This window comes from Phocoena phocoena, chromosome 6, assembly GCF_963924675.1.
Source record: "Phocoena phocoena chromosome 6, mPhoPho1.1, whole genome shotgun sequence".
NCBI lineage: Eukaryota > Metazoa > Chordata > Mammalia > Artiodactyla > Phocoenidae > Phocoena > Phocoena phocoena.
The window spans coordinates 15,061,934-15,133,182 of record NC_089224.1 but is presented as its reverse complement, the minus strand read 5'-3'; the positions used below and the strand labels follow the sequence as shown (position 1 = coordinate 15,133,182).

Below are 71,249 nucleotides of genomic sequence, written 5' to 3'. Positions count from 1 at the left end.
AGAAAACTACGAGAGCTAATCAATGAATTTGGTAAAGTAGCAGGATACAAAATTAATGCACAGAAATCTCTGGCATTCCTATACACTAATGATGAAAAATCAGAAAGTGAAATCAAGAAAACACTCCCATTTACCATTGCAACAAAAAGAATAAAATATCTAGGAATAAATCTACCTAAGGAGACAAATGACCTGTATGCAGAAAATTATAAGCCACTGATGAAAGAAATTAAAGATGATACAAAGAGATGGAGAGATATACCATGTTCTTGGATTGGAAGAATCAACACTGTGAAAATGACTCTACTACCCAAAGCCATCTACAGATTCAATGCAATCCCTATCAATCTACCACTGGCATTTTTCACAGAACTAAAACAAAAAATTTCAGAATTTGTATGGAAACACAAAAGACCCCGAATAGCCAAAGCAATCTTGAGAACAAAAAACGGAGCTGGAGGAATCAGACTCCCTGACATCAGACTATACTACAAAGCTACAGTAATCAAGACAGTATGGTACTGGCACAAAAACAGAAAGATAGATCAATGGAACAGGATAGAAAGCCCAGAGATAAACCCACACACATATGGTCATCTTATCTTTGATAAAGGAGGCAGGAATGTACAGTGGAGAAAGGACAGCCTCTTCAATAAGTGGTGCTGGGAAAACTGAACAGATATATGTAAAAGTATGAGATTAGATCACTCCCTAACACCATACACAAAAGCAGGCTCAAAATGAATTAAAGACCTAAGTGTAAGGCCAGAAACTATCAAACTCTTAGAGGAAAACATAGGAAGAACACTCTATGACATAAATCACAGCAAGATCCTTTTTGACCCACCTCCTAGAGAAATGGAAATAAAAACAAAAAGAAACAAATGGGACCTAATGAAACTTCAAAGCTTTTGCACAGCAAAGGAAACCATAAACAAGACCAAAAGACAACCCTCAGAATGGGAGAAAATATTTGCAAATGAAGCAACTGACAAAGGATTAATCTCCAAAATTTATAAGCAGCTCATGCAGCTCAATAACAAAAAAACAAACAACCCGAACCAAAAATGGGCAGAAGACCTAAATAGACATTTCTCCAAAGAAGATATGCAGATTTCCAACAAACACATGAAAGGATGCTCAACATCACTAATCATTAGAGAAATGCAAATCAAAACTACAATGAGATATCACCTCACACCAGTCAGAATGGCCATCATCAAAAAATCTGGAAACAATAAATGCTGGAGAGGGTGTGGAGAAAAGGGAACCCTCTTGCACTGCTGGTGGGAATGTGAATTGGTACAGCCACTATGGAGAACAGTATGGAGATTCCTTAAAAAACTACAAATAGAACTACCATATGACCCAGCAATACCACTACTGGGCATATACCCTGAGAAAACCATAATTCAAAAAGAGTCATGTACCAAAATGTTCATTGCAGCTCTATTTACAGTAGCCCGGAGTTGGAAACAACCTAAGTGTCCATCATCGGATGAATGGTTAAAGAAGATGTGGCACATATATACAATGGAATATTACTCAGCCATAAAAAGAAACGAAATTGAGCTATTTGTAATGAGGTGGATGGACCTAGAGTCTGTCATACAGAGTGAAGTAAGTCAGAAAGAGAAAGACAAATACCGTATGCTAACACATATATATGGAATTTAAAAAAAAATGTCATGAAGAACCTAGGGGTAAGACAGGAATAAAGACACAGACCTACTAGAGAATGGGCTTGAGGATATGGGGAGGGGGAAGGGTAAGCTGTGACAAAGTGAGAGAGAGGCATGGACATATATACAGTACCAAACGTAAGGTAGATAGCTAGTGGGAAGCAGCCACATAGCACAGGGAGATCAGCTCGGTGCTTTGTGACCACCTAGAGGGGTGGGATAGGGAGGGTGGGAGGGAGACACAAGAGGGAAGAGATATGGGGATATATGTATATGTATAACTGATTCACTTTGTTATAAAGCAGAAACTAACACACCATTGTAAACCAATTATACTCCAATAAAGATGTAAAAAAAACAAACGAAGCTCAAGTATCACAGATAAGGACTTTTCTTATGCATATGTCGCGTTCTTCATTTTTCTTCCTATTGCAATAACCAGGCAGCAACACAGAGCGGTGATGATTCACAACTACATTCCAAGGCTCTGAGTGCAGGAAGTTATGGCTCATTTGATGTTATCAGTTAGCTGGGGTGGGGGGTGAGCAGATGTAATAAAAAGACATAGAACAGAAGTTCTAAATTCCTTCCAGAAGGAGTGCTCTCACTCTAAGCATCGCAGGACCCATGTGAATTGCTCCCGCAATGTGTCTATGTGAGATCAACTCACAGAAACACTGTAGGAGAGAGATGGCCTGTTTGTAAGTCAGCCGGGGCTACGACGTTCACCTCTAGCAGATGCAGAGCAGATGAGGGCTCCCAGTGAGCTGATGTTGTTGCAATGAAGATGCGAAGAGGATGGCGCCAAAAGCATAGGAGTCAGAGATAGACGGGCTGTCTCTTCGCTTCCCCACCTCTGTGTGCCTCAGTCTGTCTTCAATGAATGGGGAGGATCACCCTTTCCCCTGCCTTACAAAAGTCCAGCCTTAGAAGAGTCTAGCCTTAGAAATGGCAAAAATAAATGATGCTCATGGAAATGCTTAGAGTTATTTGGGGAGGAAGGGGGTTGTGTTAGATTGAAGTATGGTATTGTCTCTCCTGAGAGGCCTAATCCTCATAAGGGAACAGGACAAAGCTCTGTGGTTTGTCAACTGATCCTCTTTAGGGTAAAGCTAAGTCTGAGGGTCGGTTCCCATTCTAGGAGATTTGGAACACCCATAGCCTTGGGAGGGCATTGTGAATGTGCCTGAACTCCTAGAATATTGGTCCTGGAAAGGGTCCGAAGATCACTTCCCTCATTCTATAGACACAGAAATGAAGGCCCAGAGAGGTGAAGGGGCTTTTCCGAGGTCACACAGCTACTCCCAAATCCAGGGCTTCAGTTGACAAGCCCAGAGCCCTTTTCACAGACCTTCTCAAAGTGGGGTCCTCTGAGATTGCATGTAGCAAAAGAGGACTGCAGAATCACCTGATGTGTATACAGGGGTGCCAGGGAGGTGGCGGTAGCGGTGAGGAGAGTTGTTCAAATGCAGATTCCTGGGTCCTACCCCAGACCTACTGAATCAGAATCTTTGGGATCAGTACCTGAGAATCTGTATTTTAGCATGAAGCTATTCTTACACAGCCCTGCTTTATTTCAACAACACCTTGAAGTGTTGCTTCTGAATGACCTATGTAGAGTGGCGTCCCTTTATAAACAGTCTCCTAGAGAATATGGAAAGAACATATGCTATTAGTTGCCACCAGACAATGCCATGCCCTCAATTAGCGACAATGTATGACAGTCAACCTCATGTCCTGTAGGCCACAGTCATACCCTTGAATGTTCTGAACAATCAAAACACATTTGGGAAACAAACACAACTCATGTGGTCCAGTCCCTTTAAGAGCCTCTCTTCCCCTGGGTTCTGGAATGGGTGTGCTCTCCTCAGCAGGTCACTCCCACTTTATCTTACTGTCCCCGCCACCTCTCTGAGACATCTCCCTTCATACATGTGTCTCTAGCCTGAAAGCAGATGGTTTCTGATACAGGGCTGAACCCACCCCTCCCTTAATCAACCAAAAGTGCTCTGGCAAGTCCATGGGAGATAAATATAGCTGAGGTCTTCCCTGTAGGAACCTCTTGGGAGGTTAAATATGGTGTGTGAACAAGTGATGGAATTGCTAGCCGCTTCCACTTAATGCCCATAAAGGGCCCTTTGCACAAAGACATCAGCTGTGCCGGGCACTTCCAAGCAGAGTTAATCTGAAAGGGAAAACCTCTGAACCCAGCTGGAACCCTGGTTACTCCATAACGGGTTGAAGCTTAGGGAGGATTTGTCTCTTGGGTGCCCATGCACCTGATTGCTCCCCGTCTGCCTCCCAACAGGTCCTCACCTGGCTCCAGATGGCTCTGCTGGGGTTAGAGCCTTTGCAGCGTCCTCCTCTGCCCAGGCAGCACCAGCAAAGATGGAGCCAGATTTCAAGAGGAGCCCCATCAGGGAGAACCACTCATTAAAAGACAACCTCCACGTCAGCAAAAACCCAAGGTGGAGCAAAAGAGGACGGCAGAGCTTTCCTTCGGTCTGCATTTATTTTTTTAAAAAGGTATTTTGGGGACTTCCCTGGTGGTGCAGTGGTTAAGAATCCACTTGCCAATGCAGGGGACACGGGTTCCAGCCCTGGTCCAGGAAGATCCCACACGCCTCAGAGCAACTAAGCCCATGCGCCACAACTACTGAGCCCGCGTTCCACAACTACTGAAGCCTGCACACCTAGAACCCGTGCTCCGCAACAAGAGAAGCCACCACAATGAGAGGCCCACGCACCGCAACGAAGCGTAGCCCCTGCTCAACGCAACTAGAGAAAGCCCGCGCGCAGCAACAAAGACCCAACACAGCCAAAAATAAATACATAGATAAATAAATGTAGTTTTTAAAAAAGGTAGTATTTAGGCTTAAAAGGAGAGGTAGGAAAGGACTGTTATTTGAATTTCTCTGAAATTTGCTTTAGAAAACAAAACCAGAGGCTCCAAGGAAGCAGGAGCCAGGTGTCCCCCAAACTCAGCTCAGCATCTAGCAGCTAAGACGGTGCTCAAAAATGATGTGTCAAATGAATAAGCCAGTATCTGGGTGCGACCACTGGCAGTACGGCCACTTCTTGCTGAGTGTCATTCATTGACACCATGGTGACTGTACCATGGTCCGGGGTAGACTTCTAGACTCAGAAACCTGCTTTTGTTGGCGCCTTGAGAGTATTTTGATTTCTCAGGGGCTGATTTGTATTTATCAGACTCCCAAGATTAATATGTGGAACTGGAATGCCAAGTTACCCAGGAATCACAGAGAGAAATAAATGTGCCGGGGCCTCACATGTCCCCTCTCTGTGCGGCAACCCTCCTGGAAACCACAGGTGACCAGATGGTGACCTGGTGGGCAGAGAGCCAGAACCAGGGGAACTAGGAGAATCAGACATTTCATGATATCAAGATAAGTAACAGGGCTTTATACAGCCATTCAGCCAAAGGCACAGAAATACAGCCCTGCCATCAGCACTCAGGGCCCCTCTGTGTCCTGGCATCAGGCAGGCTGTCATAGGAGGGGCCATCGAGGCTTTGCAGACGCTGCATCTTTCTTCATCTCTACACAGACAGGTGTCGCTGAGGTTTCCATCTGTGACTCTCCTTTTACTTCCAGATTTCAAGACCACTTCTGACCAGCCCATTCTTTTCCCCCATCCCCCAGTTTTATGGAGATAGAATTGACATAAACACTGTATGAGTGTAAGGTGTACGCATAATGACGTACATATGTTGTGAGAAGGTTACCACAATAAGTTTAGTTAACATCCATCACCTCAGACGGTTACAAAACTTTTTTTCCTCATGAAGGGAACTTTTAGGATCTATCTCTTAGCAACTTTCTGGTTGAGAGTCCGCCTGCCGATGCAGGGGACACGGGTTCGTGCCCCGGTCCATGAAGGTTCCACATGCCGCGGAGCGGCTAGGCCCGTGAGCCATGGCCGCTGGGCCTGCACGTCCGGAGCCTGTGCTCTGCAACGGGAGAGGCCACAGCAGTGAGAGGCCCGCGTACCGCAAAAAAAAAAAAAAAAAAAAAGCAACTTTCAAGTATACCACACAGCAGTGTTAACTGTCGTCGTCATGTTTTACATCACATACCCAGGACTTATCTCATAACTGGAAGTTTGTACCTTTTGATCCCTTTCCTCCAATTCCCCTCTCCCCCACCTCCAGGAACCACAAATCTGTTCTTTTTCTATGAGTTAGGTTTTCTTAGATTCCACATCTAAATGAGATCATACCGCATTTGTCTTTTTCTGTCTATTTCACTTAGCAGAATGCCTTCAATGTCCACTCTTTGTTTTTCTTTAATTGAAATAGTGTTACTTTCAATCCATTATCAGTCAGATTTTAGGAACCTGGACGTCCTCTTCTCTCTTTCAGGTGACAGCCCGCCTCTGATGTACCATGTGCAGACTTTTGACACACTCAGAAGAAAGCTAAATTTCCCTCATTGCCAAAGTGGTGAGGGTTATCGTTCTGTAGGCCCCCAAGTACTAACTGACAGCAATTATAAATCAGATTTCTAGATAGAAGATCAGTTTAGGGAGTTTTGTTTTACCTTTCTACCCCTACCCTCTCAGTGCCATGGGTATATTACAAAGAGCTTAGATGGATGATGGTGGAAACCTCCAATGCCAGCTAAGAAGGCCATTACTACTGAGGAATTCACTAGTGGGGACTGTCTGCACTGCCTGAGGAGCCTCTGGTTTCATTTAGGAATAGAAATTTTCAGCCTGTGAGATCCAGCACATGGCAACAATCAAAGCACCACCCGGAAGTCAAGAGGAACAGAAAACAGTAGAATCAGAGGGAAGTGACGGGGCTTCCCTGGTAGTGCAGTGGTTGAGAGTCCGCCTGCCGATGCAGGGGACATGGGTTCGTGCCCCGGTCCGGGAAGATCCCACATGCCGCGGAGCGGCTGGGCCCGTGAGCCATGGCCGCTGAGCCTGTGCGTCCGGAGCCTGTGCTCCACAACGGGAGAGGCCACAACAGTGAGAGGCCCGCATACAGCAAAAAAAAAAAAAAAAAAAAAAAGGAAGAAGGAAGTGACGATCAGAGAGCACATAGGACCATGGCCAGTGCTCACAGGCACTTGATGTTAGTTGACTGACAGCCTGACGGATTGAATGAATACCTAAATAATCCCACCGCCTCATTACACAGAGGAGGAACCTGAAGCCACAGGCGAGGTTAATTTGCTGAGTCATACAGCTGAGCAGTGGCACCTGGGCTTATAGGGGACCTGAGTCTCAGCTCTGTGCTCGTGTTATCACAATGATGGCAACTGGGTAAATCCAGGAGAGCTGGGGTGGAGAGGAGGAAATAGGGAATCATAAAAGAGTAAAATGATTTAAAATACAGGCATACCTCGCTTTACTGGACTTTGCTTTATTATGTTTCGCAGATAACTGCGTTTTTTACGAATCGAACGTTTGTGGCAACCCTGCATTGTCAGATGATGGTTAGCATGTTTTAGTAATAAAGTAGTTTTAAATGAAAGTGTGTACTTTTTTTTGGCCTAATACTATTGCGTACTTAATAGACTACAGCATAGTGGAAACATAACTTTTATTTTTTAATTTTTGTTAAATTTTTATTGGAGTCTAGTTGATTTACAATGTTGCGTTAGTTTCAGGTGTACAGCAAAGCGAATCAGTTATACATATACATATATCCACTCTTTTTTAGATTCTTTTCCCAAATAGGCCATTACAGAGTATTGAGTAGAGTTCCCCGTGCTATACAGTAGGTCCTTCTTGGTTATCTATCTTATATATAGTAGTGTGTATATGTTAATCCCAATCTCCCAATTTATCCCTCCCCCTGTGAACGTAACTTTTATATGCACTAGGAAACCAAAAAAATTCATGGGACTCGCTTTATTGCAATACTTGCTTTATTGCGGTAATCTGGAACCAAATCTGCAGTATGTCCAAAGTATTCCTGTAATTATGGAAGAGGAACCCAACCAGCATCAACCTCAAAGTTTGCCCCTGTCCTGCCTTCACACTCTTTCCTCCTTCCTCCCTTCCATCCAGCGTCTTCCTGGACGCTTTTAACTTCCTCTTGCTTCCACCTTTAGGCTCTCCCCTCTATATCCCCTGGAGTCTACATGTATGCATCCCATACCAAATAAAACCCTCACTAGATCCAGCCCCCTTCAAAACATGGCCTTGTTTCTCTTTACTTTTTACCATCCAGCTCCTTAAACAAAAGAAACTAGACGTGCATCGTCCAGTGTGGTAGTCACTAGCTTCATGAAGCATTTGAAGCGTGGCTGGTCTAAACTGAGATGTGCCGTGAGTATAAAGCATGCACGGATTTCAAAGACAGTATGAAAGAAGAATGTAAAATATCTCATCATAATTATTTTGAATAAGTTGGAATAAACAAAATATATTATTAACATTAATTTTCCCCGTTTCTTTCAACATTTTTAATGTGGCAACCAGAAAATTGAAAATTACATTTGTGGCGTGCCTTGTATTTCTATTGGGCAGTGCTGGTCTAGACTCTGCTTCAAAGCATTTAAAGACCATCTCGAACACAAAGTGCAATGCTCATAAAATTAAAACGGGGGCTTCCCTGGTGGCGCAGTGGTTGAGAGTCCGCCTGCCGATGCAGGGGACACGGGTTCGTGCCCCGGTCCGGGAAGATCCCACATGCCGCGGAGCGGCTGGGCCCGTGAGCCATGGCCGCTGAGCCTGCGCGTCCGGAGCCTGTGCTCCGCAACGGGAGAGGCCACAACAGTGAGAGGCCCGCGTACCGCAAAAAAAAAAAAAAAAATTAAAACGGGTGTTGAGTCTATGGAAGAGGTTGTGTTCTCAAACCATCATTTTCAATAACCTTTTAAGTGAGGAAACGCAGAGGTAGCATGTGACACGGGAAATCACGATGGAATTAACGTGGTGACCCGCTTGTTAATCAGGGAAATTGACCCTGAAAGGATAGTAATGATACAGCTAATGTTGGTTCAGGCTTTATACCTCTCATAGGACATCCTGGCCTTCTTAACATCCTCAGAAGCTGTTTGAGGATGTGCCTTCCTGAGGACAGCTTAGAACCTTCTGGGACCTAACAGGAATGCCCATGGGGGGCATTTGATGCCCCACGGTGGAGGAGGAAGAGTGCAGAGTCAGCATGGAGTTAGTGGAAGACCTGGGCGCAGATGCTAGCTGAGCATGACCTCGTAGAAGTCACCAACACTCTAGGTTTCCTCCTTGGTGCAATCTTTGTGCTGTAGCATAGTGCTTTCTCTGGAGTTCCCATCTTTCTGTTTTACACTTAGAACTGGGGAGGCCTTGAGGAAATGACTGGAGAGCTTTAAGCCTCCACGTACTGTTTGTAAGATGGAGACTAGGACAGTGCTGTCTTACAGAGTGATGGAGAGTCAACGAGATAATCCATGCCTAGCGGATGCCCAATAAACGTGAAGAACAAATAAAAGCTTACAAACTGAAAGGGATCTTAAAGGTCACCCAGTTCAACTCCCACCCAAACTCAAGGATGCCCTTATATTTCCCCTGATATCTGGCCTCCCCTTGTTCACTGCCAATGGAGGGAACCTCACTGTCTCACAGGGCAGAACTTGCTTGTTTGTTTTTAAATTTTATTTTATTGTGATAAAATATACATAGCATAAATGTTACCATTTTAACCATTTTTAAGTGTACAGTTCTGTGGCATTAAGTACATTCGCTTGTTGTTGTATAAACTTCCCAGCTCCAGAACTTTTTCATTATCCCAAACAAAAACTGTACCTATTACACAATAACCCCCCCATTTCCCTGTCTCCCCAGACCCTGGTAACCACTGTTCTTCCTGTCTCTATGAACTTGACTACTCTAGGTATCTCAAATAAGTGGAATCCTACAGGATTTGTCCTTTTGTGTCTGGTTTATTTCATTTAGCATGATGTCTTCAGGAGTCATCCATATGGTAGCATGTGTCAGAGCTTCTTTCCTTTTAAAGGCTGTATAATATTCTATTGTACATGCACACAACCTTTTTGTTTATCCATTTATCCACTGATGGATGGTTTTGAATGTCTCTAACCATCAGTTCCTCCACCAAGTGAGCTGAATCGTGCCTTCCTGTGACTTAAACCCATCTGCCCAGCTCTGCCCTTGGGCCAGAGCATCAGACTGGTCTCCTTCCCACAAGAATCCCGGGATGTGAACCACCAACTCCTCAAAGGCTAAGTAGTATTTCATAATTTCCAGACCCTTTGCCATTGTGGTTTAAATCTTTAGACCCACTTCAACTTGCTGATCTCCTGTTCAAAAGGAATCATTCTAAACTGAGCTGGTTTGTACTGGACCCTGGGACTAACCTCCCTTATCCTGACCCTACTCACACAGCTTAAGAATGCATTGCCTTTTTTTTTTGGCAGCCATATTTCACTGGTGCCTCTATCGAACACGTTTTATTGGGTGCCTCGTAAAGGTGAGGCAATTCAGCTAGCAGTTTAGGGCTTGAGCTCGGGGGCCAGACCTCCTAGGTCAGAATCTGAGATCCATCCCTTACTGTGTGCCATTGGGCCTCAACTTCTCAGGGCCTTGTTTCCTTATCTATAAAATAATAACAATGGTAGAACCTGCCTCATTGGATGGCTGTGGAGGTTACATGAATTAGTGCCCGTCAAACATGAGAAGAAGGCGTGGCAGTCAACAAATGTGCTATTTCTCTGCGCAGGGCACTGTGCCAGGTGCTGGGGGCAGGCAGGCAGCCAGGAAGACCAGCTATGGGCTCTTTGTGGTTCCCAGTCTAGCGAAATGGTTGGACAAGCAAACCATTACATGACAACCAGAATTTATTCATGGGCAAACATGTAATTAAAAGATATGTTTTTAAGTAGAAAGAAACCCCAATTACACTACAGTGTATAAAGTCTTAGGAGGAGAGGATTGCAGAGTGAGATGGGGGCACAGCAGGGGGACACCTAACTTACCCTCACTTACTCACTCAGTCATTCATTAAAAATAAATTCGTATTGGTGCAACCACTATGGAGAACAGTATGGAGCTTCCTCAAAAAACTAAAAATAGAGTTGCCATATGATCCAGCAATCCCATTCCTGGGCATTTATCTGGACAAAAGTATAATTTGGAAAGATACGTGCACCCCTCTGTTCATAGCAGCACTATTTACAATAGCCCAGACATGGAAGCAACCTAAATGTCCATTGACAGAGGAATGGATAAAGAAGACATAGTACATATGTACAACGGAATACTACTCAGCCATAGAAAAAGAATGAGATAACGCCATTTGCAGCAACATTGGATGCACCTAGAGATTATCATACTAAGTGAAGTAAGTCAGAAAGAGAAAGACAAATACGGTATGATATCACTTATATGTGGAATCTTAAACATGACACAAATGAACTTATTTACGAAACAGAAACAGACTCACAGACATAGAGAACAGACTGGTGGTTGCCAAGGGGGAGGGAGAGTGGGGGAGGGATGGATTGGGAGTTTGGGATTAGCAGACGCAAACTATTATATATATGTATGACAATCACTTTGCTGTACACCAGGAGCTAACACAGCATTGTTGATTTACAGCATTGTAAATCAACTATACATCAATGAAATAAATTGATGGGCTTCCCTGGTGGTGCAGTGGTTGAGAGTCCGCCTGCCGATGCAGGGGACACGGGTTCGTGCCCCGGTCCGGGAAGATCCCACATGTCGCGGAGCGTCTGGGCCCGTGAGCCATGGCCGCTGAGCCTGTGCTCCGCAACGGGAGAGTACACAGCAGTGAGAGGCTCGCATACCGCAAAAGATAAATAAATAAAAGTTGTTTTTAAAAAGCAAAAATAAATACTTACTGGGTTCCTACCAGTGTTAGGTACTATTGTTGATTCTGGGAAGTAGCTGTGAACAAGACAAAGATCTCTCTCCTGGGGAGCTTACATTCTACTGGTGGGAGATGGACAAAAACATAATAAATACAAATAAATAATAAAAATTCGATTGTACATTAATAACTACAACTCTACTGTCTATTAGAGGCAGAGCTGGCATGATCCTTGATAGATCATATGTTCTATGTGAGCGACAATTAGCACTTCGGGATGAATCCAGGGGTTTTGGCTTGAACAACTAGAAGCAAACCCGTGAAGTCAGGATGCTTCCCAGAGGAAGTGGCATCTCACTGGGGACTGGAAGGACAAACAGTGGCCGTCCAAGTGAAGAGAGCCAGGAAAAACGTCCTGGGAGCTGGAGCTTGTCCCAAGCTGATGGGCAACTACAGCATCATGCGAAGTCCTACCAGTTCAAGAGGGCCTGTCCTGCCTTGCTTGTCCGTAAGTTTCAGTATTTAAGGGCACAATTTTATCAATATGTTTTTAGAGATTTAAAAAAACAACCTTGACTTTCAGCCTTCTGTAAAGCTACTCCTAGTATTGTGTCTTCCAAGAGGTTGATAAGTTTGCATTCCATGACTTTTTCCAGTCGTTGATTAAAAAAAATAGTTGAATTGAACTTGGTCAAGGACAGGGTACTGTGTGACACCTCCCTTGCTGGTATTGGCCCCATTAATCAACCTCCTTGGGTAGTACAGCTTACAAATCAATCCAACCATAAAATAATATAACATGGCCTGCATTTCTCCATCTAACTCTGTAATAACAGCCCTAAGAATCAAATGAGATAAGATATGAGAAAGTGCTCGAAAACTTTCCAGAGTTCTACAAGTTGCCACTATTTAGTATGACTTGGCCACCAAACTTCTGGGAATGAAGAGACATGGAGATTAAGTTAGGACTCTGCTGTCATAGGACAGGTGATTAAAGGACAGAGCAGCCTCTCTGTATTTCCACCTGTATAAATGTGCTACATTGTAATAACCTCACACCTGGGCAAGTGCACAGCCTTTTAAAAGAAATATGCTTTACTTGCACCAAACTGATCAGTTTTGAGAGATGGCTATAGCTCTTGAAGTGACTTTTGTGAATGTGAAGCAAATGGTGAGAATGTGAATTGGTCCTTTTTATGATAATATGGAAAGGAAATCTGTTAACTGTAGCAAGTAGTGTTCATGTCCTGATTTTATATACTTGCATTTATCAAAACATTTTGATCAAAATGTTACAGACTTGCATTTTTGAAAAATAAAAAGAACACTTAAAAGGCAGAATCAACTGCTGATTAACAGACAGAAAATCTTTGGTGAACATCAGCGTGCTATGAAAAATGTCCATGGCTACTGTAAGAGCTAACAAATATTTGTCAAACACTAACGGGGAAACGACATTTCTGAATACATAAATACATATACATATATAGAGTGCTATATATATTTTCTTTTTTAATCCTATAATGTAGGAATTAATGTGCCCGTTTTATAATTGAGAAACTAGACTCAGAGATGCTAAGTAATTTTTCAAAGGACACACAGCTAGATAGTGAGTGGTAAGTCAGGACGTCTGAGTTCAAAGTTCATCTTTTCTGCTATGTACTGCTTCCTCCTCAATTGATTAAACACATGCCTGTTGCTCTCCTGTTATGTGCAGGAATCTGTGCTAGGTTCTGGGCCTACAAAGGAGCATAAACCAGAGATTCGGCTCTCCCGGGCTTAGGGTCTAGATGGGGGACAAAGGTATGTTCTGAAACAAACTACAGTACAAGGAAGTAAATGGTAAATGTCATGTGGGTGAGGTAGTACACACATCCTAGAGAAGTTCAGTGGAGAAAGATGTGTGTGGGTTGTCTGGGTCAGGGAAGGCTTCCTGGAGGAGGGGACATTTTATTTATTCATTTGCATTTATTCATTCGTAGCCTACTCTGTGCCAGGCACGGTTCTAGGCACAGGGACAGCGCTGTGAAGATGTGACACCCAATGTCTGTTTCCTTGAAACTTACTCTGTGTGATAGCCAGAGACACAGAGAGAGAGAGAGAGAGAGAGAGAGAGAGATAGAGAGAGAGAGTGCAAGAGGAAGAACAAACAAACAAACAAAGATAAATTAAGAAAGTAATGGGTGCTATACATTTTTTTAAAAAGTGATTGTGGTACTGGTTTAATTTGTTCTCTCTGAGGAAGTGACATTAAAGCTGGTACTTGAGAGACAAGAATCTATCCATGGACTTACATATACTACCAAATGTAAAATAGATAGCTAGTGGGAAGCAGCCGCATAGCACAGGGAGATCAGCTCGGTGCTGTGTGACCACCTAGAGGGGTGGGATAGGGAGGGTGGGAGGGAGACACAAGAGGGAGGAGATATGGGGATATATGTATATGTATAGCGATTCACTTTGTTATAAAGCAGAAACGAACACACCATTTTAAAGCAATTATACTCCAATAAAGATGTTAAAAAAAAAAAAAAAAGAATCTATCCATGGGAAGAGCGGGCACTGGACATTCCAGGCAGGGGGAGTATCATCTCCATTCTCCTAAAGAGCGCATCTGCTATGCTCAGCAATCTGTCGAATGGTTGGAAATATGGCAGCTATGCTGCCTAGAGGATTGTGATCAACACGTTCTTAATGACGGTAAGGCTCAGGGTGAAACTCACCTGCGGAATCTGGCGAATGCGGGCGTGTGCTAATGTGCTATGTGTCAGGGGAACCCGGCCAGAGGGAGCATTGATGACTATTGGTTTTTACAGAGAAGGCATCTGAGATAAGACTAACGACGGCAATAAAGGAGTCTTATCAGCCTCTAGGGTTATTTCAAAGGTGGGTGAATTGAAAAAGTACTGAATGGAACACCTGGGTTTTTATCCCAGTTCTTCCACTATCCACTTCTGTGTCTGTGGACAAGTTACTTTACCTCTTGGACCTCTTTGGTCACCTGTGAGATGGGATTATAGACTATATCATATTCTAGGTCTCTTCCACTTCTCAGGCTTTGCAACTCCATGCTCCCAAGAAAAGTAGCACCCCGTTTTAGCGTTTGTGACATGTATCAATACTTTGGAAAAAAAGAAAATGTCCCTTTTTTCTCTCTTCTCCGCCGTCTGTGCTCAGAGCCTCAGGAGCTATGGTGCAACATGGTTTAATTTCCTGGAGATCATGAATGTCTGTAGCATTTTAATGTTATTGTATAGGAATATGGAGCTCCTTTGAAGGAAACTCTTACTACTGTGATAAATATTGATCATTTACTCAATTTACATCCTCAAAGAACTTGAGGCAACATAACTATAATAATAAATAGAAGGTTGGGAGAGCCAGGAAGGAGGCGTGAAAGAGTGACAGGGTTCAGTTCACTTCCTGAGGGTCAGAGAAGACTTCCTGGAAGGGGAGCCATCTGAGCTGAGAAATGAGTACCTGTGACAGGTGGGGCATAGAAGGCAAGGGTAGGCTATAAGTAGGACGACCATATCCTAGTTTCCCCAGGACGGTCTCAGTTTCTACCTCTGTCCTGGTGTAACTCTCACCAGTGTCCCTTGTCACTCTCAAAAAGCATCCCAGTTTGGATGACAAATTACACAGTCGCCGTAGCTATAAGTGACACTCTCTCAGAGGCCTGAATCTCCCCATGGCTGACAGGATCTGAGAGAAGAAGAGAGAAGCCAGGAATGACTGTAAACTTGCCAGTCGGTTGCCTGGTAAAACAGAGGTAAGAGACAGGAAAAAGTAGCCTGAGAAGGAGTTGTCAACTAGGAGGAAAGATTATGAATTCAGTTTTAGATTGGACGGATAGAGCTGGAACGGGATTGGCACATCACTGGGTCCAACTCTTCCTTTTGAAGATAAAGGGACGCGGGCAAAGGATATGAGTCAGGACTGGAACCCGGGCTTCTCCCCCGACAGCCTGCAGCTCTAGCCTCTCACAACCACCACCCACCCCCGCTTTGAGCGCAACAGTTTTCCTCCAATATTCATGTCTGCTCGGAACCTGTGCCCTTATTTAGAAATATCTTTGCAAATATAATCAAGCTAAGATGAAGTCATCCTGGCATAATCCAATGACAGGTGCCAAGGAACGTCGAGGATTGCAGGGGAGCCGCCAGAAGCTAGGAAGGGGCAAGGAAGGATCCTCCCTTAGAGCCTTTGGAGGGGGCATGGCCCTGCCAACACCTTGATCTTGAACTTCTAGCCTCCAGAGCCATGAGAGAATATACTGCTGTTGTTTCAAGCTGCCCGTTTGTGGTGTTTTGTGACGGCAGCCCTAGGACACTGATCTACCATCTGAGCTTCACATGAAGCGGTCTGAGAGGCATGAGAAAATATGGGGCTGGAGTGCAGAGGAGTGGTCAGGATTGAAAACAGAGCCCGGGCTGGGAACGGGAACGTGGGAATGGAAGCGAGGACCAAAGGGAAGAGAAGAAAGGAGCTCTGAGGACAGACTGTCAGGAGGAAGGAGAGGCCGAGGAGGCAGAGGGTGCTGCCTGAAGGGCAGGAAGAGAGCGGAAGTAAGGGAGGAATTCCTGAGGAGGCGGGCTTCAGAGGTTCCCGCCAGGAGAGGCGGGCTGATCCGGCAGTGAGGTCATTGGTGACCTTTTCAAGAGCTCCTTTCGAAAAGTGCGGGAGTGAAGAACCTAGGGGTAAGACGGGAATAAAGACACAGACCTACTAGAGAATGGACTTGAGGACGTGGGGAGGGGGAAGGGTAAGCTGTGACAAAGTGAGAGAGTGGCATGGACATATATACACTACCAAACGTAAAATAAATAGCTAGTGGGAAGCAGCCGCATAGCACAGGGAGATCAGCTCGGTGCTTTGTGACCACATAGAGGGCTGGGATAGAGAGGGTGGGAGGGAGGGAGACGCAAGAGGGAAGAGATATGGGGGTACTTGTACATGTATAGCTGAGTCACTTTGTTATAAAGCAGAAACTAACACACCATTGTAAAGCAATTATACTCCAATAAAGATGTTAAAAAAAAAAGTGCAGGAGTTAGAAACCACGAGGCTTCAGGAGTGAATCAGGAGTGAATGCCTTGTAAGGAAGGATGGCCAGGGGCGATCATTCTTTCTGGGGCTTCAGAATGGAGGAGAGAAATAGGGCAATAGCTTAAGGCATGGAACAGGGAAGAGGGATTTTATTAGGCTATGGAGGATTGAGTATATTTGTGAAAAAAGGTGAGGAAAGGGAAAGATGACAGATGCAAGCTCTTTTGGTGGGTGGCTACGGATGGCCCAAGGTCACCCATGCGAACACACAGATGTGGCACACCCTACCCTACAATTCAGCCACTGCTTGGCCTCCACTGGGGCCTCAGGGCTCCTCTGCTACCCATTCCGTCCACCTCTGGGGCCTTGAGACATCTGCTAGGTGATGGGTTCTTGAGTAGGGGTGGGAATGACTGCAGTGCAGAGACCCTGATGTGAGGAGGGTATGGCTGGCATCGTTGGATCTCATCTGTGAAAGTGCAGGGGGCAGCTGCCATGGAGGATAGCACACGCATCCACGGGACAGGAGTCAGGGTCGGGGGGTGGCTGTCGCACAGCAGGGGGGCCCAGCCCTATCACAGGGGACTCTGCCGCAGAGTCTACAGCAGTGCGAGCCCGGCAGGCTTCTGGGAGGCAGAGCTGGGCAACACTCCTCTCTCAACCCGCTGATTAAACTACCAGCTCGGACCCTCTCTTGTCACCACCTTTCATAAAAGGAAGGCCCATAAACTGAGGCAGCTCTGCCTTCTCTGTGCCTGGTGGCCCACCCCCCCATCCCTTCCTTATTTGATGGGGGGCCCTGGAGGGAGGCTAGCTTTTGGCCTCCATTTCTTCTGTCTCAAGGGGAGACTCATCCCTGAGGATGAATCACAGATAGAGCTTTTAGGGAACACAGTGCTGTCTTTAGGAAAGCAAGAGGTTCTGGGATTATAGGGTCAGATGTGTAAATGAGGGAGACACCCTGCATGTCTAGAGGCCCGCGCAGCCCTTCCAACGTATACACTTGACTTAAAGATAACGGAGATGTGGAGGAGTTCACACTGAAAAACAAAGGCAAAATGCACACCCCACCTGGTACCCAGCACATCACACCAGCTGCAGTCCCTCCATGGTCCGGGCCTCCCTTCTGTTAGAGGAATTCTGGGGTTCCAGGGGGAGACACAGCATTGGCTAAATTCTGGGTAGCGTGTTAATATATCTGTGTGTTGCCTGGGTGGGCAGGTGGATGCCAGGGTTTAAGTAATTATTGTGAAAAAGGTAGGATTTTGGAGGAAGCCTGGACCTCTTAACTCTATACTCTTAACTCCTTTCTGTCCTCTTTCCTCCCAACACCCCCAAATTATACATACTTCACCACGAGCTTCTATTCTATTTTTTTCTGTATTTCATTCACCATGTGTTAAGTGGCAGTGCCCATGGTAAGCAGGTGAGGAAGCATGCCAACCAAAAGGGCCAGAGCCACATAGCTGCTAAATGGTGGAATCTGGGCTTGAACAGGTCCATGACTCCAACTCAAATGCTCTTCCCCCTACACCCTCTGTAACTTCCCGTTTCTAAGTGGAGCTTGACTCCCAGCTGGGCTAAAGCAGCATGATGGCATCTTCAGAACTTCAACATTCAGGAACTTTATGTAAGACTCGGCTGGTACCAGCAAGTCATTCTGAGTCTCCTGGTTTACCCCACAGGGCAGGATCTCCGCTCCGCTCCTGGGTCCTTCCAGTGCTGCCTCCTTGTTGGCAGTGTGGTCAAAGCACTGGGTTATGGTGTCTGGGATCTCACCCCTCCTTGCAAGCAGGCCTTCCTCAGATCTAAGACCACGTCTGGCTGCTGCATTCTGACATCTAGGGAAGCCTCCTTCATTAGGATGCCCATTTGCTACTATACAGAATATTGTTGGATGGGAAGGAAGAGCTGAAACCTAGGCGGGGACTCCAGAGATGATTCTCAGACCCACACCTCCAAATTGGCTTCCCAAGGGAACCTCCACCACATCCTCAAAGGTGAAGGCCACCTGTGGAAGCTATGGTGCTGCCACCATCCCTGCTGCCACTCCCACTGGCACAATTGCCTCTCAACATTCATGAACTTGGTGTCCAGACCCTGAAATGCTATTGTAACAGGCAAGCCACTGCCCACCCCAACTGCTCCTAACCCAAGAGTCTATGATTTCACTAGGCAGCGTATAACTTCAAAGCAGCAGGAAGGTGGTCTCTATCTGCTTTCCACTTCCCAGATCTCCCTAGTTCAGAATATAAATTATATCTAGACTCCTAGTTGCAAAGGAGTCTGAGAAATGTGGTTTACAATTTTCTGGTCACTACGGTACAAGGAGAAGTTTAAGATGGATGCTGAGGGCCAAACCACCATATATATTGGTGAGAAAAAATATTGAATATTCAAAATAAATATTCCAAAGAGTTTCTAAATGCTTCTGGCTTAACGTTTGTTTAATGAAATTTTAAAAAAATCTTAGGTATCTGAAGATTATGGGCATGTTCACAAGTGCCAAGGGTCCTCTTAACCATCCACAAGCTTACTCTTCTCCACCAATATCACCATTGCAGAGTTCAGGGGGTTTCTCATCCGTTGGGAGATTAGATCCTAAAAAGAATGATCCATTTTCATTCTTTCCATTTTTTCAATTATAGAAACAATACAAGCATTGTTTGTCTGAAAAAAAAGAGTAAAAATACCTCTAATCCTATGTCACTATCACAATGACCACTTCACTCTTTTCCTATGCATATTTACATCTTTGTGAATGTAATGTTCATAGAATTTTGTTTTGTTTTTTCACATAACATTGCATCCTAATTATTTCCCACGTCGTTGCGTAGCCACAATTTTAATGGCCCCATAATATTTCATGAATACAGGTATCATAATTTGCTCAGCCAGTGTTCTCTAGTTGAACATTTTGGTTGTTTCCAATTATTTATTACTATGAATAATGCTTTGAAGAGCGTCACGCATATTCAGACAGTTGTGTCACATTCCCTGAGGTGGGACGATGAGTTAATATGTACTGGTTAAAGGGTATCCATTTTTACACGAGTATCAACAGGTTTTGACCAACATTTCTTCAAAATCACCTCTGGCAAAAGCAATTACTAAATTGTTCTCCAGCAATTACTAAATACAGAGCGTGTTTCTACCTAGCCCATCCTTAGCACCCGTCTCGGGAGCAACTTTTGGCAGCTACCAAAATTGGGGAAATGGTGCCCTTGGCCGTGAAGACTCTATTGACATCACTCACATCACTGAATCTCAAATCCCAGAGAGCTGCCTGGGTTGTTATGACCCAAATCTTGGGACCAGGGTGAGGCCAAAGAGGGTGCGCAGCATCTTCAGGGTCTCCTGCACCTTTTCATATCTCAAGGCACAGCTTTTCGGACCAGAGAAGCCTTCTTTGGATAAGGTGCAGTAAAGGTTGATCAGCTCCAGCCAAATCTTAAGCCCAGAACATGCACATTTACACGTGCAGATGCCATGCTTTCAGGGAGCCTTAGATAAACAGGCAGGTTACTCCCCTACTTTTTGATTACTCCCCCTTCCCCCAGATGGAGAAAGACAATATTATTTAGGTTAAAATAAAACAGTCTGGGTTACACTTTAAGAAGATAGCTTGGGATGAGTTTAAGATCTAGAAGACCAGAGTCTTTAAAGATAGGCAGATGCAATACCGCACGATTTCACTCTCTTGGCCACTTTGCACCCTACTGTGAGACCAGGCTTCTAAAGCCCCTCCAGCCCCAGGAAAACGTGCTGAAGGCGCCTACTCAGAAGGGCTCCATCCTGGTGACTACTTATTGCCCAGTCCCGGGCAGGGTGGATTTAGCCTCTTGGTGAGAATAAGGAGGCACAAGTTTTGCTCTATGTATTATGTGTTTTCAGTGAGACAGAAAAATTCGAGTAAGTGGCCGTTCTCCTCAACGAAGCAGCCTGGCACAGCATCTTGACTTTTCACTTTGTTCCCTCCATGGGACGTGCTCTCGAGCTGCACAAAAGGAGGTGCACACCTCATATCGCGCAGTGGGTCCTCAATTCTAGAACTCCACTCCACCTCCACGTGTGCCTCCACCCCTCCCCTCCTCCAGCCACCATAACTGCTCCATAAATGACGTTCGCAGCAACTTCCCCCCTCCAGGCCTGAGGAATGCCAAAGCTTGCTGAGCAATACTGTTTGCAAAATCCCCGGCTCTGGGGGCAGATTTTCCGCTGCTCCGAGTCTCCCTCCAGCCTCAAGCATTGCCCAACCCCTACGGTCCGGCTGACCCTCCCCCGCGACTACCCCCTGGTCTACCCCAAACCAGGCAGCACCACCCCAACAGGAGGTAAGACAACTTCCCGGGACACCCCAACGCCTCCTTTCGCCCCCATCCGGTAGCTTGGAAATTTGCACTGGGCAGTGACGTCACACTGGGAGGCGGGTCCCCACTGTCCCGCACACCAATGGTGCGGCCGCGGCCGGCCTCTCCTTTCCCAGTGATTGGTGCCCCTCTGCTCCACCCCAGCCCGCCATGGCGTCAGGCGCCGCAGCACCCGGGAGGTGGTTCCCACTTTAAAGAAGTGAAGTTTTTCGCCCCCTCCCCCTCCCCGCCCGCCTCCTGCAGCCTCCCGCGCCCAGCGGAGCCGGCGGATGGAGCTACGCTGCGGCGGCGTAGGGAGCCAGGCTGGAGGGCGCAGGATGGATGGGGACAGCCGAGATGGCGGCGGCGGCGGCTGCAAGGACGCCGGGTCGGAGGACTATGAGAACCTGCCGACCAGCGTCTCCTTATCCATCCACATGACAGCCGGAGCGATGGCCGGGATCCTGGAGCACTCGGTCATGTACCCGGTAGACTCAGTGAAGGTGAGGCGCGAGGGGACTTTAGGGACGGAGCGAGCGGAGAGGAGAGCGCGCGCGCGTGCGTTTGCATCCCGCGCAGGAGCAGCCTGGATGCAGCTCTCCGAAACCGCGCTCTCCTCGGGGCCGCGGCGCCCCGGGTCTCCTGGGTCTCACCGGGAGTTGGCGCGCGTAGCCGGGGCGCCGAGGAGCGCGCTGCGCAGCTCCTTCCGCTGTGCGCCTGGGCCCTGGGGGCACCCCCCGCGCCCACGAGGGTGCCCCAGCCGGCGCCCCGCTCCGCCGCTCCCGCCGAGTTCCCGGCCCGGGCTGCTGGCGGCGCTGCGGCCGGCGAGGAGGAGTGGCGAGCGCCGCTGGCCTCGGTGGTGGCGGCGGGGTTCCCGAGGGAGGCGGCCAGTGCACCTTTGCACAGTCTTACCACTGTCTGGCCACGCTGTCGGAGAGTTTGCGGTCCCGGGTCGTTGCGGCTCCAGCTGGCGCTCCCGGTGTCCGAGCCGTGGCGAGCGGTGTCCGCCGGCCGGTGCCGGGTGGCCGAGGCTGCCCACACGTGCGCTGTCCCGGAGGGACCCGCCGCCGGGAGCGCTAACCACGCTCGCGCCGAGGAACGTGTCCCCGGTCCGGCCGGCCCGGCCACCCGCCCTCCGGCTGTCGAGCCGCTGAGAGGCAGTAAGACTTGCAATGACATTTGCCTTCTCATTTTGTTGCAGGGAGGCGGGCAGGTAGGGAGAGCGTGTGCTATACAGACGTTCTTACGGTTTGTGTAATAGACGTTCAGTTGGCCCGGTACTTCCCGGGTGGTTTTAAATGCATTTCTGTAAGGAGGCAGTTTTAGCCAGGCGGATTTTGCCTGAGTTGCCCTCAGTCAGCCTGTTCAGGATACCGAATGGCTAGGGGATAGAGTGCTGAGGGGGAGTAATACTAGTACTGACACATCGCACTTTTGTGGGCAGAACTCATCTAAAACATACAGCAACCCTGGGGATTAACCGATGAAGAAACCGTGGCACAGAGAGGTGAACAGATTAGCCTGCCCGGGCTCATGAGCCACCTGTATCCTCCGACTCCAGCCTCAGTGTGCTTTGGGAGATTTGGGGACCTCTCCGGGTGGCAGTTATCTTGGAAGGCAGGCCCAGCAGAGTTCCCCAGTTAGCATCTGTATCTTGTTGCTGATGCTGGCCCCATGTGAGTGGCGTGAAGGCCAGGATGTCTAATGCAGAGGGTTTTCCCTGCCCTGGGCAGCTCTCAGAGCTGGCAGTCGGTGGCTGGACAGACACGGGTCCAGAGAGAAGACCATGGGCATTGGCAGTAAGGTGAGCCCAAGTCTATATCATGCTGCTGGGACTGAGCCATCACCCCTTCTCTCCCTCTGGCATCCCAGTGGGGAATTAAGGGAATGGTCCTTGCCTGCCAGGGTTACAGAGGCCACAGGGAGATCTTGTCTTTTAGGTTTCCGAAGCTGCTCCAGGAGAGACCCTGGACAGATACCAGGTGGCATTTGTGTAGGAAAGAATCCTTCACATGTAATAAAATTCCCCATGTTTGAAGTTGTTGTCTCAGGTGCCTTGGACAGAGTGTGGGAACGTTAGGAGCAGGGAGATGTTATTTGAGCAGGCACCAGACCCACTGGGTTGTGGAGATGAATGTTCCATCAAGGACCTGTACCACTTCTGAGGCCCTTGGCCTCTGCTGTGAGTTTGGTTCAGGGCATCATTTTAGCTTATCTTTAGGATTAGGAATAGTCAGTCATGCCTTTTGAGCTCCACGTGACACTCTGAAGAGGCATTAATCTCACGTGTTTAAATTTTGTGATCTGTGTTTAGTTTCCTCCCTGCCCCTCCTTCTGCCCCATGGATGCTGGTCTGTTTTGATCCATTTGTCACTGTGTACTTAGTATTACTTTCCGTAGCGGTTTTCACCTGTGACCAGGTTAACGTGGTGTGTATGATCGAAGGAGCTGGTCTTACCATCCTAGGCAAGTCATTCTGTGGGGCTTGACTGTAAGATGAAGGCTTGGGTTAACTAACCAGGAAGGTTTTCTAGGTTCTGCGATTATAATCCTAGCTCTGAATAACGACCCTTAGGGGTTCTTCTGGTTTTGAGCATGCAGGTTTGGCTTTAAAGCCCCTCTTGTTTTTTGGCTACAACTTTCTTGGATTACTCTTTTCACTTTGCAGCAGGGATGAAAGGCACAGAGTTAAGTGGTATGAGCCCCGCTGTGTGACCCCAGTGAGGCTGTGGCAGAGTGCCAACGTGTGCCAAGACCAGCATGGTTGTCACGTGTCCAACATGAGATATGCTTCAGTCACGGAAATGCTCTACTTGGGGAGACCTTCACTGTGTTCTTCTTAAATATTTGGGAAGATGAAGACTGTGAGTAATTGAATCAGGAGCCCTGGGCTGGGGTTCAAGCCCGGCCCCTAACTTGTTTCATGCCTTAGGCAGTGTTCTGTGTCTTAGTTTTGTCACTAGTAAAACGGAGGCTGTGGACCAGTTCAGTATTTCCCATTTTTAACCTGTCCCCCTTTCTATGAACACAGAACACTCGTCCTCTTTTTTTTTTTTTTTTTTTGTGGGCCTCTCACTGTTGTGGCCTCTCCCATTGCGGAGCACAGGCTCCGGACGCACAGCCTCAGCGGCCACGGCTCACGGACCCAGCCGCTCCACGGCATGTGGGATCTTCCAACACTGGGGCACGAACCCGCGTCCCCTGCATCGGCAGACGGACTCTCAACCACTGCATCACCAGCGAAGCCCCCACTCGTCCTCTTTACGTTCTTGAAATTTCAAAAAGTTATTACACCTGAAGCCAAATCAATGTAAGTTGTATCTTGAAAGGGAAAAAAAAAGTTTTCTTTAATTTTATAAGGCACACAGTTTTAACCTGTTCTTATAAAGTTCAGTGAGAGTGTTGGATGGGCCTGCTTTTTCCAGTTTTTCTCTCCTAGATAGTGTGAACCATGGTGCTCAGGGGTGGTCACTTTCATTTCTGAGCCCAGCGAGCTGTTAGGTTGGGTCATTGAGTGCAAATAGGTCAGCCTTGCTAATGCTTCCCACTGTAACATTACATACATTTTCCCATAAAGTCCCATCCCCCCCACCATGTCACCTTAATGATCTGCATTTTTCAAACTGGGTGGTGACCCATCAGTGGGAGCAACATTTTTAAAAAATTAATTAATTAATTAATTTTGGGCTGTATTGGGTCTTCGTTGCTGCGTGTGGGCTTTCTCTAGTTGCTGTGAGCGGGGGCTACTCTTCGTTGAGGTACGCAGGCTCCTCGTTGCGGTGGCTTCTCTTGTTGCAGAGCGTGGGCTCTAGGCGTGCGGGCTTCAGTCGTTGCGGCACATGGGCTTCAGTAGTTGTGGCTCGCGGGCTCAGTAGTTGTGGCTCGCGGGCTCTAGAGCGCAGGCTCAGTAGTTGTGGCGCACGGGCTTAGTTGCTCTGAGGCATGTGGGATCTTCGCCGACCAGGGCTCCAACCGGTGTCCCGTGCATTGGCAGGCGGATTCTTAACCACTGCACCACCAGGGAAGTCCTGGGAGCAACATTTTTAAAAAGCCAGATTGGTGCGAGTACAAAACACGGGCACGTGTGGCATGCGGTAAGGAGCAGCGTCGCTCCATGAAATTCTGCTTGGGGGTGTGTGTGTGTGTGTGTGTGTTCCCTGAGCGGCTGTGTAAAGTGCACTTCTGGCTGGGGATTATGGACAAAAACGTCTGAAAAACACTGAACCTCATAATCACTAGTGCCTCTTGAGCTCCAGCAGTCAACAGCCTGTGATTATTAAGTGGGTATTTGGAAGACTTTGGGCAACTTTTCTCCTCTTTCCTGTGTCTTCCCCTGTCACTTGTCCTCGCGCTGGTGGCATATGAGTACTCGCTCATCCATAAAGGGCCAGGCTGCTGGGACCCCGTAGTTGTCCCAGGGGAGCGAGCGAGGGGGCTCCATAGGGCTCTCGCCAAAGGGTAGCCACGACTTGCTCCTTTCCAACTGGGGCTTTGCAGCCCCTCTACCGTGAGCCTCTCCCTGGTGCTCCAGAGGGGCCAGTGGCGTGGTCGCCTAGACCAGCACTTGGGGTGGATGTGAGAACCCCTGATCGGGAGCGCTCGGGGCTGTGGGGAGAATGCCAGGTGGGTGGAGGAGGAAATTCCAACCAGATTAGGTACACCGCTCGCAGACCATGCTGAGTCCTGTGGTGGCGAAAGCCGGGGCAGAAGGAAACAGGAAAGATTTGAAGCGAGGGAACTTCCGCTGACCCTTTCACAGCCCTTCTCTTGTTTTGCTTGTCAGGGAAACTCAGTCCTCAAGCTCTGCTGGGGGAAGCCCTCCTTCCCCGCCAGGGTGCAGCCCCATGGCAGGGCACTGACTGCCGGCCGAGTGGGTTAAGGCTCAGCCTTCTCTCTAGGAGCTGGTGGCTGCCGAGCCAGTTAGAAACCTCGCTTGGCCTTGGGGGTTTCTGTCGCCGGCCCTGCTGAGCTCCCAGCAGCAGCAGTGAGCCAGGCAGGTGCCAGGAGGCTCTGCATTCCTCCACTTCTGACTTTTCTCATCCTTCCTGGTCCCAGCAGTGCAAGCTGACTGCTAGGGTCCTCTGGGGAGGTGGGGGGCAGGGGGCGAAGGCAGCTGCCAGTGTCCCTCCCACCCACTCCAGTGCTTTCGAAACCAAGTACCGTCCAGTAGATGCCATTCTGCTTTGAAAGGGCGTGAAATCCCAAATTGCTCTCGTTCTTGCAACAAAATTATAGTGATCTTTCCTGTCTCCTAGAGATCCCGCCCCTCCCTTCTTTTCCGTCCTCCTTCAGCGGGAGGCGCTTTTCTAAAAGGTGGATTTCGGAGTGGCGTGGAGTCCAGCGAGGAGTCCTCTGGAACTTCTGTCCGGTTGTCTGTGTCATGAACACCCAGGCCGTGTGCTGATGCCCAGGGCTGGGGTCTGCTGGAGGAGTGGGAAAAGGGATCTCAGGCGGTCCCAGATCATCACTTGGCCCCCATGTGGCCGCTTTCTGGCCGACTGCTGGCCCCCTCTGCCCAGAAGTGGGGGAGAGGGAGGCTGGAGCAAAGGGCTTGGAGGGGAGCCCCTAGGATTATAGTTGGCAGCCAAGGCGGCCTCACTCAGCTCTTTAACAGCGGGAGGCACTTGGGGCTAATTGGGGGGATTCAATTACATTGTTTAAGCCATACAGGGGTGTGCACATGGGGTAGGGGGTGTGCACATGAAGTGGGGGGGCGTGTCATGTGGAAGGGAGGGCGTGGCTCTGTGGAGTAGGCCTTCCATAGTTTCCTGGTTTCCGTTGGGCACCTTTTAGCCATCTGTGACCCTTTCATTGAAGAGGGCTTTTGTCCCACCGCTCTTTGGGGCGGTGACCAATCTCCAGACTTGAGTCCCACTTTTCTTCTTTTACAGGCTTGGGTTCTGGACCCCTTCTGACTTTCCCTGACCCACTGGATGAATTGGTTTGCTTGTGTTCAAGGAAGTCTTTGGTAGTCCCTCTTGAACCCCAGAACTGGCTCTTTTCATATCTCCCCTGGTACCCAAGGGGTACTTGGGTACTTTTCATATCTCCCCTGGTACCCAAGGGGTACTATCCTTCTCAGAGAGTTTTCTTTTTGTTTTTAATCTTCATTGAGTTCTGCTTCTCCGATAGTCTGCCCTCCCCTCCCAGCCTCCACCTGGAATGTTTGCTGCCGTCATTTTTCATAGGAGCCTTGCATCCGATCACTGTCTCTTTAACTGCAAACTTGCCCTCAAGCTCCTTCTGAGCCGCAGTTTCTCACCCTCAGAGAACTATCTTGGGGCAATTCAGGTCCCAGTCTTGGACTTAACCGGTTGGGCAGGACACTTAGCTTTTCTGAGGTCTAGTTCTCTTATCTGTGAAATGCAGACACAAATTTTCTTCCTGCTTTTTCTCACCTGAACCAACTTTCCATTGCTTCCTTCTTCCCTTGTTTTCCCGTCAGAACCCATGGAAGTTCCGTGTAACAGGCTCCCTTACATCTTCACTGAGTTTTCCTTCCTCCTGCCGGTGCTCTTCTCCTGAGACGCCCACTTCCCCGAAGCCTCTCAAGAAAAGATGGTTCCCATCACCTCAAACCACATGCCTTGGGGCTGCTGCCCTCTGGCTGTTAATCACCCACCTTATCAACTGCTCCTTCCCCTTTGAGGCTCCCGACATCCACTTCCACCAGTGTCCATCCCTCTTCTCTCTCTGTCCCCACTCACCTCCTGCTCTACTGGGATGGCAGGATGGGTAGGGGCAGGGGCCCCTGAGCCAGACTGCATGGACTAGGTCCTGCTTCCCACTTGGGTGTGACCTGGGGCCAGTTTCTTCATCCACCTCTGTGCCCAGTTTCCCCACCTGTAAAAAAAAGGACAAGATGGTACTGATGTCCCAGGTGGCTGTGAGGGTTGAGTCCTTACAGCGCTTATCAGAGCCTGCTGTGTATGAGTGTCCCCTGGGTGGGAGCTCTCAGCTTCATCATGGTCATCGTCAATGACGTGATCCAGTCACTTTCCCTCGTTCTCTGAATGTTGGCGTCTGGCTCATAGACCGCTCCTCTACCCTGAATCCCGTCGTCATCCTGAGACTGTCCCCTCTTGGCCACCACCCAACGAACACCCAAATCCCTCCATTCTTTACGTTGCTCAGATCGAGGGCTGTTACCTCCACGGGACCTTGTCCTGACCCAGAACCTTTCCGCCTCTGAAATCGTGCGTTCAGACGTGTCATAACCTGGCCACAGCTTTCTCATGGTCACACCGTGCTAGGGCTCCTGTCTCTTCTCTCTATCCTCTCAGCGCATCCCTGGCTTCCTCAGTCCGTCACTGCAGCCACTCCCGGGCCCGCAGTTTCTCTGCCTTTGGTTCTTCCAGCGCTGGCCTGCCCACACCTAATCCCTAACAACCCACCACCCGCTGGGCAGCCGAGCCCTTCGGGAGGAACCCACACTGCTGCCCCGTGTGCCAGGCCTCTGGGGCCCCCAGCAGACCCCACTCCTCCAGCAGACCCCAGCCCTGGGCATCAGCACGTGGCCTGGGTGTTCATGACACAGACAACCGGACAGAAGTTCCAGAGGACTCCTCGCTGGACTCCACGCCACTCGGAAATCCACCTTTTAGAAAAGCGCCTCCCGCTGAAGGAGGACGGAAAAGAAGGGAGGGGCGGGATCTCTAGGAGACAGGAAAGATCACTATAATTTTGTTGCAAGAACGAGAGCAATTTGGGATTTCACGCCCTTTCGAAGCAGAATGGCATCTACTGTCCTTTCCCGTGTTCTGGCCAGTCTGCTTTTGTCCTCCTCAGCAGCTGCTTCAGAGCATCTGTTTATAGAGGAACCAGGCCCCCAGTCAGGCTCTCCCGTGACTGTCCTTCCAACTAGCCCGCCGTCTCCCGCCCCTCCCTCCTCCTATCTTAAGGTAAGAGGGTCCTTCCTTCCTCTAAGGGGAATCAGCGGGGGAAGGGTGACGTGTGGGGACCACCCCATACGCCTGGATTTGAATCCTGGCTCTCCACCTGGGCCACCTTACTTGGCCTCTCTAAGCTCAGTGTCCTTGTCTGCAGAGTGGATGTGAATCCCAAGACCTGCCTTACAGGGTTGTTGAAAGAATTAAGTGGGGTGACATACGTGAAGCTCTCGCTTATTGAAGTTCTCAATAAAGGTCATGGGAGTAGTTAGTCTGGTCAGCTGTCTCATGAGTAACCCGGTTCCAGTATCCTTAGCACACCCCCACCCAGCCCCACCCCACCATTGGTTCCTTCTTAGAAGCATTATCTACGTCCAGTCCGTACTTCTCCCATCTTAAATAACGAACCAACCCCAGGCAGCTCACCTTGAGCCCACGTGCCCTTAAAATAACAAATGTTAGAGAAGGATGGTTGACGTTCAGTCTCTCCCTCCTCCCCTTGTCACCCCCCAGGCCTCTCTGGGTTTTTGTGCCCGTCGCTCTGCTGGCACTAGGGTGCCAGCGATCTCCTGGCTAATAAATGCAGCCATCGTTTTCCTGGCCCCTCTGACGACAGGCAGCCTGCTGGTCTTCCTCAGAATTCTGCCCTCTGCCTTCTTTTCGTTCCTCGGGACACGTCTCCATTTCTGCCCGGGTCCTGATAACTCGCAGGTGGCATCTCTGTGTCTCTGGTCCAGACTCTCTAGGAGCTAGATAAACAGTTGCCTTGAAGACATGTCCATTTGGCTGTCTTGGTGTCCATCATGGACGTCCTGCCCTCCCCTCTGGCCTGCCCTTTGGCCTGGGCCCCCTCCCTCAGAAAATTGGGGATGGTCTTCAGCCTTTCCCCCACCTCTGCCCCCCTTCCCCTTCTCCCCGTATGCTTCCAAGACCTGTCCACTCCTGCATCTGTAATACCTCTTAATTTGTTTTCTTCTGCCTCCTACTGCTTCTACCTTGGTTCAGGGGACTCAGCAGCTGTCGCCTTTACATGGCAGACTTCCCTGATCACGGAGTCACAGTTGAACAAACCCTCCCCTCCACTCACCCACACTTCCCTATTGCCCGGCCCTGCTTTTTCTCCACAGCATGTGTTACCTTGTAACACACAATACTGTTAATTCATACTTATTTATTTATTTATTTTCCTGGCCGTGCCACCCAGCCTGTGGAATCTTAGTTCCCTGACCAGGGATCGAACCTGTGCCCCCTGCAATGGAAGTGCAGAGTCTTAACCACTGGACTGCCAAGGAATTCCCTCATATTTATTATTTATACTGTTTACTATTTTCTTCATATTTGTAATGTTATTTACATTGTTTATGGTCTCCCTCCATTGGAATGTCAGCTCCCAGTGGGCAGGAACGTTTTACTCCTTCGTTCTCTGGTGTGTTCCTATTGCCAGAAGCAGTACCCGGCACACAGTAGGTGCTCAGTTAAGTACTGATATTTGTTGAATGAATTCCCACAAATCCTTCCTGGCTAGTCCTGCACACTCCCAGTTTTCTCTCCTTAAATAGGGAAGAGTAGCAGTACCCATCCTGCCCACCTTTCGGATCTACTTACTGGATCTTGGAAGAAAGTGCAGCCAGGTTTGCAGTGAACACAGTTTAAAGAGCATAACGCTCTCTGCAGGTGCCAGGCCATGGTATTTATTATCAAACCAGGATCGTGTTAAAGGGGTAAGGTTAGCCGATTGGAATGGAAAGTCCAGCCTGTTCTCCATGGTGCTGTAGAGCCTGCAAGGGGCCTGAGGGGGGTAGAGGGGCAGCCCATTGTCTCAGTTCACATCCATTGGTGTCTCCCCCCACCTGACACTCCCCTAGCTGTCCCCGTTGCCTTCAGAATAAAACCTGGACTACCTCGCATGGCATGCAAAGACCTAGACCTTCTCCCCCTCTGACTTAGCCACCGGGGATACGTAAAGGTTTTCCGTGACTCTTGGTTGAATGAATCAGTTGTTTTAAAGATGTGGGGGAAAAAGTGCTTTAAAACCTGCTATGAAACAAATGCTAGTTTTTGTTTTGCTGAGCGTTGTTTGGAATCTCTACTGTATCTTGGTCACAAAGAGACTTTCTCAGCCCTTTTGCCTGTCCCTTTCTTGTGGTAGAACCCGTAAGCCTCAGTGAAACCCTGATGAGGCTATGAATTCATCTGGCCAGCCACTTCATTCATTCCACACTTAAGTGAGGCCCCTCCTACCCCGGGCAACAAAAATAAGTCCTGGCCCCTATTTCCAGAGCCCGCTCCCTATAATTAGACCCTGAGCTTAGGTGATGGGACCGGCTGGCTCCCTTTGAGGAGATGAATGGCCCAACTTGATATCTGCTTTCAGATGGGCATGAGGGCTGGGGTGTGGAGTCTGGAGGGCCCAGGCTGCCATCTTGAAGGTCTGGAGTCAGATTGGGAGTGTCACTGGGATGTCTTTGCCTGGCATTCTTGTATCGGCTCCTGTCCCCATGGGAGACACTGGCCCTCAGTTGTACTGTTCCTCCGTGCCCCCCCCCCACCCCCATCTTCTTCCTCACCCCTGCGGTTGTTAGTCATTCTGGAAGCTGAAATTGGCTCACAGAAGGTACTTTGAGAATCCCCTCACTGTACCCTCCCAGTAATCCCAGACTGCCGGGAAGGGCCGTTGTCTGGTCACTAAGAGGTGTTTTGGTTTCACATTCGTGCTTTCTCTCTGAAGAGAAAACAAAACATGTTGAAATAGAGAGAAATCCCAGCAGCAGCTTGGTTGAAGCAAGAGTTGCATAACAGGTTTAGGAAATGTCTGGCCACCGTGGGTCAGGTGAAGGGACTGCCACTTCGTGTCATGGAGAGGACGTCCTCTGAGGCCAGCAGCCTCCAGATTCATCACACACATCCTGCGAGAGACTCAGAAAGCCACGGTACCCTGAGGTCCGGTGACAAAAGCCCCGGATGGATCTCTCATTGTAGCCTTTGTTCCCTGGAGATGCTGCCGCGGGCAGGGGCTGGGAAGGGGGGCATGTCTGTCAGACTGGTGCTGGTGTTGAAGCCCCCAGAAAGGGCACTGAACTAGGAGGGGTTGGGGCTGGCCTCATGAATTTAAGTCCCAGTCCTGCCATGCGCCAGCTTTGAAACCTGGACGAGTCATTTCTCTGGGCCAGTGTCTCCTTGTCTCATGGACTACTATTAGTCACCTAGACTAACATCATCTGTTTACCTACTTGACAGGGCTGTTGAGAAGCTCAGGTGGGATCATGTTTGCGGGTGGCTTTTGTAAACCTTGACAGGCCCAGCTAATGACAGATCATATCAGAGGCAATATGCTTAATGATTAAGAGCCCTTCAAGTTAACAGCACGGGCTCTGGGGCTAGACTCCCTAGGCTGGTGCCTGGACAAGTTACTGAAAACTCTCTGTGCCTTATTTTTCTCATCTGTGAAATGGGGATAAAATAGTACTCACCTCAGCGTGTTGCTATGAGAATTAATTATGATACACCTAGAGTGTTACGAAGAGCGTCAGAGACGTGGAAAGCACTCCTTTAATATTAGCTTGTAATATCATTTCTGAAAGGGTTATTTCTTGAATGCCTGGTTATGCTTGTATGTTGCTATTGTAATTGTATATTACAGTATTTTTGTATCATTTCAACCTATATTCTGTCCCTTGATCCTCCTAGATCTCCTTTTTTTTTTTTTTTTTTTTTTTTTTTTTGCGGTACGCGGGCCTCTCACGGTTGTGGCCTCTCCCGTTGCGGAGCACAGGCTCCGGACGCACAGCCTCAGCGGCCATGGCTCATGGGCCCAGCCGCTCCGCAGCATGTGGGATCTTCCCGGACCGGGGCACGAACCCGTGTCCCCTGCATCGGCAGGCGGACTCTCAACCGCTGCGCCACCAGGGAAGCCCTTAGCTCTCCTTTGAAGATAGGAAAAGGCATGTGCAGTTTCTCATTTCATAGATGAGAAAACTGAGCTTCAGAACAATAACATGCCCTGAAACTTGGGCCTCTTTCTGCTGTACCAGAGTTGAGGAAAGGAATCAGGTAGGAACAAGCAAGTGAGGTGCTGGGGTGCAGACTCAGATGTTAATGATGGCAGAGCCCTTGAGCTGGGTTCTGAGAGGAGATGATGGGGCCTCAGCTGCATTCTTGGGAGGGAGGCATTGGAGTTGAGGGAACACCAGCAGGAAATCAAAGTGTGGCATGGAACACGGGGCTCTAACGTATAGGTAGGAGTTCCTGGGTCAAGTACTCTAGTATGCAGGGCAAGCGGATGATGACAAATGGTTATTGCCATAGGATATTTTTGGCTCTGTCTGGCTTCTCTCTCTGGAGCAAGTTGCAGCTCTCGTTTCAGCAGTGTGTCAACGTTGGACTCAGTATAGTAATTTGAATTTGGACTGGCCTGAGGATTCCTTTGCAGAACACAGCTGGAAAATGACCTGTTGGGAAGGGCATTACCTCATAGTTCCTTGGTCTGCTAGGGCTGCAGTTTCCTCATCTTAAATAGGGCAGAGTAACAATGCCTGTCGTGCCTCCGTTTCAGGTCTACTTAATACATCTAGTAAGAAAATACAGCCCGGTTTGCAGTGAACAAACCTTTATACCATTTAAAAAGTATAAAGCTCTCTGCAGGTGCCAGGTTGTGGTATTTATTATCAAACTGGGATCCTGTTAAAGGGGTAGGGTTAGCTCGTTGGAATGGAAAATACAGGCTCTGGTTCCAGCCACTGCAGGATTTGCTACAGCTGCATGGCCTTGGGCACTTAACCTCTCTCCTTACACACTGTGTCTCCCATCTGTTGAATAAAGACCAGGGTGGCCGGCTGCTGCCGCCTCTTTAGCTGGGTAATGACGAAGAGCCAATAATACTCTGGGGCGTGCTCAGAAATACATTTAAAATTGATGATGTAGGACCAGTGACGAGCGGGGCCGCACACGGCCGGCTACGGTGATTAAAGCCAGTGATTAAGGCCGACTTCAGGGAGTGAGGGCCCCGTTCATCTCCGTGGGGTTATCACCTTAGAGGCTCCATTTCACTTTTCAGGTGAGTCTGCCTCTTTGAGTGGCAGGCATGTGAGGCTGGGGACCAGGGAAGGTGGCTGATCACCCTGAAGCGTGTCTCTGTGTATCTGTTGATGCTCTTACCTACCTTGGTCCCTCCCATCTATCTCTGTTTGCCTTTGTTGTTCATGGCCACTGCCCATGAACAGTAAGAGGGGAAGGAGGTAGGACACAGATGCCTTTGTCTCGGGGTCCCTGGTCCTCCTTTCCTCGCTCTGCCGACACGGAGGGTTTTGCTTGCTCATTGCTTTGCCCTGGGCCTGACAGCCAGTGTGGAGGGTGGAGGTGGAGAGTGGGCGCTGGCAGCCCGCAGGAAGCTTGCTGGCTGGCTTGCAGGGCCCTGCCTCTGGCTTGCAGTGGGGTACTCTGCTCCCCTGGAATAGAGGTGGTCCCATGGGTGTCCTGGGGCTGTCTCCAGCCTGGATTAAAGGAGTGGGTGGTTGGCAGATGATCAGATCTAAGAAGTCAGAGTGGAGAAACGGGGGGAAGCCTTTCTTTTTTTAAAGTATTTATTTATTTATTCATTCATTCATTCATTCCTGCTGCACCGGCTCTTCCTTGCGGCACACAGGATCTTCCTTGCGGCCTGCGGGATCTTTTAGTTGCAGCATGCAGACTCTTAGTTGTGGCATTCATGCAGGATCTAGTTCCCCGACCAGGGATCGAACCCAGGCCTCCTGCACTGGGAGTGCAGAGTCTTACCCACTGGGCTGCTGGGGAAGTCCCGGGAAGCCTTTCTAAAGGAAAGAGGATGCTGGTGTGTGTGTACTTGAGTGTGAGAGTGGAAGGACGAACCTGGGGTGTGTCGCTGACTCTAGAACCAAGTCTCCTTCCTTAGTCACTCTTTCCACGGCTTGTTTGCTAAATGTTGTCTTGCATTAGCATGATTCATAGAAACATCTCTACCGAGAAAGAGTTAGAAGGCATTTGTAAAAGTGCAGCTTCATTCCCCGGACTTCACTGAATAACTAAATTAATCCAGGCGTGGGAGCATGTAGGTGTGACCACATGTGCTGGGCACTGGGAGCTGGGGGGCTCGACACCTCCGAGGTCACCCCACAGCAGTCCCCCGTCTGCCAGGAGGACAGAGCTATCAATGAATCACTTCCGGAGGGGGCGATGAGCCTCTTCTCATGGAAACCGAACCTCAGGAGCAGTCAGGAAAGGGCCCCTCGAAGAAATAATGTCTCAGCATATCTGTATCTAGACTGAAGGAGAAGCAGACGTCAGATCAGGGCTGTACGATTCCCTGTCCCCTAGAATGTCATGGCCTGTCCCCAAGGTACCCCTCCCCTGACACTCTGATTTTGGGCTTCTCCTCTGAGCCGTCTGATCACGGAATCAGCTGAGAAAGTTTTTGTGGTTTGGGGTCACACTGGGGCCTCCACGTGGGACCTGCCCCGCATTCTGAAATTCTTCTCTCCCCACCCTGTTCTGAAATTTTAATTCACTGTTTCGCCTCCGAGTGACTGCCCGGTGGCATCCAGGAGGCCCAGCCTCTTCCCTGGATGAGAACTTTCACTGCAGAGCTGAGGACCAGAGGAGGGTGAAAGCAGAAGAAGGGAGGAAAGCTGTCATGTCAAAGGCATTTCTGCTCATAATTGGTTCGTAATTGATGGGTGACGTGACTGGCAAACGCCAGCTGCAGCAGCCGCCAGACAAGTGGCTAAAAATTAAATGGTCACGTGACTTGTCGAGGTTTAGGGTTTGCCTGAGTAACCTTTTCGGCCCAGGTCACTGTTCGTAGGGTGACCTGAGAGACATGACACACAGTGTAGGTGACCACTTCGCTTTCTGAAGGACGGAGGTTGACCTGGAGCCCCATACAGGGCCCTGTTCTTGACACTCAGATTCCTATCTCATTCCTTGTCACTTTTTTTTTTTTTTTTTTTTTGCGGTACGCGGGCCTCTCACTGTTGTGGCCTCTCCCGTTGCGGAGCACAGGCTCCAGACGCGCAGGCTCAGTGGCCACGGCTCACGGGCCCAGCCGCTCCGCGGCATGTGGGATCTTCCCGGACCGGGGCACGAACCCGTGTCTCCTGCATTGGCAGGCGGACTCTGAACCACTGCGCCACCAGGGAAGCCCTCCTTGTCACTTTTTAAAGGCAGCTGAATAGCTGGACATGCTTTTCCTGCCCTCTCTTTCCTTTGAGCCCTTCTCTCTCCGGTGGATCCTCCTATAAATGCAGAGGGTTCAGTTCCTGGGGCTTATCCGTCAACCTCCAGTGATTCTGATAAAGGCTGGAAGCTGGACTCTTGAGGCTTTTCCTCCTGGTGCCTGTACTAGTCCAGGTTTAGACAGAAGCTCCTGGATCTCACAGCTTCTAAAATCTGAGTCCTGTTTCTCCAAAACACTGGTCCAGTGACATGGGCAAGAGCCAGCCGACCCCAAGGCCAGTCCTCCCTTTCTGTGTCTGCGGATTCCCGTGACACAGGAGGTCTTTGTTACTAAATCTTCTGGGTGTTTTGAAGGAGGACGTGTGTGGGCCTTTTTCAGTGTCAACAGACAATGCTGAGCTGTTCTCCAGGAGAAACAGTCGAGATAGAAGCAAAGGATTGATCTGGTGGACGTTACGCCATAGAAAATGCCCCGTTGGGATAGGAGTTGTCAGTGAAAGGGTTAAAAATCTAAAATATGAAAGAGAGACTAGAGAGTTCTCTTTTTCACTAAAAATTGTTTTTCCTTAAATCTTGGCTTCTCAGGCAATCATTGAATTAATGAACGTGTATTTATGCCAGGAAGCGTGAAGCGTTAAATTTATTTCAAAAATGACTAAAGATTTATAGTTAGTCCTTAGAGTACTGAGAATATCACCATCATTAACTCAGACAGAGAAAGACATATATCATATGATGTCACTGACATGTGGAATCTAAAAAAATAACACAAATGAACTTATTTACAAAACAGAAACAGACTCATAGACGTAGAAAACAGATTTACAGTTACCAAAGGGGAAAGGGGGTGGGGGAGGGATAAATTAGGGTTAGGGATTAACAGCTGCACACTGCTGTATATAAAACAGATAAACAACAAGGACCTACTATAGCACAGGGAACTATATTCAAGATCTTGTAATAACCTATAATGGAAAAGAATCTGAAAAAGAATTGTGTGTGTGTGTGTATCTATCTGAATCACTTTGCTGTACACCTGAAACTAACACAAGGTTGTAAATCAACTATAGTTCAATTCTTTTTAATACATAAAGCAAGGCCTTCCCTGGTGGCGCAGTGGTTGAGAGTCCGCCTGCCAATGCAGGGGACACGGGTTCGTGCCCCGGTCCGGGAAGATCCCACATGCCGCGGAGCAGCTGGGCCCGTGAGCCATGGCCACTGAGCCTGCGTGTCCGGAGCCTGTGCTCCGCAACGGGAGAGGCCACAAGAGTGAGAGGCCCGCGTACAGCAAAAAAAAAAAAAAAAAAAATTACATAAAGCAAGATGATTTAAATCAGCTTTAGAAATGACTTTTCATTGTAAAAACAATAGAATAACAATGAGGAATACATGGACAAGTTGGAGTGACTCCTAGTTCCTTCTTTGCCTCCAAAAACGTCTTTCAAGTTTCAGAAGGAGGTAGAGAAGGAGTTAACACTGCAGTTTGTCACAATGGGGTCTGTGTGGGTACAGTTTTAGGTGGTTCTGTTTATCCTTGGAATTAGCACTGTTCCCTCCACAGGCTCCTGAGATTGGGCCGAACAGTGATGCTTCCCCTGACCTGGGGTAAGAATTCTCATTTTAACCTTCCCGTGAATGTCTCTTCCAAGGTTCTTTTGAATTTTCTGATAATCTAATCACAAGAAAGTTTCTGAAATTCTCTTTCAGACCCTAAAAAATGAAAGTTAACTACAAAGCTGGGCTTTTACTAGAAGTTGCTTTTAAGTTGGAAACAGATTTCTGATCCTCTCTGAGTTTAAGGGACAGGAAGAAGCTTTGTCAGCCCAGAACTTGAACGCGGAGGGCAGGGGATGACATGAGGAGAATCAAGGCGAAACGGATTCTTTCTCTGGATACACACACAGAACATTTAGTTTCCATTTTAGGGTGAGTTACAATTAGCTCCTGATGACCAAAAGCCCACCAACTGAGTGACCCTGGGAAAGCACTTAATCTGAGTCTCAGTTTCTTCATCTGTGGAATGGGAAGATGGAACTAAAACTATATGGTTTCTTAGGAAGCTTCTGGTTCTAAAATTTCCACTCCTTATTTGCATGGGCTGTATAACTCTGGGCACTGTCTTTTGACTTGGAATGTAACATATAGAATTGCAAGCACTTCTGCTTGAAGGAGGAAGCTAGGAAGACCACCCCTGCCCACGGCCCCCAGCTCTGGAATTCTCCCAGGGCTAGAATGCCCAAGGAGGAAAAGAGCTAGGTGCCCAGCTACCATTTGGGGCCCCTGTTTCCCAGAGTACCTGCCGAGAAATGATCATTTATTTAAATTACTTGGAACCTCCAACTACAGCACTGAAAGACTGCAAACGATTCGTTCACACTATTCTAGTCCAGAAATGCTGAATGGCCACAGCCCCACCCTAGAGGCAAGGAGAGCCTTGTAGCAGATGCTTCTGGAAGGCTCTGTTTATAGCTCTCTGAGTCCTTCCTGCCGAGGACCTTTCATGAGCTCACTACCAGGAAGCTGAGTCATCGAGGGGTCAGCCGGCATGGCCACGGTCACCCAGCATTGCCACATTGAGAGGCTTGCTGCAGCCATTCCCCGCACGGTGATGGGAACCCCATCACTCCCCACGGCTTGTGAGGTCGGGACCAAAGAGACTGAAACATCCCACGGAGGGTCAAAGGACTGTCCTCTTTTCAGGGCTCCACATGGGCTCTGTGCTGTGCTCCTGGTACCCAGCTGGCTGCAATGACAACACCTTTCTTGGTGCCCCTGTTCACATCCCACCTGCCACTACCCGTGCCCCCAGGTGGCCCCCTTCTCCCATACTTCACCTGCATGGCTCCCCCCAGGCTTCCGGTCCCTGCTTCGAAGTCACTTCCAGAACCCCGCCCCAAATCTAAACTAGGATCCCTGCCTTTACTGTCTCAGCACCTTCACCTTCTCCCTTGCTTCAGGACATTTAGAGTTTGAAAGTTTTTATTTGTATGACTTAAAAAAAAAAAACATTTATTTATTTGGCTGCACTGGGTCTTTAGTTGCAACACGTGGGATCTTCATTGAGGCATGCGGGATCTTTTTTTTGTTTTTTAGTTGCAACATGCAGGATCTTTAGTTGCGGCATGTGGGCTCTTAGTTGCGGCATGCGGGATCTAGTTCCCTGATCAGGGATCGAACCCAGGCCCCCTGCGTTGGAAGCGCGGAGTTTTCACCGCTGGACCACCAGGGAAGTCCCTATTTGTATGAGTTTTGGTTTGCTCTTCCCCTTGCCTACTAGACTCTAACCTCCTTGAAGGCAAGGACTCGCTGCCTGCCCCATCATCCCCAGCACCCCTAGCAGCGCCCTGTTTATGTGGTAGGGAGAATTTGTTGGTCGAATGACCCAGTTTTACCAACGTGAGACTCCTGCGGTCTGGCCACTCACTCTCATCCCTGGCACCCATCTCCTTCTCTCCCCCTGGAAACCCTTCTCATCAGTTGACTTTGGTTTAAATCATACACTTGAGCTCTGTTTCCAGGATGAGGGTTTTCAACCGCATGAAATCTCGCCCAGGATTGAAGGTTCCTGCCATTCTCTTAGGCATCCAGGGAAACTTACAAATAGCACCCCCAAAACTTAGGAAATAATTTGTACGTGCAAAAAGTTGTGTTATACGTGCAAGTGGATTTTGGAGGCTGAGAGGTGAGTCTTCAGGATGCTACCTTTGGTGTCTTTCCCCTGAGACCCTTAGAACATCGAGCCTGGTGTTTCTGGTGTTTTGTCATCTTTCTCTGTTATTGTCTGGTATATGAAGGAAACAGAAGAACATCCCCTCCAGCTGTGACCTGGTCCCGCCTACACATAAATCACCCAGCATTTTGGAGATGATCTGACAGCAGCATTTGTGGGAAATCTGGCTTCGGGAACATCTGGGAAATTTACCCAGGGCCCATGCTTAGCCCTCTAGTGTTCCCTGAACCCTGGAGCCTGGCTCTCCTAGGGCTTATATCCTGGGCTCTTATCCTGTGTGTTAGATCCCTGAAAATGTGACATGCATCCCACTGTGGGACATAGATCCTCAGTAAGCAGATAGATAGCTGTTTGGGGAGGAGAGTATATCTGGGGCTTAACGTGCCTGCTTTGTGTACGTCTGTGGATGAAATGCAGCGTACCTCTGAGTCCTTGACTATCGTTGTGGAGTGTCAAAGCACAGTGCCGGGGCGCTGAGATCACAACAGATGAGGCTGCCCCTTCCTTCGTGTTTCTGTCAGACTTTAATGGGAGACAGGCATGCAGACGCATCACCGGATATAATTATAAGTAGAGGAATGAGCAAGAGAAGACTGGTGACAGGGCAGCTTTGAAAAGGCTTTTTTTTCCTGTGGACAACAGGCTAATAGTGGGGCTTGCTTTAGAAGGTATGGCTTCTCTGGCGGGCGTGGAAGCCAGTCTTGCAGAAGCTGGCAGGACCGCACTTGACTTGGGAACCGTGCACGGAACTCGCGAGGTGCCTGGCTCCCTGAGCCTGTCCAGGGTGGATCCAGGAGGGCTGTCACCCACAGCTCCCTGGCTCTGATGGCAAGGTAGGGCCTTGGAAACACTGGCATCGTCACCCAGTCTCTCACATACAAACGTTTGGCTGGTTTTTGACAGCTACCTCCATGCCTGAGCAGGTGGGGTACTGCTTCCTGGCATGATATCTTTTGGGCTGACACAGGCCAAGGGTGTATTAGACAGGGACACACTGCATCATTGGGGCCGGGGGCCAGCATGTGGAAAAGGGTGAGTATCCCAGCTCTGCATCTTAAGCCTTTCTGCCTTACGTCAAAGCTTTGCCTTCCGTCCAAGAGCCCCTGGGCTGAACTTCCAGGTACTTCCTTCCAAGGCAGGCCCTGGAGCCAGGGATGTTGCTGTGTCCAGGCGATTATGCTGTGCATTTGAGCCTCTGGTCGCCTTCGCCAAAAACAGACAAGAAAAACAAAAATTGCTCTCCCAGCTGTGCAAAGAAACCTCAGGGAACCATTGGATTGTGACAGGATTTCAGACTATGATTTCAGAGATGCATACGGAGTGAGCTGTCGATTAGATTGAGGATTGTTTAAGAATTGTGGTTAAAATACACATAACATAAAACTCGCCATCTTACCCTTTTTTCAGAGTACACTTCAGTAGTGTGGTATATCCACATTATTGTATAATACAACCATCACCACCATCCATCTCCAAAACTTTTCTCATCTTTGCCAACTGAAACTCTGTCCCCATTAAACAGCATCTCCCCATTGTCCCCAGTCCCCTAGCAACCACCATTCTACTTTCTGTCACTTTGCATTTGACTGTTTCAGATAGTAAGTGGAATCATACAGTATTTGTCTTTTTTTTTTTTTTTTTTTTTTTTTGTGGTACGCGGGCCTCTCACTGTTGTGGCCTCTCCTGTTGTGGAGCACAGGCTCCGGACGCGCAGGCTCAGCGGCCACGGCTCACGGGCCCAGCCGCTCCGCGGCATGTGGGATCCTCCCGGACCGGGGCACGAACCCGCGTCCCCTGCATCGGCAGGCGGACTCTCAACCACTGCGCCACCAGGGAAGCCCCCAGTATTTGTCTTTTTGTGATCGGCTTATTTCACTTAGCTTGATGTCTTCAAGGTTCGTCCATGTTGTAGCATGTGTCAGAATTTCCTTCCTTGTTGAGGCTGAATAATATTCCGTTGCATGGATAATGGCACCTTTTGTTTATTCATTCATCTGTGGATGGACACTTGGGTTGCTTCCACCCCTTGGCTATTGTGACGAATGCTGCTGTGAACATGGGTGTACAGCTATCTCTTTGGGACTCTGCTTTCAATTCTTTTGGATGTATACCCAGCAGTGGGATTGCTGGATCGTGTAATGATTCTATTTAAAATTTTTTTTGGAACTTCCATACTGTTTTTCATAGGGGCTGCACCATTTTACACGCACACCAGCAGCACACAAGGGTTCTAACCTCTGCTGGAATTCTTTTTTTTTTTTTTTAATACAGGTGTTTTTAAGCTGCGGGTAGTCCTAAGGTTTAGTAATGTAGATTTACCTCCCCCCCCCCATAAAACACTCCCCTCCCACACGTTTTGTTTTTTAAGACTCTTTACTGGTTTTATAGATTTAGAATGTTAGAGGCCAAAAAGGACGTCCTTAGAGATAATCTATTAACTCCATTTATTCATTGGACAGATATTTGCAATTGTAATAGATGGGTGAACAAAACGCAGGAAGTCTTCCACCTCTCGGTTTACCTGCTGGTGGAAGTTCATGTTGATGCCCAGCTAGGCGAACCGATTGCTAGGAGTTCCTCAGGGATTTGGTAGCCAGGCTGGATGGGAGTTGAGGTCTTGTGACGCTTGGAACAGGGCTCTCTCTGTTCTGTCATGCTCACGTTTAGGTGCACATCTTGGGGGGATCCCCCGGATCCCCCGTTCGGGAAAGTGAGACACACTTGGATTTATCCCCAGAATCCGAGGGACCTGAGAGCCGGCCCACACCCACAGGTGGAACGCGGCAGAGGGAGCAGACCCCAAGCAGGGCGCCCTGTGCCCGGGCCTGTAGCTCAGTTTGGCCCCAGCTGGCTGTCTCCCTGCAGTTCCGAGGGTGGTGGGTCCCTGAGAGCTGGGGAGGGCCTTCACTCCCACTGTGGTGACTGCACGGGAGTGGGTGCCAATCAGCCGTTTCAGGGAACCTTGGCACTTAAGGGCTCTGCCTGGCCCTAGCCCTGGACTTAAGCACCAGGTAAAGGTCTCCAGAACTGCCCTGAGCTCTTAGTGAACTTTCTGCAGCGCTTTCCTCTGGACCCTTTGCACCAGTGTAAATTGACACTAGATTTTCCCCTCCACCTCTCTAGCTCCCCTGATTGTTACATAATCAGGAATCATGTAAGCAGCCGGCTCCATTCATTTAGAAATGGGGAGCAGAGAAAGGTGACTGTGCAAGTGGGGTGGGTGGGAGGGATGGAGACCCTTAGGGGCTGTTTTGTGCAGATCCCTCACCTCCCTGGGCCTCAGTTTCTCTTCTGTTCGGAGGGTCAGCGAACTAAAAGGCTGCTGGGAAGTCCTGACAATCAGTCAGGTCGTCTAGTCCAAATATGCAGTGATTGCAGGGGCCTTGCTTCCAACCAGGGTGGATCCCGGGGGCATCCTCCCCAAGGAAATGAGCATCTTATGAAGGAATCAGAATAAAAATGACATGACATCTTCCTAGGAATTTGCTATTTATCTCCCCTTAACCCCCATAAAAAGGATTAATAGAAGCACCAGCAGCTGGATGCTTCTGGTAGGGAAGCATCTGGGAGAGATTAAGTAATTCGCAGAAGGTGCAGAGGAGCAAAGGTGCAAGAGAGGAAGCGGCAGAGCTGGGATTTACGTCAGGTGAGGCCCCAGAGCCTGTTCAGATGACTGTCGTGGGTCTGGACTCCACTGGAAGCTGGAGGGCTGCTCCAGGTTTGTCCAGCCTCTTTTGGTCAGAGGGGATTGGAGTAGGGGTTCCATTCCTGTCCCTTTATTATGAGATTGTAGGAATTGTGGCCTGGAGTCCCCAGTGCCCTGTGGCTGGTAGCTTCCTTCCAGGACCCTGAGCTCTGTTGTGTGGTTTATGGCCTATCCTATTCTGTAGTCTAATGATTCCGTTCAAACCTGTAATGATATCCTTTGTGCCAAACAGCCATTTATGAGCAAGCAGGGAAAAATACCCTCACCTTCTAGGCAAGATTAAGCTTGTTTTGGTGGTAGTTTTTAATGATATTTCAAAGCCATTTGTATTAACACAGGTGGTAGTTTAGGGATCACACTTGCTGGAGCCCTTCTACAAAAAGTTGCAGTGATGCTAACATTTACTACCTCCTCTACGGTGCGAGGTGGTCGATGTGCTCGCTTTTTCTCACTTATTCATCGCAGGAAGCACGTGAGGTAGGGGTTTTCACTGATGAGGGAACTGAAGGGCAGAGAATTTTAGTAACTTAATGTGTACAGCTCAAAAATAGTGACGTGGTTGAGGACGGGGCCATCTTTGTGTCCCCAGGTCCTAATAATGGCGTCTGGCATGTTGTAGGAGCTCAGTATGTGATGGTGGAGTGAATGGATGAACTTCAAACCCCAGGAACTGTCTGAGCATTGGGTGGGTGGGTGATCGAACGAGGTTTCTTTGAGATTCCATGATTGGGATTTTTAGCAAAGTACTGTTGAAGGATGGTCAAGTGGGCGGGGTCCGGGAGTCGGAGTGCTGTCCAGTCTTAGTGCGGTGGCGACTTAACTCTGGGAGCTTGGGCAAGTCATCCAACCGTTTCCTCATCAGCCAAGCAGAGTTGGGGGAGGGCTGGATGGGTGGGAAAACTCTGAAATCAAACAGAAGCCCAGAGGGAGGAGCCCCTCCACCCCATGCAAAACAAAACAGATGTTGCTGGAGCTTGTGGGGGGCTGAAGTAGGTAGCAGGGCTGTCCGGACTCTGCTTCTCCTGCATGCAGGAGATGCGCTGGTGCTCTGGGGTGGGGGACCTCGTGTGTTCCCTGGGCGCTTCCACGTGGATCCTTGTATTAAGCTTGCTCTTCAGTGCGGTTCTGTGATGCTTCAGCGAGTTTCCCCAGATGCCAGGAAAACAGAACACTTTGGAGAGTGAGGTGTTTCTCCAGTGCTGCCTCTGACGCCTTTTCCTTACTTGTAGGTGGGGTGTTTTTAAGCCAGTGACATAGACAAAGCTGCTGAGTCAGGGGAGGCCCCGGGGAGGCCAGGTGAGTGAAATTCTTCATTGAAAGCAGCCTGACCATTGGAGTATTCAGTCTCAGCCTTTGCATACTGATGGAGTGCCGGGGGTGTTCGTGGGTCAGGATGCCCTTCCTGCCCACAACCTGAGTGGGCAAGCTCTTTTCCAGGACAGAGGTGGGTTGGTATCGAACGGGGTTCTATTACCCAGCTCTGTTTGAGCCCAGTGTCCAGGCTGACAGCCAGAGTTGGGAAACAGTGATGCTGTGTGACCTCCAGGGGACTGGTCTCTATGGCTGACTCTAAGTACCACCTGGACATAGACACCCCCCCCCCCTCCCCAGGACCTGCATGGACTTAAGCAGCAAGGATTTAGGTGACTTTGACGCATCAGGGCTACTCCCTCTTTAAAAGGTCCGGCACGTGAGGTGGTGTACGCATGACTTAGCACGGTCATAGAGGCAGGGCACATCAGAGACCAGGGAGAAGCTGGAGGTCATAGGTGACCCTTCCAGTCTACCTTTCCATGAGAGGTCCTGTAGCCTGGTGCAGGCTAATGGTGCAGTCCTGGAGCCAGAGCGTGTGGCTTCCGGTCCTGTCTGTACTCTGTGACCTTGGGGCAAGTCGCTTATCCCCCTGTGCCTCAGTTTCCTTGTTTGTAAAACGGGGATAGTTAGCTGCTATCTAACTTTATTATAATTATTTTATTTATTATATTATATATAATACATTATTATTATAAATATTTTATTATATTTATTATTATTATTATTTTGCGGTACGCGGGCCTCTCACTGTTGTGGCCTCTCCCGTTGCGGAGCACAGGCTCCGGACTCGCAGGCTCAGCGGCCATGGCTCACGGGCCCAGCCGCTCCATGGCGTGTGGGATCTTCCCGGACCGGGGCACGAACCCGCGTCCCCTGCATCGGCAGGCGGACTCTCAACCACCGCACCACCAGGGAAGCCCTATTTATTTATTGTATTTATTTTGTGAGTATTGGCATTGGGGCTCAGAGAAGTAAGGCAGTTTGCCTCAGGCCACATAGTCCTTCATGCTAGATGTGGGACTTGAACAGAGGAGTCCAGCCCTGGCTCGTCTTACTGGAGCCAAGCAAGGTGGGTCAGAGTGACCAGTGGTCCAGGCTTCCCCTCCACCCAGTGCTCTCCCGCCCTCTCTGTCTCCCAATGAGGTCTCCAATCCCACCCATGAAATTCCAACCCTGTTACCTGGAATCTTGGGAATTTACCCACCTGTAGAGCAGAGATCATTTAATCCTTTGGGCGGGCCACCAACTAGGTACTCTGAGTGTGTCCTAGGTACCTGGGGCCTGAGCCAGGTACAGATTCTTTCATCCCTCCCTCCTGCTATAGAATTTTCTAGAGAAGGGGAGGAGTGAGCAGGTTTGGCTCCTATGATGAAGCAATGTGGGAATGGCATCCTTGGAGCCACAGGCGACGAGGCTGTGAGCTGCTGCCTGTGGGTGGGAAGGCAGACTCCGTGGCTGTGCTGTTACAGTGACCTTGCAGTTTGGGAGCCAGCCGCTGGCCCGTAATGGGACCCCATGGGGAGGGCTTCTGTTGCACAGGCCTGGTCCCTCCTCCCAGATGCAGGAGATCCCAGCCTTCTTGCTTACCGTGCTGCTCTTTGTAGCTGCTTTGTCAGGTGTGGGGCGTAACCATGGAGAACACTTGACTGTAAAGTAAATTCCCAACACCTTAGCAACCTATTCAGACTGAGCCTCCTGGAGTTCAGCCGCCCTCCCTCTCCATGCACACCTTACCGCTGCATCTCCTGCACATACGCCCTCCAGCCAGAACCTCCTCCGTTTCCCAGACCCACCAGCACATTCACATCCCCCTCAGCCCGAATGTTCTCTTCCTTTCTCTGCTCTGTTTGCTTTTTTTTAATCAAAGTCACACGTGCACCTAGTCAAAAAGGCAAATAGTGTGGGAGGGACTGTAATGACAGCTCCATTTCTTGCCGGTTGAAATACCATCCCCCTTTCCAGGTGCAGCTCGAATGGCCCTTTTCTGCCACCCTTTCTGGGTTGGATATGCTCTGGGGTCTGTGGCCTGTTCCCAGGAGAAGTGGTGTTTGGTGCTGTGGCTTTTTCCCTGGGAGGCTGAGGAACTTGGTTTGGGTTGTCTTGGTGGAATATGTGTTTTCTACTGACTGCATCGTGGAAGCTCTTCACTTAGTCCTTTTTGAAAAAAAAAAAAAAAAAAAAATTGAAGTATAGTTGATTTACAATATTGTGTTAGTTTCAGGTGTACAGCAATATATATATTTTTATATATTTTTTTTCAGATTCTTTTCCATTATACAGGTTATTACATGATATTGAATATAGTTCCCTGTCCTTGTTGTTTATCTATTTGATATATAGTAGTGTGTATCTGTTAATCCCATACTGCTATTTATCCCTCTTTTCCCCTTTCCCCTTTGGTAACCATAAGTTTGTTTTCTATGTCTGTGAGTCAGTTTCTGTTTTGCAAATAAATTCACTTGTACTATTTCTTAGATTCCACATATAAGTGATGTCATCACTTAGTCCTTTTGTCCCTAGAAATAGCAATGCCCCCTAAGCACACCCTTAATGGGCCTGAAGGTTTCAGGGTTGCATCCGGAGAGCATGAATGACAGATGGCAGGGATCCTTTGCAGTCCAGGCCCAGCACCACCGAGGCAGCAGGGAATCAGGAACGTCTGACGGTGGCTGGTCTGATGAGAAGAGCAAATGTGACTTTTGTGAACATTGGACCCCATGGGAAATAAGTGAAAAGGCAGAGCGGGCTTGAAGGTTTGCTCTCCCATGTGTGAACCCACTTCCTCCCACCCTCCCCCAACATCGGGGCCACCTGAAAACCCTGGGAGGTCTGGGGCTTCTGTATGGCTCACGGGCCCAGCCGCTCCGTGGCATGTGGGATCTTCCCGGACCGGGGCACGACCCCGTGTCCCCTGCATCGGCAGGCGGACTCTCAACCGCTGTGCCACCAGGGAAGCCCCCCTCTCATCTCTTTTCTGTTCACCTTTTCTGCCTGGTTCTCCCAAGAGCTGGCCCTTTGGCTGCTTTCATATAGGGGTTCTCAACAGGGGCTTTCGGAATGCAAAGGCCTGGTCCTCCTGTGCAGCACCCGTCTTCCTGCTCCAACGTACAGCCATTCTCCCAACAGACCCCCCTTTTTTGCGGGTGGGGAGAGGCAAGGACTGCTTTTGAGGACTCATTTTCTCTTGCTGGCTCCTAAATTTTCCTTCTGATTAAAAATCAGAGACACAGTATATTCTCCTTATGCATATACTTTTGCCAACTTGGGAGATGTAAAAAGACACGATTTGGAATTTTGAACCTGGGAATACACTTCGATGTGCCTCAGAGTACTGCGAACGGCATGGTTCCCCTTGAGGATTTTCTGCATTGCTCCGTTCCTGGTTAACGTGGTGCGGAGGTGATGCTAGACGCTGTCCTCGTGCCTCCTTTTTTATGATTTCCGCACGTGCTTTCAAAGGGCCAGGGCGTGATCGTTGGAAGCACCACCAGGAGTCCATCCCCTGTCGTGAGCACGATGAGTCTGCGAGTTCTGTCTGAGTCAAGATGCTGGCCGTTTTGAACTCAGAGCGCTGAAAGGTTTACTGTGCGTTGGCTCCCTTGATGTGGTTTGGGTTTCTTCGTCTGTTGTATGTCCCTCCTAAGGCTTCTGGAAGGTGCGATGAGGGCTTTCCAAGCCCTCGATGAGGTCTGTGGCTTTGCTCCAGAAGGCAGTCCTTTCCCCACAAAGCGCTGTGCCAAAAAAAGCCTCTCCCTCCTGGCCTGCGTGTGAACCGGTTCTTGGGCGGCCGTCTCTCCTCTGGGCGGCTGTGCACGGGACCTGTAGCGTGAGCAGCAGACCGACCCCGGTGCAGCTGCATACAGTGTCGGGGATGGGCTGCGGGTGGAAATGCGCTGCCAGGGAGGCCTTGCACCCATGGGTGCGTGGCTGTGGGGTTTGGAAAATAGGGAGGGGGCTGGGGGCAGGCCCTGCGGTCCAGCCTAGGCATTTTACTGTGGTTCGACTAAGTGATGTCAGTGTTACTTGGAAGCAGTTGGCAGATGGAAGGGAATTAAACGCACCAACTTGACTTCTGATTCTGAAGCAGCCACTGGCGGCAGAGGCTAACATCGTTTGGCATTTTCCTAGCACTTTCTCGGTGCTTGAACCTTATTTCCTTTCTCTGGGAGGAAGTCTGGAGCTGAGATTCCTGGGCGACCTTCTGGAGCGCAGCCTTGTTCCCTCTGTGGGAGCTGTGGCTGCCCATGTGATGTTTGTTCATTCACACCCTGAACTGGGAGCCCCGTGCACGCCCCTCCCTGTCTCCCTCCCCATCACACCTGCCTCAGGGGAGGATCGTGGCAAATGCATTTGAATGGATGGATGAGTAGATTTCACATTATCTTTTTCTGGTCTTTGAAAGTGCCACTTGTCATGGGAAGTTTTTTTTTTTTTTTTAATCTTATTACTTGGTTTTTATTTTTGAGAAATTCGGAAAGATTGGGAATCCCCAGCCGTGTCCAGGTCAGGAGGGAGGACAGTGGCCAAGTGACGCCGCAGCGGCTGGGGCCAGGCTGGCTTGGCCTCTGCAGGATCCCTGGGGAGGTCTGAGGACTCCCTGCCAGACTCAGCTTGCCCTCTTCTTTCTGGTGGGCCCAGATCCGTGACTGCTTATCCATGTGCCCTTGGGCAAGTCCCTTTTCCATTCTGGGCTCCAGTTTCCCAGCAGAAAAGGCAGGTGCTAATAAGCTAGATGTGCTCTCTGCCCAGCCCTTGCAGCTCCTGTTACACGATCCTTCGAGCTTACCTGGGGCGGAACACACATTTTCCACTCCCTCCCCGCCCTCTCAGTTCGAGAACAGGCCAGGACTTCCCTGGTGGTCTAGTGGTTGAGACTCTGTGCTTCCACTGCAGGTGTGGTTAAAAAAAAAAGAAAAGAAAAGAAAAAGAAAAAACAGAAAGAGAGAGTACAGACCTACAAGGTAGGCTTGTCCTGTTTTGTCTTCTTAGGGGAGAATTTGAGGAAGGGGCTTGACCCCTCCATTCCGGTCTTGCCGGCAGCTGATGGAGTTGGTTTAAAATTTGGATCCCTCCTGTAGAATTACTGTTCTAGAGCTGGGGGAGGGGGGTAGGTGGGGTGGGGGGGGATTGCTTATGTGATGCAGTGAGTGGCAGAACCAGGCCAGAGACCCAGGTCTCCTGATCTCGGGGCCCATGCACTATCCTCCATCCCATCCCTTTGAGAGCAACGGCAGTTATGCGAGTTGATGTGGAGTAAAAGGCTCCATCACGTGCCACACGGGGCTTGTCCTGCTCATTTGTGCCTCGCACGCACGGCCCCCCACCAGGCCTGGTCTTCCAGGCTGTTCCCTGCAGCCCATACTCTGCAGGGGCTGCTCCGGGGGTCCCTCTGACTCCTAGAGCTGAGCTCTGCACTTCCTGCTTCCAGGGTCTGTGCCGTTGGCAGCTGTGTCTTCTCAAGTGAGTTCTGCAAGGTGTAACTCATTATTCAGTGAGACGAGGCTTCCATTGCCAAAGACAAACCTTGAAGAAGTGCCTTGAAACAAAGTTCAACAGTCTGCTTTCCTGAAGGACTTCCCAGAGTCTTTATTGTGCTAATGTACATTATGAATTTCCAAGAGGGGAGAATTAAAGTGGAAAGAATGGGAATTTATTATAAACAGGAGAGCTGGACAGCTAGGTAGGAACTGAAACTCAGGACATGAATGGCAGTTGGTGAAATTCTGTCTCCATTTTCTTGTTTTTTTATTTTATTTATTTTAATTTCTGCTTTTTCTCTGTGCATCTTCATTCATTCATTTTCTTTTTCCTTCTCTCCACCCTCACACCTTTTTTTTTTAAATTGTGGTAAAATACACATAACATCAAATGTACCATCTTAACCATTTTTTTTTTTTTTTTTTTTTTTTGTGGTACGTGGGCCTCTCACTGTTGTGGCCTCTCCCGTTGTGGAGCACAGGCTCCGGACGCGCAGGCTCAGCGGCCATGGCTCACGGGCCCACCCGCTCCGCGGCATGCGGGATCCTCCCGGACCGGGGCACAAACCCGTGTCCCCTGCATCGGCAGGCGGACCCTCAACCACCGCGCCACCAGGGAAGCCCGTCTTAACCATTTTTAAATGTCCTGTTAAGCGGCGTTAAGTATGTTTATACTGTTGTGCTACCATCGCCACCATCCATCCACAAAACTCTACATCTTTTTTTTTTTTTTAATTAAAAAAATTTTTTGTGGCCGCGTTGGCTTGCAGCATTTTAGTTCCCTGACCAGGCCCAGGGATTGTGCCCCCTGCAATGGAAGCACAGAGTCTTAACCACTGGACCGCCAGGGAAGTCCCAGAACTCTACATCTTGCAAACCCCAAATCCTACCCTTTAAACAGTAACTCCCCGTATCCGCTCCCCCCACAACTCCTGGCAACCATCATTCTACTTTCTGTCTCTATGAATTAGAGGTCTCTAGGACCTCTTATAAGTGGAATCATACACTATGCGTCTTTCTGTGATTGGCTTATTTCACTTAGCATCACGTCCTCAGGGTTCACCCACGTCATAGCACAAGTCAGAATTTCCTTCACTTTTAAGGTGAATAATAATACTCCACTGTGCGGGTAGACCGCATTCTGCTTATCCATTCATCTATCGATGGACACTTGGGTGGTTCCCACTCACCCCTAACTTTTTCTTCTTCTCTAGTCCACAGGTAGGTAGAAAATGCCCAGCCCTCGGTTGTACATTTTATGGGCAGTGTCACAGAAAAAGAAAAAAAAGAGACTCTATTGATTATCTCCTCTCCAACCCTGGTCCCTGCAGCCTCACTCTCACCTGCCCACCTTCAGCTTCTCTCAGGCTCCCTTCTGAGGATGCTTTCACGACCTTACGTAACGGTACAGATGGGTCAGTCCTGCCCCCTTTTCTGAGCTCTTTCTGACAGTCCGTATCATTCTCCTCTTCACACTTTCCTTGTTTATTTCCCCTTCGTCTCCTGGCTCCCGACCCCGAGTGGGTGCCCCCTGCAGGCAGATTGGAGAAATGAAGGTGCTGCAGGACCAAGGAGGTGCTGGCCCCAAGCCTGGCCGTGGTGGTTGACGTGGGCTGAGAGGGGGCTTCCTGGGTCCTCAGCGCTCATGGACCACTTGCTTCTGTTCCGGGCGGGGGTCATTGAATATGGCCTGCCCACCTGGGTAGCCCACCTCCCCGAGAACAGAGAAGTCCACTGAAGTCCAGCTGTCCTTCTCCATAGGATGATATGTTTTGGTTCAAAATTTATTTATTCCAACTTCCTCACCCCTCCTATAAAGAGGGGGGAGGTGAGAACTCAACCCCAAATTTCCCTTGTAAGTCTCCGTGAGCCGGCTGACATGAGCAGCTTTGTAAGAAAGAGACCGCCCGTGCCCTCCGCCCCCTGCCCGCCGTGCCTTCCCATCTATAGGGGGCAGGTAGGAGGGGGGACAATTATCGTTGACTGCACTCCAAGCCAGGTGTTTCCTGAGGTTACCTCACAGTCTGCCAACAGCTCTCTGGGGGATTTTTCCATACCCCAAGATTAAGGAACCTGCTTGAGGTCCCAGAGCGGGGATGGTGCAGACCAGCGATGTCGGCTTGGCCGGCTTTAAAGCCCTGCCACCGTGCGCCCACTACTCCCTGCCTTCGTCTCTCCACATACACCACCCTCCCAGACAGCCCTCACCGCTCCTCAAGCGACCAAAGCTGTGTTGATTACTGCCGGGGCCGGGTGAAGGACGTCATTAGAAAGCATTGGGGCCTAGAAGGGGCCTTTATTTTTTAGTTTTTTTAATTTCTTATTTTTTTTTTTGCGGTACGCGGGCCTCTCACTGTTGTGGCCTCTCCCGTTGCAGAGCACAGGCTCCGGACGCGCAGGCTCAGCGGCCATGGCTCACGGGCCCAGCCGCTCCGCGGCATGTGGGATCTTCCTGGACTGGGGCACGAACCCGTGTGCCCTGCATCGGCAGGCGGACTCTCGACCACTGCGCCACCAGGGAAGCCCTAGAAGGGGCCTTTATTTAGCAGTTCTCCGAAAGTGTGAGTGAGGATCAGGGTCATCTGGGGAATTAAAAAAAAAACTAAGCCAGACAGAGGAAGACAAATAATCATATGATATCACTTATATGTGAAATCTAAAAATTTTTAACAAAAGATACCAGTGAACTTATTTACAAGACAGTAATAGACCCACAGACATAGCAAAGTTATGGTTACCAAAGGGGAAAGGGGGGTAAATTAGGAATTTGGGAGTAACATATGCACATTACCATGTATAAAATAGATAACCAACAGGGACCTCCTGTAAAACACAGGGAACTATACCCAATATTTTGTAATAAGGAAAATAAAATTCTGTTCCCTGTAAGGGAAAAGAATCTGAAAAAGAATATATATATAGATAGATAGATAGATACACACATATATATACATGTATATACATATATGTGTGTGTGTGTATATATATATAGAGAGAGAGAGAGAACTGAATCACCTTGCTGTACACCTGAAACTAACATGACACTGTAAATCAACTATACTTCAATTAAAAAAAAAGTTTTAAATCAATATGTGTTGGGGTGGTGCCCAGACAGGTATTTTTAGACATTTCCCAAGTGATGCTGATAATTAGCCACTGTTTTGATCCTCCCCTTTGCTTTACAGTTGAGGGCACTGGGGACCAGAGAAGTGAGATGCCACGGCCAAGGCCACTTGGCCCTGTCAGAGCCAGTGAGGGCCAGGATCCAGTGTCTCACTCCAGTCCTGTGTGTTTTCTTGCGCTGCCACACCCCTGCTTGCGAGGGGCTGCTGGGACCGAGGAAGGCTGACCTCCATAGGCTGGTCTTGCCACCGCAGGCCAGAAACCGGGAGGAGGCGGCACAGGTAGCTGCTGCAGACCTTCCCCAAGGCGGGTCTCTCCTCTGGGAATGGGCCTGGCAGGCCCCAGCTAGGCCCCCAGGGACAGGCTGCCTCTGGTCCTCTTGTGGCTCAGAGACTCACACTCTGGGCTTGAGAAATGCAGCCAAATGTGAACTTTTCATCAATAAGGAGCGCTCTAGATATAAAGGGTGATGGAAGGACAGGTAATTACAGGAAAGCATGCTTATACTTAGGGGAGGTGAATAAGGGACATAGCACGGCTTCACCCTCGTTGGTACCCTAAGTTGCATGTGTGTGTGTTTGCGTATCCGTTCATTCAACAAACATTTATTGGTCCCCCACTGTGAGTTAGACACTGTAATAGGCATTGGAGATGTGCTGTGACTCAGACAGACACAACAACCCCTGCTCCACGGAGCTTAGAACGGTCTGGAAGGCCAGGTACTAGAACCATATTACTTAGCCTCTTGATGAATCCTTTATTGTTATTAACCATAAGGATAGTAATAGACATTTAATTTTCTCACTTCTTCTCTCAAAAGAGGAAGCTGAAACTTAGGTTAACTGCCTTGTCCAGGGTCACACCATAAGTGATGGAATCAGTTCTGTCGGATAGCAGAACTTGCCTTCTCGGCCACCTGGTTGTACCACCTCCTGCGTCAGGCTCCTGATTTTTATCGGGGGCAGTGATAAGAGAAAGCCAGGCGAAATATGAAGCTTCATTTGCTGTAAAGCTTGAGCAACTTCAAATATCCATTAGAATTTAGTGCTAGAGAACCTCTGCCGTCCCTGGAGCACCAGTTTTGTCTCTTCCAAAGGGAGCACTTTGCGTTTCGTGTACTTTATTTTCTCTGGCCAGCAGTGCCCTTAGGAACAAAGCACAGGTTTTGTAGCCACGAGTCAGCGACCCTTCTGGTTGGCACACTCACCCACTTCTTCCTTTGGTCTTGTTTGCTTATAATGTATCCTCTATTATCAAGTTGCCTAAAATCCTTTTGAAACGGGTTAGAATAGAAAACACTTAAACAAAAAGGTACAGGGACACTGACCCTGCCCATTCCCCCCCCTGGGAATGTGGGACCCAGGTGTCTGGCGGCTTCACCAGTCTGTGGTAGAAGAAAAGAGGGGAAAGTAGTATTTAATAAAGCTAAATTGAACTTAAAGACCAATTTTATAGTCAGAAGTAGTCTTTACTTTTTTTTTTTTTTTAAAGCATTAAAAGTGTCCTGGGACTTCCCTGGTGGTCCAGTGGTTAAGGCTCCACGTTTCCAGTTCAGGAGGCATGGGTTCGATCCCTGGTCAAGGAACTAAGATTCCGCGTGCTGCGCCGCAGGGCCAAAAAATAAAACCACCACTAATTTGGTTTTCATGCTGTTCCTCTGAGCCATGGGGTTCCTGGTCGGGGGGATTTCTGCCTTGAGGAGTGAGAGGAGGGCCAGAACTTTTTGTCCCATTTCCAGTCAGAGAAGCTCTTTTATTTTATATGTTAGTATCTTTATGATTTTGTTTAGAGGTAAAAGGGTATTTCTACAAAAGTTTGGAGACCCTCTGCTCTAGACTGTGTGTGTTGGGTGGAGGGGAGTGGAGGAGGCAATGCTGCTTTTGCAGGACTGAGCCAGTGCGGTACATTTACCCACAAATATTTCTTATTTACTGTACTGGTCAGGGCTCTTCAGAGAAACAGAGCCAATAATGTGTGTGTGTGTGTGTGTGTGTGTGTGTGTGTGTGTGAGAGAGAGAGAGAGAGAGAGAGAGAGAATTGGTTCACATGATTGTGGAGACCGGCAAGTCCAAAATCTTCAGGCCAGGCCAGCTGGAGACCCAGGGAAGAGTTGATGTTACAACCAAAGACTGGAGGGAGAATTCTTTCTTCTTTGGGGGACATTAGTTTCTTTTCTCTTCATGCCTTCACCTGATTGGACGAGGCCCACCCACACAATGGAGGGTAATCTGCTTTACTCAAAGTCTACTGACTTTAAATGGTAATCTCATCTATAAAATGCATTCACAGCAACATGTAGACTAGTGTTTGGCCATAATTGGAGCCAGCATGGGTACCGTGGCCTCACCAGGTTGTTGGCATATAAGATTCACCATTACACCTACTCAAGTGCCTGGGGAGTGTGATGGGGATGACAGAGATGGGGAAAGTTGGTCTTTGCCTCCAGGGGGCAAGACCATACATAGGAAGAAATTGAGAACAAGACCATATATTTCGGTGCTAACTTGTATAGACGAAATGTAAAATGTATTTAGAGGAGATGAGGGGGTGGGTGATGGAGGATTCCAGGGAGATTTATGGTTGGGGCTGAATGGAGCTTCCACAACACAGAGGTCTCAGATAAGTGAGGGCACAGAAGACTTTAGAACCGGAGTGGGAACCCCTGGATAATAATGATACTTCTATTTCAGGGGTCCCCACCCCCTGGGCCACACAGCAGGAGGTGAGCAGCAGGTGAGTGAGTGAAGCTCCATCTGTATTTACAGCCACTTCCCATCGCTTGCGTTACCGCCTGAGCTCCACCTCCTGTCAGATCAGCAGCGGCATTAGATTCTCATAGGAGCGCGACCCCTCCGTGTGAACTACACGTGCGAGGGACCTAGGTTGCGCGCTCCTTATGAGGATCTAATGCCTGATGATCTGAGGTGGGGCTGAGGCGGTCTCATCACCCCCAGATGGGACCATCTAGTTACAGGAAAACGAGCTCAGGGCTCCCACTGGTTCTGCATTACGGTGAGTTGTAGAATTATTTTTTACAATGTAAAATAATTTTAAAATAATTACAATAATTACAATGTAATTACAATAATTACAATGTAATAATAATAGAAATGAGGAAACTGGTCTCTGGTGCCAAATCTTGAGGCCCAGAGAGGTTAAGGGATTCATCAGAAGTCACACAGCTTCCCAGTGGCCGGGCAGGTGTTCCTACTCCAAATCCTGCCCCTCATTTTTCCCGCCTTTGCTGGGCATAATGAAATCCATGTGAACGTGTGTGTGTGTGTGTGTGTGTGTGTGTGTGTATGTGTATGTAGGGGTGGGGGATTACTCCAGAAAGGAGAAGAATAAAAGTTTTCTTCACCCAGAAATCCTGTGAATCTATAAAAATGGCCTGTTACGTTCTCACTCTCTCCTTGGGTCTTCCTTTCGCTCCTGACCAGCCTCATTAACCCCACTCTTTTCTTTTCTCGCCCTCCCCCAGACACGAATGCAGAGTTTGAATCCAGATCCCAAGGCCCATTACACAAGTGTCTACGGAGCCCTCAAGAAAATCATACGGACTGAAGGCTTCTGGAGACCCTTGCGAGGCCTCAACGTGATGGTGATGGGCGCAGGGCCGGCCCACGCCCTGTATTTTGCCTGCTACGAAAACATGAAAAGGACTTTAAATGCCGTTTTCCACCACCAAGGGAACAGCCACCTAGCCAACGGTATTTGCAAGCATTTGTCTGGAGTTAGAAAGGTCTCTCCTTCAACAGACCCTTCCCCAGGGTTCTCCTCCCTGTGACCCAGCAGCCTGATGCCTCATCTCCGCCACGCTTTGCTCATGAATCAAGGACTCTAGATCTGTGTGTGCACGCACACCCAAACACACGCACGCACACGCGCACGCGCTTTTTTTCATTCCCCTCCTTCGCTCTCTGAAGCCCAGGGAGAATCAGTGACAGAGGTGTTTCATTGTTGAGTGGGTTTTGCCTTTTTGCTTTTTTTTAAAAAAAAAAATTCAAAAGCAATTAATGATCAGATCTAGGGGAGAGAAAAAGAAACAAAAAAACAAACAACCCTGAATAGAAACAAAACTTTTGAATGCTGGATTCCAAAAAAAAAAAAAAAAAAAAAAAAAAAGGTTATCTGGACAGCTTCTTTGAGACTATTTAAAAACTGGCCCAACAGGTCTCTACAACGTCAAGATCTAACTAAGCTTTAAAAGGTCAAGAAGTTTTATGGCTGACAAAGGATTTGCTCCTGCACAGAGGACCTTTCCCACCTAAGCTTCTGGGGATTTGGGAATTTCGCCCCCATTCTCTTCCGTCTGTTGCATCTCTCTGCAAGCAAGGGCTGAAATCGTTTCCTTTTGTTGTTTCGAGGGAACCAGGAGGGTGGGGGGGTGGCCTGAGCTGGCCGCAGGCAACTGTTTTATAGGCTTGTCTTACTGGGCCCTGCCAAGTGGTTATTTTCGCCTCCTGTGGGTTTGGCTTTTGTTGGTTTCTGTTTGGGTTTGGAGTGAGACTCTGGCTAGTGGCATAAGGAGAACTTACTTTAACAAATTTATTTTTCAGCAACAGAGAGGTAGATGTGACTGGCAACAACTTTCTACCCCTTCTCTTTTTTGTTCTACTCAGAACCAGAAAGCATCCCTCCCATCAGCAAACCCTGGTAATAATGACTCCAACCTGGCTGGTTTGCAGACATTGGTTTTGCTTTTTCAAAATCGGCCCCTAGTTGCATTTGTCCGGACCGTCACCAAGATCTGCACTCTTGATGCTGTCCTCAAGTTCGTGGCCTCAGGGCCCTCCTTTTGCTGAAACTGCCTTTTTAGCTCCTTGGTCTCTGAGCCCCTTGAAGGCGGTTTGAACGGAGCCCAGTTTATGTCAAGTTCTACCCAGCACTGTTATTGCTTCACTGTGGTGTGTGCTTTGGTCACGTTTTGACCTTTCTGGGGATGATCCTAAGCGTGTGGGAGGGAGGGAGGGAGGGGGATATATATGCATTTGTGAAGCCTTAGCCTGTGTCCCTCATTCTTCCCACCTTTTAGCAGTTATCTTAATTACTGGGCAGTGTCACCCACAGAGGGAGGAAACCCAGAGCCAAAAGCAAAATTCCAGGCTGGAATCTGGCTTTCGAAGTTCCTGGTTCTTGAAGCCAGGCCAGAGGAGACCCTCAGATGGGCTCGGCCATTTCTGAGACACGTCATCACTTTGCAGACTCACCCTGGAAACCTGCCATATGCAGATCTCCCTGACGCCCTTTGCCCTTGGCCATTTGCTTTAAAAAATGCCTGGATTTTATTAAGGAATTTTCTTAAAGATTCCACCACCACCACCACCACCACCCCCGTCTCTGCTGTATACATGGTATCATCCCCTTCCATTGCCCCCAGCGTAAGGGCAGAGTGGGTTAATCTGTAAACAAAGGCCAGAGATGAGAGAGAATTAAAATCTCTGTGGTGGAAAAAGCCACCAAGTGTGTTTTCTGGTAGCATCCAGTGTTGGCGGGTCTAGCCTTTTCCTACGGAAAATGAGGTTCTGCAGTATTGAAATGTGAGTAACGGTGCCTGTGTTACCTTCCTCATTTTTATCCAGTATTTTCCATGATCACTTTAGGGTTTTAAGAGTCAGTGCTCACCTGGGTGGAGTTGGTAGTGAGTTTTGCTTCTTAGAATGCAAGGTCCAGAGTTCCAGGAACTTCCTCAGAACCCCTGGTCCCAGAGGGTAATTTTCTGGAGTTTGTTTTGCAGGGATAGCTGGGAGTATGGCCACCCTGCTCCACGATGCGGTAATGAATCCAGCAGAAGGTAATGTTTCATGGTCCCAGGGAGTGGCAGTAGGGGATGCGCAGAGGGGCCGGAGCAAAGTTGGGGGGTGGGGACAGAAGGTCTGGCAAGGGAACTCCTGGTCCCCAGTCGGAATAAGCAGGAGAATTTGTACCATGTTCTCAAAGGCCTCGAGAAGGCACGTGAGCATTTGAGCTCTGGGATTCCTGTTCGCTTAAACAGAGCTACACAGGCCAGTAGCATCAGTGTCTCCTGGGAGCATGTTAAGCATGGTGATTCTCAGGTTCCACCCCAGACCTACTAAACCAGAATCTCTGGGGGTAAAGACAGGATATCTGCTTAACAGGCCCTCCTGCCAGTTCTTTTGTGTGCTTTTGCACTACTCTGAAACTATGTGTGCACACAACCCACCCCACTGGGCCCTTGTTAACCATTATCAACCATAGACGAATTTAGAAGGAACCTGTCAGAGGCCATTCATTAGGGCTTATGGGCTTATGTTCAATTTGCTTTTTTAAAAGAAATTGGAAATTATTATGGAAATTCTCAAACAGGCGAATGTAGGGAGAAGAGTGTGGTGAACCCCCATGTGTGTATCGCTCTACTTCGTAAATTAATATTTGGCCGTTTTGTTGTAACTGTCTTCTCCCACATTACCTTCTTTTTTTTTTCCTTTGGAATTTTGGGAGCATTATAAAGCAATTCTTAGCTGTACAGACGAGTTCTGTCAGCTTTTTCAATATCCTCGCGTCCTCAGCCAACTTGGGTCTGAATGGTGAGGAGGTTTTGGACCCGGTGCTGGTCATACCTTCAGCTGGGTTATTCTCTGTGTGAGATGTAGGACTCTCTCCCTTTTCCTCCTCTATCTGAAAATGGTCCCTTGCCAGAAGGGAGAATCAGAGGTTAAAAAATGCAGCATTTTAAATCTTGCATTATAAGTTTGTCTGGTTTTGTCTTCTAAGGTTACAATTTATTTGCTGTCAGCTGCCTCCCATGCCTTAGCAGATAGGAAACTTGTTCTGACTTTCAGGGATGTATGGGTCAGATTGGGAGGTGGGCTGCTTTTTCTGTGTGTTTAAGGCAATTCATATCAATGAGCAGTAAGTTAGCCCGTGTCAACCAGGCAAGAATTTTATTTCTACTTTTTTTGAAGGAGAGAAAAATGAGGTTCAACTCCACCCTTCTCTCCTTGACATTATATCATTTTAAGGACTTTATTTCTTTAAAAGTAAAGCATACTGTATGTGTTTATCTTGCAATGCATGGGGACAATTAAAATTCTAAGTATTTGCCCCATGTCCTTTGACCCACCAGTTACTTTTGTATTAATAAAGCCAGGGTCCTCACTGGAGTTTGCCATTGAGCTTGGGCTGATATCATTCTAGTGTCTCTTCCAAGAGTACTGAGACCCAGAAGCTAAAAACACTGTCAGAGGTACAGACCACTGAGAATAAAAGACGGGACACGTGTCCAATAGACGTACTGGGACGGAGGGCCGAGGAGCCAGGAGCAGGGTTTAGATTTCTCAGCGTGTGTGAAGCCCGAGGCAGCTAGGGTCTGGGGGCTCCGCTCGGGGAGTCTCGTCTGAAGTGGCTGCCTGGTTTGGGGGCCACGTCAACCAAGAGGCAGGCAGGAGAAACGTCAGGAAACAGCCACCTCCTGGCCCTGGATCCCGGAGGCAAGTGTTTAAACGGGATGCCCTGGAGCTGGCCCTCGGTGGTTTCTCGGGCTGGGGCTGGGTGTGTGCTAGCTCTCTGTGCCCTGTTACCCATGTGTCTAAACTTGCTTGTTTCTCTTTATGGCTTGGCTTCCCATCTCACTCCGACCTGGGGTGGGGCTAAACCCAACCACCCGGGACCCGCCCACAGTTGTGAAGCAGCGCTTGCAGATGTACGACTCGCCGCACCGGTCGGCCCTCAGCTGCATCCGGACCGTGTGGGGGACGGAGGGCTTGGGGGCCTTCTACCGGAGTTACACCACGCAGCTGACCATGAACGTTCCCTTCCAGTCCATCCACTTCATCACCTATGAGTTCCTGCAGGAGCAGATCAACCCGTACCGGGGCTACAACCCGCAGTCCCACATCATCTCAGGCGGGCTGGCCGGGGCCCTGGCTGCAGCCGCTACCACCCCTCTGGACGTTTGTAAAACCCTCCTCAACACTCAGGAGAACATGGCCCTCAACCTGGCCAACGTCAGCGGCCGGCTGTCGGGCATGGCCAACGCCTTCCGGACGGTGTACCAGCTCAACGGCCTGCCGGGCTACTTCAAGGGCGTGCAGGCCCGCGTCATCTACCAGATGCCGTCCACTGCCATCTCCTGGTCCGTCTACGAGTTCTTCAAGTACTTCCTCACCAAGCACAAGCTAGAGAATCGAACTCCGTACTAAAGGAACGGGCTGTGGGAAGTGATGCCAGAATCTTCGATGGTGCAAAGACTTTCCCTGACTGCTGCCCTTCCCCTGCCCTCACACCAAGATTCCTGGGGCAGGGTGTTGGCAGGATCTGCTCTTTGACGCCTTAGAGAGAGGAGAGGACGGGACAGCCGCTCACACGACGGCCGTCCGTCCGCAGGGACATCCCAGGTGGTAGAACGTGTCGAAAGACAGACAGGGGAGCGAGAAAGTGCTTTTTCTCTTCCTCCCCCACCCTGCCCCCAAGAGCGATGTAGCCTTTCTGCTTCAGTATAGCATCTCCTCCCCTAGAATCGTACGTAGATCACCCAGGAGGGAAGAAAATGTGCAGTGACTGAAAACATTAAAGAGGAAAAAAAAATTATGTATATAGAAGTTCCAGTACACAGTATCACATAGATGGATAATGTTTATCCTTTATTTTTCTATGTAGAAGTTTTGGGATTTGCGTGTGTGCCTGTGTGTGTATACAAGCAAGTGTTACAGCTGGGAATATAAAGCTGTTTAAAAAAAAACAGCTGAATTCTTCCATCGGGTTAAGTCAAAAGGCACCAAAGTAATACGTTGCTCCACGTGGCCTAAAATTGTGTTGAGCCCCCCCAGATGGAAGTTCCACTTGAATGTAAAATAATAAATATAAGGTTTATATTTTGAATTTTCTTTTCATAGGGGAAAATGGTACGTTGAAAAACAAGTCAAAATAATGATATAATACTTTTAGCTACTTTTTTTTTTTTTTTTTCTTAATCAGTTACCTTCATGTGCCTTTTCCCTTGGTCTTTTCCTAGAAATTCCAGGACCAAAGATCTGGCCCTGGGGCTTTTCCTCTTGCTGTGTGCTCGCCCGCACGCACACGTACTGGGCAGCAGCACGGCTCACACTGGAGCACAGCGGCCCCAGTGGAATTAGGGTGGCTGGTCTTACACTTACTGAAACCATTTCCTTCCCTTGTGGGTGACGTGAATGTATGCCTCGCAGGGCCAGCACTTAAAAGCCCTTGAAATGCCAACGCTTGGCCACTTGTTGGGCGGGCATGTGTGATAAATCCTACCTTGATCCTAGGACTTAATTCTCCAACAGTCTTTTAACCCAGGCACTTCAGGTATTCTTGTCTGTGTGTGTGTTTGACTCAATCTCCCGATCTCCTGTGTTTCCCTGTGCGGTTTTAGGGGTTTTAAAAAACACAGCAAGCATATCCACGGCATTTGTCTGTACACCTGCCCATCACAGATTTCCACCTTAAGAGCCTCTCACCATGCAGGGACAGGCCAGGCTCCCCAGCCCCGCTGCGCAAGGGACCCGGGCCCTCGTGCTCAGTCAGGACGCCTCTCGAGCCATCTTCAGCCTTGCTTGGTCCACGCCAGCTGGGAACACGATGCCTTGTTTCCTGAAATGGCCTGTCTGAGCCAGATTATCCCTGAGAGCAAACGCAAGCCTGTTTCCTCCAGCCAAGCCTTCCCAGGCCTCTCTCCGAGGGAAGACCCAGTGGCTTCACAGTTTCCTTTAGAGCTGTCTTTCAAAATGAGCAGGAAGTACGTGTGTGTCTTCATTATGGTCGGCCTGGTCCTGACCTTGACCCTTTGCCCTTCGCCTTTCGCCCTTCACCTCAGGCACGGTCCATGTCTTGCATTCTCACCGAGGCTCAGACCTGGGCTCCTTCGGATGCCGTGACTCCTGGGATGAACTCAGGTGGTGCTGGGACTTTTGCATCTCAGAACTTCGTGTGCTGTGCCTCTGGGAGTAGTTTGCAGGTCAAGGACAGCAGAAACCCACGTCAGGCAGCTCCCACACGTGCCCCGATGAGCAGGGTCTTCTCCTGGGCTGGGGCGCCTGCCTGCTGACCTGTCCCACCTCGGAGTTAGCCCACCCCCATCCCCCGGTGGAAATCAGTTGCAGCGAGCTTCCCCACTCCGTTCCAGTTGCATCCCCACTCAGGGATGCCAAAAGCCCACGGAGACCAAACTGCTGGGGGAAGTGTTGACATCTCTCTAAACATATACGCCATCAGAGTTACATTTTGCAAATGGAAGAAAATCTAGATCGAATTCTAAAATAATGATCCAACCACCCCTTTTTGTCCACTTCAGATACACCACACTGCTGCAAAATATTCCTTATTTCTTATGGGATTTTGTTTTCGATGGTATTGAGGAAAGAAACGGCTCACTTCTCTGGGAGAACTCCTTTGGGTCAGGAGAGATAGAGTCTCCAGATTTCAGAGTCGGAAGGTCTGATCCTGGCTTTCCTTTCCCAGCGTGTAGGGATCGGCTGGGAAATGGGGGTGATGCCGCCTGTCCTGCCTTCCCCACTGGGTCTTCCAGAGGCGGAACGAGCGACGTATCTGAGAAAGCTTTGAAAGTTGTGAAGCGCTAAACAAATAGAAGTGGTCATGAATTTGGGGGGAGGTAACCACCGCCCCCCGCCTCACCCTGAGCTCCAAAGCTTGTCTTGCTGCCCCGTGCAGACCGCGGCCCAGTTGACTGTGACTTTGACTTGGCCAAGAACGAAATAGGAACATGTTCTCCCCATCCCCCAGCCCTGGCGATGACCAACCTGATGTGGTCAGTCACGGCACAAACTTGGTCACTGGTGTCTTTGGTGTCATTGGGGTGCCATCTGCCGCCCAGCAATGCCACTTGAGTACAATACTCAATAACAGTGACTTCTGTCCAGACCATGATTTGTGATCCAACCCCTCATACATCTGAGTTTTACTTTTTAGAATTAAAAAATGGATTTTTTCCCAAATGGGATAAATCTTCAATCCATGACTTTTTTTTTTCTTAACTTTGAATCGAAACTCGCTAGATACTGGCCTGCATCCTTTTGTGGGGTTCCTTTTGTTTTTAAATGCTGATGTCTTGTTCCAAGAGCTGTCCTCCAAAGTCCCCTCCTGAGGCTGCACTGGCGACACGTTGTTATACCATTAAGGTTTTATTTCACTTTATTTAAGGATGATGTGCTTGTTCATTACAAATGTACTGCTGCTTCCCACCTGCGAGATGCACGATGTATGTTGCTAGGGTGGGCCAGTGTCCTTTCTTAAATTCCTGTCGTAAATATCATGGTTTCTGCCTCTTGATTGTCACCAGTTCCTGGAAGAAGGGGAGAAATGTGTGTTTCTGTGTGGGGATATTTCTGATATGCTGCTACAGTTGTGACACTGGAGCTACAGAGAATAAAGCCTTGATCTTTGAAGTGTTGTGGGCTCTTTGGTGGGAATGTTGGAATAAGAGGGAAGTGGATGGAGAAAAGGAACCTAGTTCATGGGGCTTGTGCCTCCTGCAGTCTGGTGCACTAAGGACCAGGATCTATGGCTTCGATGGAAAGTGCCCCTCAGCCCTCTTATCAAAATGGAAGCAGGTGGCCGGGAATGGTCACGAGAGATGATGGGGCAGGGCTGGGAGCCTCCATGGCTCTGCTCGCTCTGCTGGGGAGGGTGGCAGCTCTTCTATCCTTGTGGGATCGTGAGTGTGAGAGGCTGCCAGCACCTGGGATGCCCAGCCCTGGTGCCTGGCACGCTCATGCCTGTTTTCCCTCTCTCATCCCTTTATGGAGGCTTAATCAGGGTTCCTCTACACGGAAGACCCCGAGGGGGACCAGAATCCACACATACTTCCTAAAGAGCACAGCTTAAACCAGGAACTAGACCTATTCTGGAGTTGAGAATGGGGCTGGGGGATCTCGGACCCCTTTGAAAAGCCAGGGACAGCTCTTGACTCATCACAGTTTGGGAGGCCAGAGCGCCTGCTTTCAGCATAACCACCAAAGACTTTAGTGAGGGTGGGGAGTCAGGGTTGAGGTCAGGCTTGAGAACCAGCCATGGGCAGTGGTGCCAGGAGGTGGGCAGTGGTGCTGATCAGAGAGTGGAGAAGGCTGTAGGTAAACTTCCTGCTTTGCACTTTTACCAAAGGCCAACAGTGTGCTTCTCAAAGCTGCCTTGTGGCTTGTTGATTGCCTCCACGCCGGGCTGGAGGGCATCCAGTGCGTATGTACCCATTCAGCAGATTTCTCTCCCTGCCCCATGGAGTCCACCTGCCGGCAAGTCCAGAGCGCCTCCCATGAGCAGAGCACCGTGCCTGGCGCCCTGGGGACACGAGCCAAGTGTCAGTGGTGTTCCCACCCTTTCAGGCCATACAGTCTAATAGAAGAATATAAGGGAAGACATCAAATCAAGACCCACCAAGATGGTAGTGGAGGCAGCCGTGGATGTAAAACAGTAACTTGATAACCTTTAGACCAGGCTCCATGAGACACTTACTAGTCCATCCAATCCCCAGCTCTGTCCCCGCTGTTGGTGTGCCGTCTTGTCCTGCACCAGCTCCCCGGAGGTGACAGGGCGCATTTTTTCCCCGCTTCGAATTCGGTAATGTCACGCTGGTAGCTTGAAATCAGCAATGGTAGGAATGTTTACACCACAGAAATGGGCCGGTGCTATAAATCAGGGCTCTTTCTTTTTGAAGAGCCAGCTCACCTGTCCACCACTATTGGCACATAGCACGGGGCTTGGTGTGTGATATTTGCTGAAGTTTCACTGAGTGAAAGATGCTGGCTGCACTTTTTGTCTTCGACCCGGGGTCCCCTCTAGTGCTGGAGCTCCTGGTTCGTCCTACGACAGAGACCGTCTTCATCACTTAGGAGTCCTTTCCAGCCCATCCACACTCTTTAAATTCCAGCCCAGAAAATCCATGAAGGGAAGGGCTTCCCTTTCCTCCCCGGCCAAGCGCTCCATTCTGTTCCAGTTCCCACCTCTTCGGGGAGAGACTCCACTTCTGCCCGCTCGAGTGACCTAAATGCAACAGACACCTCCGAGAAGCATATAAGAAGCCCAGGGTTGTCCAAGAGACAGACACGGCCCCTGGGAGGGGTGGAGGGGGGCTAGTACTGCTTACAGAGAAATGAAGGCTTGGCTCTGGTCTAAGGCAGAATGCATGCATGGCCTAAGAGTTCGGGAGAACAGCTGGGTTGAGCCGTAGAGGCCTTGTAGGAGAAACCTCGGTGCCGAGCTGCAAATGTGAGTTTTGACTGTCATCTGACCTTGAATCAGTGGGTGATGGGGAGTCATTAAGGGTCTCTGAGTGGAGGACTCCACGACTGGAGCTCAGCTTTAGGAAGAGTCATCTGGCGAAAGTAACAGGATGGAGTGGAGGTGGGATACCAAGGAGGCCCCCTCCTCCCTGGGCGTGCTCGACATGAGCTGAGCTCTTGGCCAGAGCTTCCTCTTCACCCCCCACCTCCCCCCGCTTGGTGATGGTTCCTTGCCCTTCTTCAGGCCACACCCTGACTACCTTCTTTGTTGCTTTCCGGGCCTCCTAAGGATGGCTGCTTGGGACGGTTTTGCCTTTGGAACTCCTGGCTCTCCACCCCTCTTGGTGCTGATCTGCCCTCACAGCTTCACCTGGCCCCCCTGGAAAGATGATTCCCAGATGTGGGAGATAGCGCTCCCACCTCTCTCCTGAGCTCCAGATCTAGGTGTTCAGGTGCTGGCTGGAGATCTCCCAGATCTCAGCTACTGTTCTCCTAACCCCAAGAGACTTTGGCCCCTCCTACCGGAGGCTTACCATGTTACTTACATTATTACTCCCTTACTGTGCTACTCCCTTACCCTGCTACTCCCTTACCGTGCTACTCCCTTACCGTGCTACTCCCTTACCATGCTACTCCCTTACCATGCTACTCACCATGTTACTCACTTGCTCAAAATCTTCCAGGGCTCCCCAGTGCTTATTGACTTTAAGAATAGGCTAACCTGCATATGGCAGTGCCAGATTCAGGGAGTAAAGAGAAAGAGAACAGCCAATGGACATATGAGACCCTGAGGTCTTGATCTCATGAACAGGGCAGGACAAGAACCATGTGCAATGCTTACATTTAACAGTGAGGAGAGAAATGGGGACCAGGAGAGACTGGAGTGGTCAGAAAACTATGAAGGTAGCCAAGAGGTGAGGCTTTTTCACTGGAGGAGGAGTCATCCATTCGACTTGGGTACGTGTGATGTAAAAGCAGTGACAGTCATTTACAAATTCCGAGATTGTCTCTCCTTGCTCTTGCCCTCTTTGTCCCTGGTTTGTCTCCCCTCCCCTTTACCCTTGCCTCTTCTGATTCCTTGTTAAACCCCACCTCCCCCAGGTTCAGCTGCTTGCCCTCCAAGCGCCATTCCTAATATACCTGACAAAATATCCCAGTAGCCACCTAAGACAATAATCAGGCAAGTAATCAGAAATGCCCATCCCAGGCTTGTTCACAAAAGTCAAATCTGGAAGCAAACTGGATATCTATCAAGAAGTTAAATGATTTATAGAGCATCTGAGCTACCCTGGTGTTCTAGGGGGAACCAAGGAAGTTTCATCAGGAGTCCCGGGTCAGATACATTGTTTAAAAGGTGGACTCCCCAATACATTTATAAAATTCGAGAATACTTCCAAGCTTACTCATTTCTCTAGCCTTTCCTCCTAAAAGTAACCTTACTTTGGGGAACACGTAAGCCCCCTTTTGTGAAGGGGTGGATATGCGATGGCATATCCACGGTTTAGAATTCCACTTTAGGTTCCTGTTGACATGGCTTCTTTAAGAAAACCTTTGCTCATGTTTTTGTTTACACGTGGCAGCCGTGATCTTTCACTTTCTATAGCAGGTGGGACAGCTGGGGAGAACCACCAGCAGCACCACTGCTGAGAGGACACAAGTGCCACCTGAGGAAGGATAACCCAGCCTGTGTCTGCTGTCATCTGAAAGTCCTATGTGAGAAGAAAAACTATAACATCAAGATCATACTGGAGATGTTTGGGTCTCTGACCCAAGGCAGTTGAAGTCCAGGCATTGCCTTAAGAGTTCTCGTGAATTTCTGTTATCAAGGACTTACTACTGAAATCACTTACCACAAAGCAGAACCCACGTGAAACCCAGAGCGACAGAGGCATTGTGGACACCTGGGTTCTTTGTCATTGTCACCCTGGCTTTTGGTGGCTTCCTTTAAGAGAACAGGTGGTTTAAAAAGAATAAACGAAGGAGTTCAGTCCTGGAGTCTGCCCAGCATCCTGCTTTCAGCCTTAGGTGTTGCTCCGGCCCGGGGTGGGTGGAGCGGGGCATGGGGGAAGTGGAGAAGTTTCACTGCGTGTACCGTCGTGACCTGGACATCAGTGTGCAGTTAAACACAGGAAGTTTGGAAGGGAAGAGAGAACAAAAGAGTTATAAAGCTGTTCTAGAACACCCAGTGTGGAAGTTTTCAGGACTGTACCAAAAAACATGTTCTGACCTCTACGTTACTTGCCAAGTTTTTGCAGAAGGGAAGCCTCTGGCCTTGCCAGTGAGACCCTCCTACAAGGCATTTAGTATGAGATGGAACTGGAATGAATGGCTAAATCTGCCTGTGAAATACCCTGACTGGCCCAGGAATGCCCAAGTGGCCCTGACTATTTGGGATGTGTTGGGCCAGGAAAGGCAGTGTCTGTGGGAGGACCAACCGTTTCACGGTTTGGAAAATACGGCATGTTTTGCCAGGGGATGCATGACTTGAAAGTCTGGCCTAACGTGGAAGCAGATGGATCAGAACCCACAAAAACTGCTGGCAGAACAAGCAGTGCTCTCTCAGAACATCAGGTCAGCAGCCTTGCCAAGTTACCTCTAACATCAGCAGCAGATAAGCAAATAATGTTGGGTTTGATTTCCGGTTTCTGCAATGTGGAAGACTAAGATAAACTGAAAATCCTCCCACAACAAACAGCTAAAAGTATGAAGTAGCAGTAAAATAGGTAAAACAATTTAGGAAGGTAAGCCTTGCCAAAGATGAGTTTGCAATCTACAATTACAAACCAATGAAAGCTAAAGTCAATAATCATGACAAACAACTGGAATATATCCACCAGAAATTCAGATAATGGGATATTGAAAATAAAAAAAAAACTATTTAAAAATAAAACAATAATATGAAAACATAAATCAAAGAATAAAACCCAAAAAAGAGAAAGGTTATTTACTACTATAGCTATATAATGAAACTTAATACTGGTTAGAGTAATTCTTCATCTTTTTTTCTCCTTTCTTCAAACTCAAGTGTTTGTTTTTTTAAATAAATCTATTTATTTATTTTTGGCTGTGTTGGGTCTTCGATGCTGTGCACAGGCTTTCTCTAGCTGCGGCGAGCGGGAGCTACTCTAGGTTGCGGTGCGCGGGCTTCTCATTGCTGTGGCTTCTCTTGTTGCAGAGCACAGGCTCTAGGCGTGCAGGCTCAGTAGTTGTGGCACGTGGGCTCAGTAGTTGTGGCACGTGGGCTCAGTAGTTGTGGCTTGCGGGCTTTAGGGCACAGGCTCAGTAGTTGTGGTGCACAGGCTTAGTTGCTCTGCGGCATGTGGGGTCTTCCCGGACCAGGGCTCGAACCCGCGTCCCCTGCATTGCCAGGTAGATTCTTAACCACTGTGCAACTAGGGAAGTCCAAACTCAAGTGGTTTTATAAGCCGGATTTACAAAGCTGCTGAGATCAATATGACCATGACAGAAAAACCAGAGAAGGAAAGTGAAAGAAAGGAATATTACAGACGGTTCTCACTTATAAATACAGATGCAAAATTTCAGTTGAAAATTAGCAAACTGAACCAAGCAATTAAAAAATACATCATGCCCAGGGACTTCCCTGGTGGTCCAGTGGTTAAGAATCCACTTTTCAATGCAGGGGATGCAGGTTTGATTGCTGGTGGGGGAACTAAGATCCCACGTGCGGCGGGGCAACTAAGCCTGGGCGCAGCAACTAGAGAGAAGCCTGCGCACTGCAATGAAGAGCCCGCATGCCCCAACGAAAGATCCTGCGTGACGCAACTAAGACCCAATGCAGCCAAAACTTAAATAAATAAATAGATATAAAAAAAATACGTCATGCCGAAACAGGATTTATTCCAAGAATGTAAGAACAGTTTAACACAGAATATCTATCAGTGTACATTATTACTGCATTATTGAGTGTTTCAGGGGTCCCCCAAGATGAGATGATGGAATCACAGGGCTCAGAGGCAGTTGTAATCACAGCTAAGATTTATTATAAACAACACAGTAAGAATATACAACTAGATGGTTCAGTAAGGGAAAAAGATATAGGTGAGGTCTGGAGAAATCAATACACAGGCTTCCTATGCTTCCCCTTCCCAGCCCAGGAAGAGACACACTTGAGTGTGCTTCTTTCTCCAGGAAGAAAAATGAAGGCTTTTGGAAAAGCCCATTTGAGACTCAGAAATTAGGGGTTTTGCTGGGGGTCTGGTCACACAGGCATTCTCTGCCCTCAAGTACCAAAATTCTAGCCTCCGAGAAAGAAATCAGGTGCTCACCATAAATCACAATATACAAACAACCTAGCCACAGTGAAACATCTATACCAGTTAGAGAATGTTTCAGCAGTCAAGTTCTCACACCTTAGCGGGAGCCCATCGTTGCAAGCAGGTCCTTCTAAAGATAGCAGCTTCAAGCCTGCTATGTTAACTATCTCCTGCACATTAAATTAAAGGAGAAAAGTAACATATGGTCAAAAGAATCCCCAATCTTACCAACTTTTTGGTAAGTTTCAACAAACATTCATCATACAAAGTTTTGGTAAAATAATATAGGACTGTCTTAACCCGATATAAGAAATATACCAAGAAACATCTTACCAAATGGTTAAATGTAAGAAACATTCTCATAAAGTCAGGAACAAAACAAGAATGTTTCTACTACTGCTCCGATTAGACACTGTACCAGAGTTTCTTGCACTAGCCAGTACAAG

General features: G+C 48.8%; 1 protein-coding gene across 1 annotated transcript; it reads left to right on the top strand.

Moving 5' to 3' along the window:
• The first annotated feature begins 21,051 nt into the window (after positions 1-21,051).
• SLC25A37 (solute carrier family 25 member 37) lies at positions 21,052-61,901 on the top strand. The gene is made up of 4 exons (XM_065879111.1): positions 21,052-21,391; positions 56,797-57,025; positions 59,053-59,109; positions 60,957-61,901. Exons 1-4 carry the CDS (start codon positions 21,179-21,181, stop codon positions 61,475-61,477), a joined length of 1,020 nt encoding a protein of 339 aa, XP_065735183.1. The 5' UTR covers positions 21,052-21,178; the 3' UTR covers positions 61,478-61,901.
• The last annotated feature ends 9,348 nt before the right edge of the window (positions 61,902-71,249 follow it).

Bases quoted from the DNA above. Each gene is read 5' to 3' on its own strand.
- SLC25A37 (XM_065879111.1), top strand. From the start codon at position 21,179: ATGGAGCTACGCTGCGGCGGCGTAGGGAGCCAGGCTGGAGGGCGCAGG. The intron at 21,392-56,796 runs GTGAGGCGCGAG...GCCCTCCCCCAG, and splicing joins ACCCGGTAGACTCAGTGAAG to ACACGAATGCAGAGTTTGAA. The intron at 57,026-59,052 runs GTATTTGCAAGC...TTTGTTTTGCAG, and splicing joins GAACAGCCACCTAGCCAACG to GGATAGCTGGGAGTATGGCC.